Raw genomic sequence first — 57,198 nt, 5'->3', positions numbered from 1 at the left:
TCTACTGAGGACAAACCTGGTGCCCTGATCCAGTTCCTTGTCACACCAGGCATTGCTGCTACATAGACCTTCCACTTCAGTCTCTTTGGGACATCATTTGTCCATTTAAATGGACCCGCACCCCAAATTCTTAATGGCAGTATTAATAATTATCATTGATGAATGAATCACAGATTCATTGATCAACAACTAATAATTATTCAACTCTATCTAATGGTCCTATGACACTTAAAGCGGCTCCAGGCTTGACAAAAAAATGTGTAAAGTGTGATTTTACCCCTGAGCTAATAATTATGCCACTGTATAATTCAGTATATTACTTTTATTCTGGTATTTAATTATAAAATTATTAAATGTAAAAATTTCCTTCCAGTGCTGGCCAAATGTTTTAAACAATTTATGGCAATGTACATCCCCCATGCACAAAATACAGAAATAGTTTGGAAAAATAATGGTGTGTGTGCGACTTACACACAGAACTGTGGTTGGACTGCACTCAGATCCTATGAGTATTCTTAGAGTCCAACTGGAGAATTCCTGCCAACTCCCTGTAAAAAGGATGAATTATTGAACGAAAATCCACAAAACCTTAAAGAGAGATGAGACATTTAAACCCTCAGGGAACTGACGAGTCAAGGCAAGTAGTCTTCACTCATCACTTATTAACACTGCGCAACCATCAAATCTCAAAAAAAAAAAAAGAAAGTGTTGTATTAAAACAAACAAGAGGTTGATACAAGATTTGAATGTAGCCTATGTACAAAATATTTACTTTAGTAGAGCAGAACAATCTCTCTCTCTCTCTCTCTCTCTGTCTCTCTCTCTCTGTCTCTCTCACTCACATCAATCTTTCTCTCTTATCTTTACATACTAATGACAGCAATGTACGTTGGATGTCACAGAATTTGAATTTGGATGTAAAATATCCACATAATCTCCATGCCTCATTAGAATGGGAAACTCTATCAGGCTGGTTATCTAGGCATGCACTGACACATGCCAAGACGGCTCCCATGTTCATTTACTACAGGGTCTCACTGATGACATTTATCTTTCTCTATCCAAATTAGGCCATATTAAAAGTGACATCTTTCAGTGTGTATTTGGGATGAGGACTATCACCATTTTACATTGTTAATCCTTGGACTGACAGTGTGACAACCATAATTTTAACTTTCCTAGTCAAGCCACCTTCTTACTCCACAATCATAACTGCCAATATCAGTCAACAGTTTCATAAATCTAAAATGTCAGTAGCACCAAAAACTCCTTAGCAGAAGGTCATTCTTTCACTTCAGTTAGATTAATATTTCTGTATTAACACAGTGTGAAAGTTGTCTAGTATAGTTGTCCAATACTCAATAAATTGTTCAACAAGTTTCATTTCTGAAAAAAAAAAAAAATCATGAAAATGAATATTTTCCATTAATAATTTATCCCCATGAGTTTAAGTGTTCAGTTACAAGGTTTCCATTAGACATCTTCATGTGCCAAGATGTCCTTGAAGGACCTAAGCAAATCCCATTAAAAGCATCACATACGTGATTCCCAATGAATCAGAGAGCACGAATCTCCAAAACGCGCTGCCGCTCGGTCGGTCATGTCTTTTGAGGACATTTCCAATCTCATTTCACACACACAATATGTGAATATAAAGCAAACGTGTGGGTTTGGGGAGGCCTTGAGCCCAGCCTGAATCTAGTCAGGCGGGCATCGTTTAATCAGAGAGCTGAACATTTCATCGCTCAGTGTTTAAAATCTCTGTGGTTATCAGAATGAAATGGAGGGGCATGATCCAACACTATCGTAGATACAAGACCTACTGAGGCAGGTATAAGCACTGAAGCACTAACAAACCATTTGGCTGTCTTAGTCATGAAGCATCGTTTGCAGAATACACAGTGAAGGAATCAGGGGGCTTGTGTTTTTTCACAACCATATGGTGTATGTTTATTTCTCAGAGTATAGCTGGCATAGAATCAAACTAATTAGTGAGTTTGAAATGAAAATATTTGTCATATAAAATATGTGTTTCTGCAAGCCGTCAGGTAAAATATGCATTTTTCTAGGCTGTCTGGTAAAACAGGCCTGTTTATGAACTTTTTTACACACCCGAGTCTGAGAACACACCGTGTGGACTTTCTCTGATTCTAGAGACTTGCAAAACCCCATCTTAAAACAGCTCATTACAACCAATTACATTTATTTTGACAAACTCATTTAATATATGCCCGTGTTTCAATGACATATTTTACAATTAAAAGTTTCCAAATGTTTCAAACATAGAAATGTCACAAAGTAAAATAATCTCTTTCATATTCCAGGCAGTATAACCGCACAAAGTGTTTCATAAGTGTAGTGAATGGTTACACCTCTGTTTGTGCTATAATAAATGCATTAACAAGTCCATCCATTTCATCCATTTCATTTTCATCACTCATCACATGACTGCTGAAATCAGCCAATCCCCGGAGTCCACGGAATCCCCTTGACCTCTCACAGCACACAGACCCCTTACCATACATTTTGACTGAGAGGCTCTGCATTACTGAAGCACGGCTCAGAAGTTGTACACTCAGAGCTGAGTTGACTCCATGCTCCCCATTCCTGCTGCTGCCTATGTCATGTTGTGTACATCCTAAAGTGTGTGGGTGAAGCAGAATTCTGCGAGCGCCAGAAGACCAAACCACACAGAGTCAGCAAGGGGGTGGGTACATGTCATTGTACGGGGCTTTGGGTAGATTGTGAGTTCCACCACCAGTCTGACAGGCCACATTGAATTGGTTTCCATGACAACTGAATTCTAATGACTGCACCCCTGGCCCTTGCCTTGACGAATGGAGAATGATGCTACTGATGCTGCCTCCAGCTCTGCTGAGTGAGTCTGCGTGCCCCACCCTTCCCCATCGCAACACAGAGAACACAAAGGGAGAACTGCACCGTCCCTTTCATTCACGTTTTAATATACACAGGTGCAGCATCATTTTGAGCAAACAATCTGGTTCGTAAGCTATTATCTTTCTCTTTCCTCTTCACCACCCCATCCCCCATCTCTCCATCCATTCTGCTCTTGCTCTCCCTCTGTGGGCTAACCACGTGACGATGGCCAGCTGTTCATTGGCCGACACCGCAGAGGCATCTGTCCAATCAGAGCCACATGCTCACATAAACATAAGCAAAGCTACATGCTTACAATTCAAAGCTGAGCCTTACATCCAGTGAGGAGCCAAAAGGAGATGCTCCTCATGCTCTCATTCTCTCTCTCTCTCTCTCTCTCTCTCTCTTTCTTTCACTCTCTCTCCGTCTGATGCTCCTCTTCTCTCTGCTCATCTCTTTCCTTTTCTCTACACATGACTGAACTTAGTTGTCTTGTCCTCTAAAAGCGCTTCTCTCGGTCTGGGACCATCTGCTGCTTCCTCTGCTCTCTGGTCGCTGGGGCGATCACCACTTTGTCTGTTTACTGTTGGCTGCTCATCTTCAGCACACATGTGATCAGTGGACTGAAAGAGATGGACATTGCTAAAACGAGAACATGTAAGTACTCTGCCACAAGAATACACGGAGGATCATATCATCCAGAATTACATTAGCGCTGCAGTAATGACTTACGGCCAGTTTTCTCAGTGACTAACTACATACATAAGACACTGCGTTAAATAATGCATAGACTTTAAAGAATACATAATTAATCTTGTTGGTCAAAAGATTCCTTCCATCTGAATATAACAGAAACTCACTGATCTTAATATGGGAATATGTTATGGGCAATTTTGTAACATTCTCATTATTTTAGCCAATATATGCATCACATTGTTTGAAGCTTTTTTTTTCAGCTATAATGCTTTTATAAGCATTTTGTGTATTTTGGTACATTGCAATACCATATACACTCCTCACTGTGTTATTGGTTTAATTGGTTCACTGTTATTGGTCAAAATCAGTTGTATATACTGTAGCTTCTCTATAGGCAATATTATTGATAGGGATTTGTACAAAATAGTCTATCTAATTTTCCCTCAGCTTTGCTCTCATTTTGTGCATTCTCTTTCATAGGTAATACATGTTAAAAATGTACTTGAACTTTTGAGTGCATAAGTGTTCATAAAGCCATTGTGCCCATGATCACAAGCAGACTAAACAGATTTCCATCTAACGCAAGGCCTCGAAATCACTTGAAATATTAGGTCTGAAAACTTTAAAACACATTTCATCTTTCTGATGGATAGTTTGAGAAAACATTTCTCACAAATTTTGTCATACTCGGGGACATCTTTGTAGCCTGAGTTTGACTGTTCACTCAATACAAATAGTGTGTGTATTGAGCCTCATTCTTCATACTGCTTGTCTAGTCTCTGTTTTTCATTTTTTGCCGAGAAAAAAAAAAATCCAGGTACAGGAGCACAGTGTATATGCCTCTCTCGGCCTCCCCTTCTGGCTGGCTGAAGAGAGCTATTTTTAGCGTGCCTTTTGAATATCCTCTTGCTCTGACAAGATTGTCTTTTGTTTTGCCACTGAAGGGGGTAGCTATAATGTTATCCAATCGCAGTTACTTTGCTTAGAATTGTGTCAACCTCTTGTATCTGGGCCCTTGCTTCACGTAGACTGAAGCAACCTTGATGGGAAGAGTCATGTTGTTAAACAACCTCAAATCTATCACTAGTTTTGACTTAATGGTCTGTAAATGCATACAGTATGTCTACATCTGATATACCAAATAGTTGTGTCAAAGGTTTGAAATAACTCATGGATGGATGCATAAAACTCAAATCTGTATTTCTTGCCAGAAGTGTGACCACATAAATAGGTGAGATGTAATTTCCAAAAACAAAAAATCACTCCTAAGCTACGTACTTTATATCTTGGTGATCAGTGTAATGGAAAGTCAGCCATGCATTTAACAAGGCAGAATTAATCCACGTGATAAATCTTTCATACTGCACCCTTGGACCATTAAATTTGTACACTCTCTTCTTTTCTAAGTCATCTTTGTTCACATCTTAGACTGAATGAGGCTGATTTTAGTAGCCCTGGTCAGCAACAATGATGTTTTTTTGTTTTGTTTTTTTTACAAAAGGTAGTTTACTCACTGTGCATCTGTTCTATCCCACGCTTGTGTTTTAACTCACATCTTCAATAGATTTATTATTATTATTATTATTATTATTATTATTATTTGCAGAGCAATCAGACATGGCTTTTCGTGAGACTCCTCTGACATGTCTTGTGGATGAATACAGGGAATAACAATGTCGATTGCTTAAAATAGCTCCACACTCACAGTCAGAGAAGTCCTAGGGGATCCTGTCTAGGATGAGCTGCATGATATTGATTGATTGGCTAGCGCACATTACTCTCAGAATCATTCAACCAGCAGATTCCTTCTCGCAATCCTGTCCCGAAAGAACCGACCGAAAGAACCGCAGACAGAAAGTCATGTTTGCAAAAGCTATGAACTTTCCTCCCAAGTGTATGGAGGAATGATAACAATTATACTGTTAATTCTTGGGTTCATAAAACGAGCTATTAGCACAGCATTAATGGCACAACAGAGACCATGGAATCCAATATTTCTTGATGACACATAGTATTGACCAATATCAGCAACTCATTATGGTGCTCTTTTTTTTTCGTCTACACATCAACACTAATGCTTTGCAGTCAGGTCAATCTGTAAAACAGAAACTTAAATGGAAAAAAAAAAGAATGCTCTATGTATGCTTAGAAAATCAGAGCATTTAACCGCAAATCTCAGAAAGGAAGATAAGGACTGGAGATAGTGAGAAGCAGACAAACGCAGAGATACTTTACAAACCATGAGAAGCTTTGTCTTCTGTGGTGTTTCCCCAGAGAACAGGGCAGCCCATGGAGAAACCTTGATGAATTCAGATGGATGAGGGCTGAAGGGTGAAGCAGCTATGCAGAGACAGACTATGTGGATATCTCTAGCTGGGGTGATGACTGTTCTCATAAAACTAGCCATTAAAAACATCACTTTACATCCCTATGAAAGGGAAGAAATCTGACCAATGGGACTTTTTCATTTGACACATTCACCCCTTCCTTAAAAAAAAAAAAAAAAATCCTTACATGGACCATGTCTCTATTTGATATTTCTGATATTCGCCTTAAAGTCAAGCTCAACAAATATAAAATGTTGTATTGTATTTTGGTTCACTGTCATAACAAAATCTTTGTGAAGATGAGCATATCTCTGAAAGTTCTGAAGTGTGAAAATTAATTTAAAGAGCTAGACCAGAGCGGAAGCAAAAGGGCAACTGTATCTCTCAGTGCATACAAATCTGAGAGCGGGTTCTGCCTGAGTGAATTTAAAATTCCAGGAAACTGAAAAATTAATGATATGCCAGCAGAACATGCATGTTTTCTTAAAGAACTCAGACAGCCACCTGTAAGAAAGGCCTCTCGCAACTCCCTGTTCCTCATAAACACAACGTGATTTTGACTGATGCACTTTGCCTTCTTTCGCGGTAGGATTTGTCGGACAAAATGTGAAACGTCAGCACTCGTATTGCTTTTAACTTAGTGCATATTATGCAAAAGACGCTGTTCCACAACAGTATATCCAATGAACCCAAAATAAGTTTACCCACTGTCCTAAAATAACGGCTGCCTTATGTCATAGGAGAATTCGGTGATCCTTTTTAACTTATTCAAAAGCGTGATGGCGTCTTGTCTCCCTAAGGCTGTCCAATCTCATACTCAGCTCTGATGGAACAGATATGAGTGGACCATTTGAACTGCATTGACTCCAGCGTGTTTTGGAAGTCGTTGCCTGTTACTGTTGGATCTGCAGCCTTAGTCTCTCATGCCAGCCCTGTCACCACGTTTATCCTTGGGCACTGACATGCCATCACAGCAATTTCCAAGATTAGTATGACAGTGGCTTGAATTCAGAGAACCCGCAAATCCCCAGTGCCAGTGAAGGTCTCAAACCAGACCATCCCTTACCCCCTGAGGCTTCCCCTCGAAAGGGGGGCAGTGAACAGGATGCCAAGGGTGTGTATGAGAGATATGAATCATTTCTGTGTATTTCCCCTAACACTGTCATGTTGAACAGCAAATATTAAATGTCTTAACAAACCAAAAAAAAAATGCACTCAGGAATGTATTATATCAACACAGAAAAAAATACTGAGGTACCAGACAAAAATCTATACTTTTACATTCTTTTGGTTCAGTGACACAGTAATAATAATACAATGTATATTTCTGAAAATTCTCAGAGAGAATGTACTGTTAAAATGAGAATAACGTAGAACATTGTTTTTCACCATCAAGAGCTACACTGCATTTTGCAAGACTGGCATGATGTTTTCATAGTATATAATCAAGCTGACTGTGGTTCTATCTCCTCTTTTTAGGTGGTGAAGCTGAAGAGAGGGCAGATAATCCAGTCTGTCACAGTGAGGCCAAACGCAGTGAATAAGGTCAAAGGTCATCTATCCTTAGTGAAGTAAGAGAGGATGAACCAAGAAGACTCTAAATCTCGCCCCATCTTGTAAGTACACTCTGTGCTGGGATTTTCGTGTTGTGTACATTTCTGTGAGTGCATTGGCACTGTTGATGAGTCAGGATATGTATCCTGATCCAGAGGGGCGCTCAAAAAATCCCTTAAGCTCAAATCACAGCCCTATGCAGGTGCCAGTTATGAATAATAGCAGGAAACATGCATTGTGCAGTTGCCGATATACACGCGTGCGTGTGTATATACTTTAGGGAGCTGCGTGAGAAGATCCAACCAGAGGTCATGGAGCTGATAAAACAACAAAGACTAAACCGACTGTGTGAAGGGACATGTTTCAGGAAGATCAGCACTCGGCGGCGTCAGGGTAAGCCTTTGTCAGTGCTCTGTATTCTATATCTCTGACGTGAGTGTCGAAATCTCAGGTTTACATACAGTCAGCAGCTTGTCTGTACAAACTTCCCAAGCCAGACTGCATTATGTGTTGTTTATGAATCAGGAGTTACCTTATTCTTAATACTGGTGCATATGACCACAAATGGTCATTGGTTGCATTTGATCTAAACCAAGCAAACATTTTTCATCAGGGTCAAAATTTAACTGTAAAATCTGCTGATGAAGTATTGTTGACAGAAAAAAAAAACACTTAACCCTTCTTAAAAGTGCACGGTTGGGTTTACAATGCATTAATATATTTGCATTGCCCTGATCTTGATAAATGTAGGCCAGTCCAGGCTTAGGTAGGGAGACCAGTGTATCTCTTAAAGAAATTCTGTATCATTAGGATATTGTATTGGATCAAAAATACAGAGATGACCCCAACCACAGATGGGATGGGTTCTGATGCGGAGGAGTACTTTTTACTTTCTGCTGCTGGGGCAAAGCCGTTCATGAGCTGTTGTCAGGAAATGACATAGTCATAATGGTTATACCCATGGAGATGTCCAAATGAACGCAGCCATGTAAGCAAGAGCAGGTTCATAGCGATGGCTGTGTTCATCTAAAGCATTTCTCAGGTCACAGCTTGCAAAAGAACATATTATTCATTTACGTACTTTGACAACTCAAAAGTGAAAAAGGTGCAATAATCAATATGCGTTTAATGAATCAAAAACACAGCACTAAAGAAGAGGGCTGATATGTAGATTTGGTTAAAAAATTTGTGCTGTTAATTAAATTCAAAAACATATTTTATTGCTCTCCCTTGATGACATATGAATAGATAATACTCAAGATTAAAGAGCCTGAAAGATTATGAATAATTCTTGGTGCCCTGATTCTGACAATGCATTAATGTGCTCTTTCTCTCTGCAGACAAGTTCTGGTATTGTCGTCTGTCACCGAACCACAAACTGCTCCACTATGGAGATATAGAGGAGTTCCCACAAGGACAAATCCCTCATGACTCCCTTCAGGAGAAGTGTATGTCTCTTTAGTAGTAAGCCTACAGTACATTAAGTAGATTAAGCATTATTCCATAATATTATTGGATCAGTTTATCAATCAAAATTCCAACTTGATAGAGAAACAGGTTCTGAATAGACATGCTAAATTATATATTGGCTGTGTAACGTAGAAAATTAGTAGTATCTCACTTTAAGCAGAACATGGTGACTGAATTGTCTTTAAAGTTTTGTTAGAGAACACTATCAGTTGCACATGGAATATAAAATGAATGTTTGAGATGAATGTTTGTTCATGCAAACAGTAATGTGTGTCACTCCTCCTGAATTTTCTTAGTAACTGTAGCAGATATCAAAGCTGTGGTAACAGGGAAAGACTGCCCTCATATGAAGGAGAAAGGAGCACTTAAGCAGAACAAGGTGAAGCACGGCATGACTTCGCAAATTACTGCTTTTTTAGGTTACTGAACCTTCAGGAGAACTTAGGCCATGATTCAAGTGTCTTAAAAAAACCCCAGAACAATCCAGAGACATTCATGAATTACTATGTAACTGACATATAGGTACAAAATCAAAGACAACACTTTTGTCACTCTGTGTACGCATGTACATGGAAGCACACACATACATACATACACACGCAAACACACACACACACACGCACAGGTCAGAGTCAGCCAACATCCCGTGGCTCTCACCTTTGTTAGTTTTTGACAAGGTTACTCAGAAACAAGGGCAATATGTGCCATCCACAACAGAGATGGCATGAGTCACCCAGCACAGCAAACACAGGGCATGAGAACAGGGCATGAGTAGTGCAACAGCAAAACACACATTCAACACTTCAGGAATTAGCTTGATCACATAACTGAACTGTGATGCAATCTGTGCTATACTGGGCTGTGAAATCGGAGGAATAATCACTAAGTAATCCTGAGCACTTTGTTGTTTTTCTTCATTAAATATATAGTACCATTAGGAGAAAGGCTATGGGTAAAAAAAAACTATATACTAATATACTATATACTAACGGTTAAGGAAAATATACAAAAAGCGATGAACTCATGAACCTGTAGAACAGCATCGTCCTAGAATGACCGTTAAAAAAAAAGCTTATAAGTTTGACGAACATATTGTTCGCACTACTCGCGAATGACTTTGGTGAACATTGTGGCAGATATGCCATCTGCTGTGCCCAAACTCCACAAGGGATGTGATAATGAAAACAGTGGGAGAGGACTGGGGTCAGGTACAAAGGCCTGACATGCGTTGGTATTCATTAATGAATGCTCAAATTCGTTCCAGGAAGTTCTCGAGTTGGCCTTCTCTGTCCTGTATGAATCAGATGAATATTTAAACTTCATCGCTCCAGACAAACATGAGGTAAGCATTCCCAATCAATTATTGCACTAATCTTATTATTATGATGCTTGTGTAGCTTTATGTGCTTGTTGTTTATGTTTCACCATTGCTGAGAGCAAATAGTTCACAACTGCATATAGTTCACGACAGTGAGCTTTTTTTCTATTCACAAAGTACTGCATCTGGACGGATGGCCTGAACGCTCTTTTGGGTAAGGAGATGACAAGTGACCTAACGAGGTCAGACCTGGACACTCTAGTTACCATGGAGATGAAACTTCGACTCTTGGACCTTGAAAACATTCAGATTCCCGAAGCACCACCCCCTGTCCCCAAGGAACCAAGTAATTATGACTTTGTTTACGACTACAACCAGCAGCAAACTTGAGACTGTTGTTGTTGTTGTGGTGGGAGTCTCCGTTTTGATTTTCCTGTATGAATCAGTCTTCAAAAAATTGTCAGTTTTTTTCCCCCCAAACTGTCTGTTTGAGAACTCATGAACAGATCTGTACAGCCAAATCTAGAACATACATAGAACTAAATAGACCCTCCACTGCTATCTGAAAATAGTATCACTCCCACAGATCCCTTACCTTTTGTAAACTCATTAACTGAGCAATGTGATGCTTCAATTTCTCAGTTCTTCCAGCTATAAAATTCTGTGATGCATATGGTTTACACAGTACTTGTGGGTCTTGATTTAAACATATAAACGACTTCTACCACTTCTGTACATTTTAAATCTAAACATAAAATTGTGTTTGAAATGGCACTACAATAAATATTATGTACGTTTCATTTCATTAAAACCACTGTTACATTAATAAGACAAGCTGTTTTTCACTGATGAATTCTGCTCTAAAAGAGTTTGTACGAAGTCTTTCCGATGAGACAAGACACCAGAATATATATATATAACTGATATACAATGCATCTAGACCATTAGAAAAGACTGTGTATGCATGTTTAAAACATTATGCTCTGCTGGGAGTGCAGCTACACGGCTGAGTGAAGGTTAGATGAGGAGCTCTGACATGTCCAAGCAGGACATGAGACTCTTTTAGAACATGTCTGATTTTATTTCTCATGATTCATTTCCCTCTTTGTCCTAAATATGTCTCCATGCTTAAATCTGCTCACTCACCGAGCCTGTGGATTACAAAAGCAGCAGCTAAGTGTATCAGCCTGTCCTCACATAGCTAGACACAAGACCACAGTACCAATCCTCTCCAGGTTGACTCCATGTACACTGTAGGTACACACACTATCTATATATTAACACAGGCCTCGGTCTGACTAGGCACCGCCATGCGGGAAGGAGCTAAGGGCTTCCTGTCAGTTGTTAAACTTCGTGTAAACAAAGACGTCAGCTTTGGGAGGACAAATAAGCCATTGTAATTTAGAATCTGTTTGTTATAAAAAGAACGGGTCACCTTAATTCTGAGCTGTGGGAAGACAATTGAGAGATGACATAGCAACACAGTATAAGGTCACATTGTAAATGAGACTTGAGACTCCGAGCAAACTTTGACCTGTGGGCGTCAAATAGTGACATCCCAGGTTTGTATCTCAGGTTTGTCTTTGTTCTTTCGTTTTCTTCTTTCTGCACCTGTTCATTTCCTGTAGTCTGAAAGAAAGACATCTCCATCTAGTGGTCATTTACTAAGTGTTCCCAAAGTGTGACCGAGTCCATGTTTACCTCTTTGGCCTAAAAAAAGAATAACTACCAGTGGTCAAGGTGGTCATCATAGTATTAGCTGTAGTAGTAATACAGCAACTTTTTTATTCTTTTATTCATTCATACTTTCATTCTTTTCAGAAAGAGGTACTAGTCTGGTGAGACTCTAGTGCTGTTCAGTATAATAGTAGTCTTCTGATGATAACCAACAATAATCTGTTTAACAATCTGATGATAACCAGTAATAATCTGTATCACAGTCAGGGGATTAAAACTTAGGGAACCACTCCATAACTCCAGAGGAAGTTTTTCTTTTTTTTTTTTTGCAATGACAGCTGAAAATGGTCTGCATTAAGATAAATTTCCTATAAACTCTGACTATGTTAACAGCTCTAATTATACCACAATTAACACCAGAGTTTTGTCCTTTGTAGGTAGAATATTTTGATTTACAAAATTTGTTTATTATACAGTTGTCTATTTTTTTTAACAGTTCCAGCTCACTGCTTTACGAGGGTCACTGAGAAACGACATTAAGAGGACACGATATGAATATTGCTCAAATATGACATCAGCTCAGATTTGGATCAGTTATGGCTGAGATGAGCTACTTCAGGTCACAGCATAAGGCTTTGTGATAGACACTTCCAATGAGAAGCTTTCCTCCATAGGGAGCTGCCACGGAGGATCCAATGATCACTCTGCCGTCATCAGCATACACCTGGGTTACAGCTGGCTTCTCCGAGTGGATATTTTGAATGCGAATAACCTAATGTGAAATAACATAAAAGGAAATTTTAATGCTGAGTCTTTGATGGATGATGAGTAAATAAGCTAAATACTGAACATTAAGCTCATCTTGTACAGTACAGGTTTCACAACCTGTTCACTTAACAATATAATAAACTGGCAAATGATTACAATATTTTACAGATCAATACCTCAGATCCTGGGGGATCTTTGGGATCACCTGCCATGAACTTGGCCGCATTTGGGTGACAGCCCAGCCACAGGTCCCCTGTTTCATAGTCAACTTCAATGTTGTCACACAGAGATCCCACTCCAACTTCCTGATTTGCAATCATTAACATATATGACATGAACATTCAATATAATGTCTGATTTTCATCAACTCACAAAAAATGAAGACATAGGGATATATGTTCTCTTAACTTACATACGCATTATCTAAATCTGCCCATATTTTGCCTTGGTATTTGGATATTTGAATGTTTCAGACTGAGAAAAATCTTCCATGAGCTCTCTTAACTGGATAAATATAATGTAATAATGACAACACACACTGCAATCAATCAGAGGATTGCCTCTCACTTAGATATGGTGCATTCTCATTAAAATGAACTCACCTTAACATGTGTCAGTGTAGAACTTTCTCCTATCTCCATGACAACAATCTTATGATACAAAATATCAGATACATATATGTGCCTGCAAACAGAGCGACTAATTAACTGCCATTGTATGAACTGCTGAGGAATATACGGCGCACAACGTCGTATTAACGTTGCGGAATATTAAACATTATTAGATGACTTTAACTAATTGATTGACAAATTACTACTCAGCTAATAGGAAATGCTGTAGACCTGAATTCAGTTAGATACTGACCTTTTATCAGGCGAGATGTTGATGCCATTGGCTGAATAGAAGCCTTGAGCCACTACCTTCACTTCCTCTGGGCTGTAGTAAACTACATTACACCAGGGCAGGGTGAGCAGGGTTTCCGCAAGTTTCAGCATATCATTGGAGAAGTAGTGGTCATTTGTGGCGTAGAAACTCTCAGTGCCTACTGCCACTATATCATTTACACTGATAGAGAAGAAAGGAAAAAAAAACATCAACAGGCATTACAGCGTCCTATGGCAGGAAATACTTTGTTTCATGTCAAAATGATGGCATAAGTTAGACATACCTGTGGAGGAGATCATGTTTAATGGTTTTCTTATGAACAATGGCATTTTCCTGCTCATGAAACTTAAAAATCTCGATCTGACTTTTGTATTCGGGATGATTTACAACAAATAAGTAAATGGAGCCATCTGAAACAGAACATCAGACAACAGCTATATTCAGAATTGTCATGATCAACCATACCGTCTTCCTGTTCAACATTAAACAAACTGACATACTGCCAAATACTGTCTGTATAATTTATAAGTCTAATGTGTTTATGATCAACCAGTTGGCTCTGGAATAGCCAGTATTCTCAAAAGACTTTTATTCCAAAGACCTGATAAAGAACATGTGATTATAAATCCTCTAGATTACAAAGAGTTCAACACTATATGGTCCTTAAACCAAAAGTAATCCATACTTAGTATTAGCTCTACAGTTGAAGAATTTCAAGTCTTAGTTCTGCATATTTCATCTGACTTGCAACTTTTGATCTGAGAAACGTCATAGAGCTGCTACAGTATCATTTTGGAGAAATGCACATGCCAAATCATAAGAAAATAATAATACCCTTTTTGTCTGTGTACACGCTGATCCCATGTGGATTGAAAGAAGAACGGTCAAACTCTCCATCAATGCGTAGCTCCACAGGATTCAAACCAGGCTCCAGTAGATCCACAGTATAGATCTTTCCTGGATCATCGGAATAGGATGGCAAACCTGGATACTTCAAGCCCTGTGGTTTATAACAATCACACACAATGATTAAAAAAAAAAAAAGACACTTTGTGACTGAAAGTATTGCGTATAACATTTTGTGCTGCAATAATAGTTTATTACATATTTAAAGCTTGGTAGTTTTTTTAAAAAATTAATGAGCCAAGACACACAACAACATACAGTGCTTAAGAAGGCCAGTCCATCCTTAAGTACAGTGATATCCTCCGCTCCATAGTCTGTCCAAGCAAAAGAATAACTTTCCATGAGACATTCGTGATCATTGCTTAAAAACACACACACACACACACACACACACACACACCACCAGTGCTCAAAGTTCAGAGAGCTATGGTTGATTAAAGAAAACCACAGTGCACGTGATGACTACTGTCAACAACATGTTCACGACTGTCTAGCACAGATAGAGAATGGATAAATACGTACGTTTAGCTCCAAATTCACAGTTCAGTAGTGAACGAACTAGAACCCATGTCTGAAAAGCTGAATCTTGAAGTCACAATCTTTCGTGCTTAGTTCATTTGTTGCGCCATCGTACAGTGCCCATGCAAAGCCATAAAGGAGCAATATTCTGACTTACCTATGCCCTGAAGTGGCCGGCAGTTGGGAAGATCTTTCCGATTAACTTCTCTAGTGGCAAGACTTAAGTGCCTGTGGAAACGGAATTCACTGAAGTATCCCTGTCACTGCCACCGAACCAGATTTAGCACTTGGCACCAAACAACGTAACACATGCAAAGATACGTGCTAACACTGGGACATTGTAGTACAGCCTGTGCAAGAATTTGTGTCGAAAACAATATTGCACAACGTTCAAACATACAGAGAAATAATTGCTTTTCAGTGTGTTCATATCGTCCGTTTTTTCCAACACCGGAAACATAATGTGAAAAACAGCAATGCATTCTACTAGTAAATGCAGGCGATTTAGAGGAGTGCAGTCCAACCAACTCGTAGGTATGCGAGAAGTTGCAAAAACAACCAAACTTACTTTAATTTTACGTATCGCTCTCCAATAAAGACTGCAAGGACAAGAATGAATAGTGATAGGACCAGCAATTTCCCCATGTCAGTAGACACTGGACAAATTGTTACTGAAGTAATGACTAATCTGGAAAGTGACGTTTAAAGATTACGCCCAACGTTAACCCCACTATCAATCTCGTGCAAATGTTACGTTTGCGTGGCCATGGTGTGACTAGTGCGCGCAGAGGGTTGGGTCGTTGTGTTTATCAGCGTAAGGAAAACATAAAAGCTACAGGTTTACCACAGTTTTGGATCAAAATTTTATAAACATACAAAATCATACATATTACAGACAACTTTGGAGTAAAAAAGAATTTCTTGCTAGGACGAGCTGCCTCCCCACCACCATATTCAATACAAATGTCAGGCATACCAATGTACCTTAATAATAAAAGAATATATCTTCAGAAAAGATAACATCTCTCAATTGTCCTTGTCCTATGAACACCAGGGAATGGGCAAAAGTGAGACAGAATACATATTTATCAAAGTGTCATATGAAAAGTTGCCGCCAAAGTAAAGAATATAAATCATAACTTTAATCAGTTTCACTACAGTATAAGAATAAACCATCTATTTAAAGTAAAGAGTAGTTCAATCATGCACACAATGCATAACTTATTTTTGCATTTCAGTTTTGAGACAAGTCTCATAACCAGTGTTAGACTAAGATCAGGATTCAAGGAATCAATTATGGTATCAGTTTTCATTCACACGTTTTGACTGAAACCAGTCGCATTCAGTAAATGATCCCTGTTAAATGTCCAGATGAGTCGATTTCTTTTGTGTTTACTGTTGGGGTTTTTTTCAAGTGTGTTTGGACAGAACCTTGAACAGTATATTGTTAGGCTTTGGTGAAAACAAGTGTTGAAAGATTTTAATTGCAAAGTGCTAAATATTTAATCAGAATAGAGATTATGTGGTGGTTTGAATGATCAGGGCCTCCAAAGCTGAGATGCCTTTAATTGCCAGTGTTCATCAAGGAATGGAAGAACATGATTATCCTCGTCATGTGCTTGTGTTTGGGACAGCATCCTATGGCAGGTCGCAGCAAAGAGCTCTGTGATAATTGGTTCCAATGAGAAGCTTTCCACCAAAGCGAGTTGCCACTGTTGACCCAATGAGCACCTTACCATCATCAGCATACACCTGGGTCACAACTGGCTTGTCAGAGTGGATGTTCTGAATCCGAATAACCTAAATAACAGAAATGTGACAATATTATGCAACAATACTGTTAACATCCACTATATCCGACATTCTAAGTAATCAAACAGTAGCCACAAAGAGTTTCAGTAGACAAATATGCATGAGTTCTACACTTTAACTACAACTGTATTTTGAGGAAGGCATTTGAAAGCAGTGCTGGAGCAGTTTCAAAATCTGTATTGCTTCAAAACGCCTGTAAAAGTTCTCTCCACACACAGAACATGCAGTCAAGAAACCACATATATATATATATAACAGTCCAGAGTTTCAGCAGAATTGCACAGACCTCTGATCCTGCTGGGTCTTCTGGATCATTCACAAATGCTTTCCAGCCATTGGGAAAGCAGCCCAACCATAAGTCACCTGTTTCTGGCTCAACTTCAATGTTATCAGGAAGAGTACCAACCTCCACAACCTGATTGGGGAGAAAAGTGAAAAGCTTACTTATAAACTGCATGTTAAAGAAGACATAACAGAATGAGTTCAATTCCCAGAGAAGAGAGAGAAAAATAAAGAAACTTCACTTTTTGTCTTGGTTTGTTTGATGTCCTTTACAGTATCATATGCAGATCCACCCTTGACAGCATTAAGACATTTTTGGAAAAAAACATTACGTTTTCAATCTAGATAATAATTTCAACTAGATATGTTTAGTTTCTCTTTAATATAAGTTACACGAATGAATAATAATGCTTTAGCGAAGAATAATAATACAAAGACAAGAAGCAGTGGTATCATAAATTAAATATCAAACCTTTAATGGCACCAAGTTATTGTTGCTTTTCCTCTCCAAGACATGAACATTGTGACCAATTATATCTGCCACATATATATGTCTAAAGGAGAAATGGGGACAATGACAGTCACATATTCCTTTTTTTGTAGTACTGGCCTCCTAAATAAGCTTATAAATTGAAAATCATCAACTCAGAAGTCATCAAAATATAAAATAGAACTGGGAACTAACCTTTTGTCAGGTGATATGTTGATGCCATTAGTAAAGTAAAAGCCATCAGCTACTATCTTCACTTCCTTGGGGCTGTAGTACACTACGTTAGACAAGGGTATAGTGAAGAGAACTGCTAAAGTTTTCAAAAATGAGTATGTGAAGTACTGATCATTTGTGGCGTAAAAGCTTTCTGGTCCAACAGCAACAATGTCATTCAAGCTGAAAAACATGAGAATGATTTATATTATGAAAATTCTGAATTATGTTATTTCACACATGCATAGCACCTATAAATTCAAAATGTCCTAAGACACAGGAATGTATCAAAGTAAAGACAATGTGATATTGTTCTGTAAACATGTAAAAACTGATCAAATTGAAGCGAGGCTCTTCTCCAACCGCTCCCAGCTCAAAAGGAGGTTGATTACACACAGCTTCTAATGGCAACTCACTGAATGTAATGAAATCATGACCAAACCAGGCAAACATGTGATTTTACCCTGTTCACATTGTTTTCAACTTTGCAAATGTGTTTTGAGTGCAATCACTCAAAAATGAAATCAGAAGATGTCAAGATCTTAAATATTCAGGTCTAAGTTTATTTACTACTTTTACTTTTATAAGCATACCATGCGCTGGAGCACACAAAATGGATTCAGCATACCTGTGGAGAAGTTCGTGTTTAATGGTTTTCAGGTACACAAGAGCGTCTTCATCCTCCATAAATTTGAAGATCTCCAGCTGGCTTTTGAGGTTGGGATGATTGACGACAAACACATATACAGATCCATCTGTTTGAATAGTGCAAAATGAAGACGTTCTACTTAGAACATGTGTTGGATTATGTCAACAAAAAGGTTTACATTTGGCTACCATGTTGTGACTGGCTGAAAATTACAAGCTATTGCATCAGTGCTACCCACACCTCTTCCTCCTACAGCCCTACAACATATGCTGTCAAATTAATCTGGATAATTACAGGTATGAAATTAAAGACAAAATTTTGGATGGTCATAATCAAGCATAATCTTATACTTGAAATACCTGACTAAAATCTTTACATGAACACACATAAATCATATCAGCCAACTCTGTACCATTCTCATCAGCATATACACTGATGCCATGGGGATTAAAGGAATCAACATCAAAGCCTCTTCCAATTCGGAGTTCCACAGGTTTCAGCCTTGTGTCTTCAGGATCAAGAATGTACATTTTCCCTGGATCTTGGGAAAAGACTGGTACACCTTCAAGTTTTAGACCCTGCAGATTTGAAGGAGTGTGTCAGTGATTTAGTAGGTCTCCACATAAATTCGCAATACACCCCCCCCCCCCCCCCCCCCCCCCACACACACACACACACACACACATATATATATGAAAAACTATAAATTACTGTGAAAAAGTATAAATTACTGTGCTCATGATTGCCCGTCCATCTGGGAGCCTAGTAATGTCCTCTGCTCCATATTCTGTTGACAATCAAAATATAAAAAATCACTGAAAAGCAAAAGATCATACTTTTTATGGAAAGAAAATCTAATCACAGTAAAGTCTTGTCTCTTCATTCCCAACCCAGTGAAAATGCTGTGAAGGTTAAATCATCTCTGAATATGTAAAATGCAAGATTACACAGAATCATGATTCCCTCCCTTGCTCGGCTATACATACCAATTCCCTTGATCAACTGACAGTTGGGAAGATGGTTTAGATTGATTTCTCTGCTGGCAAGAGCTCTCTTCCTGTGTATTGATACAACAAAGAGTTCTATCACGATGATCTAACAGACAGAAACCGTTGACGCGGTTTCCCTCAGATTCAACGTATTATTAAATCTTGTAATGAAGTGGAATCTGTTCTAATGACCATTGGCGAGGCACAAAACTGACGTCTGTGAGCGGAAACTGATATAACATTACACTGCTAATATTAACATGACATAAGGGGGAAATGGCATTGAAAGTTGATTACAGTACAGAATAAAAAAGTTTGAAAGTTAGCATATAAAGCCACTATTTCTGAACTTCACTACAGAGCTACAGTATTGCATGCTTTGTTAATACCATGCAAAGTGGTTATAGGCAGTAGGCAGTTTGTAGGAGGATGAAGGGGGATGCCATCCCCCTTGTTAGCAAAATAACTAAAAGTATCCCACTTAAAATGCATCACCCTTGTTAACCTGCCATGCCCTTTATACACTATACAGTAGTGCCAGTAGTGCCTCCCCCGTTAAAAAATAACAAATCACCTACTGGTTACAGGCAGTCTTGACCTACCTAAAATTGACTGCTCTCTCCCCAACAAATATAGCGACCGCAGCAACAACAACTGTTATGACGAGCACCTTCCCCATCTTTCTCTTGTTCCTCGAAAGAACTGAGCCTGCTCTTTCATATCCTGGTTGGAGAAAAAAAAAGTTGCGTGCGCACTATGGCCGTCGGGCACGACCATAGAAGTGTACACACATAGATAGCGCTCTCAAAGCAGCATTGTATGCAGCATGGAATGAGTCTCCAAAGCTTGCCAGGAGGAAATTTACCGCCTTAAAGTACAGTATTAGTCTGCATTTACTCAGCAAAAGGAGAAAACTGACGTGCTTATGTTGGAGGGGACGGGGGCGGGGGGGAGAACGATTAGGATGCGTTCCTAGATTAATAAACTCTATGGTTTCACGTGTCTTTGGGCTACTACTGGGCACGCCCTACAACTATAGATTAATACACATAGGGCTGGTATTCCTCGTTACACCAACCATGAGATGGCACTTTTTCTATTGTGAAGCACCTTTTACCTATATGTGTAATCAGAATCACATGGATTTAGGTTCGGCTGAAAGCAGGTGAAATGACAAAAGGACAAAAGCTGACGCGGGTGTCATATGAGGACAAGGATAATGCACAGATATATATCCCCCAAAAAAGATATTCTATTTTAAAACCATACAGGGGCATAGTTGTTTGAAGCTCAAGAATATCTCGTCTACTGCTTCAGAACCATGGATGTAAATGAAGCCACACGAGCTTTGCTTCCTGAGCATTAGAGATAACATTTACAGTTCATACCCGTGCTGTGTCTGTTGCATGATATTGTAATATAACTACTGGAGAGTAGAATGGTATGATAGTCCACACCAGGTTTAAACAGATTTTAAAAGCAGTAAGTGTAATCGAATCAGGACAGACTAATAGACAATTACTTTTGTGGACAAAAATATGAGCAAGCTCTCCAGAGGTAAAGCGAATTTTATACGAATTCTAGTGTCTCTACAAGACATCTCAAACGTCTCACTTTTTACCACCAGAGTAAATGGCGTTGTACCCGCATAGAGTTAGGAATGTGGATGTGGGTCTAATGAGGCATCACATTTTCTTAATATATCATTCACAACACAATTGGAACAAGAATTAAATTTTTCATAGACATTTGAGTTATGTTCAATGTCTGACTGAAAGTTTGTAAACCTTTGTGTAACACGGTCCATAATTTGTTACAAGACATATCGAGCTCTAAGCAGTTTTCTTCTTTGTTCATCTCCACCTGTCCAATACTGAGTGAAATAATTTTGTAAAGGTATTGTACAGAATATTTCATAAACAGGTGGTGTTGTGTTTGGCCTCACTCTGCCATTGTCTGCCAAGCTTCTACCCAGATTTACCTGTGAGATCTGTATCACCATATTTAGAAACAAGAACTTGATGAAAATGTCCAAGGATAATTGCACAAACTGCCTTGAAGGACAAATATGTCTAAAATATATTAAAAAGTACTTGTGTTATGTCCTGCATATTTTGTCGATGGTTGCAAGAAAAATTATTACTATTAATTGGATGAAGCCTAACCCTCACATGATTGCTCAATGGTTACAAAAAGTTAAACAGGTTTACTTGATGGAACACTTGACTGCCCGGCTACAACTAAAACTGCCTATTTTTATAAAGAGATGGACATCAGTTATTGACTACCTTAGTTAGGAAATCTGTACTTTATTGTTTTTGATATACAGGTTTTGTAGATATATTTAAAGGTAGATGTGTGTGTCTTCTACCTCTATATGGTGTTATTTCATCCATAAGTGCATGTGTGTCAAGTGAAGCCCAATCTCAAGGTGATTTCGTTGTGTAATGTTAATTGCCTGTTAATGTGTGTTAATGGCAGTAAAGTAAAAAAAAAAAAGGTATATTTAGTGGTTTATATATTTATCTCTAAAAGGGGGCAGTGAACAGGATGCCAAGGGTGTGTGTAAAATCTATATTTTTACAGACTTTTGGTTCGGTGACACGGTAATAATAATACAATGGATATTTCTGAAAATTCTCAGAGAGAATGTACTGTTAAAATGAGAATAATGTAGAACATTGTTTTTCACCATCAAGAGCTACACTGCATTTTGCAAGACTGGCATGATGTTTTCATAGTATATAATCAAGCTGACTGTGGTTCTGTCTCCTCTTTTTAGGTGGTGAAGCTGAAGAGAGGGCAGATAATCCAGTCTGTCACAGTGAGGCCAAACACAGTGAATAAGGTCAAAGGTCATCTGTCCTTAGTGAAGTAAGAGAGGATGAACCAAGAAGACTGTGCTGGGATTTCGTGTTGTGTACATTTCTGTGAGTGCATTGGCACTATTGATGAGTCAAGATATGTATCCTGATCTAGAGGGGCACTCAAAAAATCAAGCTCAAATCACAGCCCTATGTAGGTGCCAGTCGTGAATAATAGCAGGAAACGTGCATTGTGCGATTGTCAATATACACTCATGCGTGTGTATATACTTTAGGGAGCTGCATGGGAAGATCCAGCCAGAGGTCATGAAGCTGATAAAACAACAAAGACTAAACCGACTGTCTGAGGGGACATGTTTCAGGAAGATCAGCACGCGGCGGCGTCAGGGTAAGCCTTTGTCAGTGCTTTGTATTCTATATCTCTGGCAAGAGTTGTCAGTACCTCTGCATGTAGTCAGTGACGCTGTGGCCTCCTGCTGATCATTCTGTGTTTTGTCTTACCATGTGCTTTTGTTTGTTTTTGTTTTCCATGTGCTTCTGACCCCGCTCCTGTTGTGATCTACTTCCTGCCATTGTTTATTTCCCACCTTTTTCTGTGTTTGCTCACCTGTTCCTCATTGTTTTTGTATCACTCAGCCTATTTACACCTTGCTCTGTTAGTCCCAGTTTGTCAGACTGTCCCAGCCTTTTGACTGTGTCCAGTCAGCCTTTTGTCCTGTTTTTGTATTCTGCCTGTTTGAACCTTGCCTGTTTCTGGATTTTGGATTTCTGCCCGCCGTATTAGATTGTTCGCCTGCCTCTGCTCCTGTTTCTCGGTTTGTCCTTTACCTGTTCCTGGACTTTCTCTTTTGGACTGTTATCGAGTCAGTCAACCTTTTGTTTGGATTTTTTCCTTGTTTTGGTTGACAGCGTTCTTGAGCTCTGTTTTTTTTGTTTTGCGTTTTTTCCCTGTAAGACTGGTCATTCTTTTGTGCCACCTGTAAAGTCAATCTCTGCTTCATTAAACTATAGAACTTAATCTGCTTTTGGGTACGAGTATCTATGAAAAGCCTGACGTGAAATCTTAGTTTTACAATGGGTCATTCCATACCAACTCACCTAGGCCCTCTAGTTCATGTCATGGATTTTCTTGAAATAAAAAATCATGTATTTGTGAAGTTTGGCCCATGCTTCTTGGGAAAATATGCGGTAAAAATACCGTAAAAAGGGTGTTTTTCTGCTCCAAAGCTATATTTAGCAAGATTTGTAGCACTCCATTTTCTATGCAGGATCAAATAACTTCTAGATGTGATAAAACTATATGATAACTACACAGACTCAAAATTTGGTTGCAAGGAAGTGAAAACTAGTGGAGATTAGTTTTTGAAAGTTAAAGATTCTTCGTTCGGGTAATGTATTTTTTCAATTTGATTACTGACATTCAGCAACATCTATTTACATGAATACATGTTGCAAATTATCCTGAGGGTTTCTTGGCTGTTCACAAAGATGATGAAATTTAGCTCCGAGGGCCAAACTTCAAACATTCATAACTAAAAAAATATTTGGAGCAGAGCTATAGGATTTTGCAGGGTCCCATGTATTTAATAGAAGTTTTCACATAATTTTTTTCAAGAAAATCCATGATATGAACTGCACAAGCCAGACTGAAGCATTGCTCTGATGCTTAACCCTTCTTAAAAGAACATGGTGCATTAATATATTTGTATTGCCCTGATCTTGATAAATGTAGGCCAGCGCAGGCTTAGGTAGGGAGACCAGAGTATCTCTTAAAGAAATACTGTATCATTTAGATATTGTATTGGATCAAATATACAAACAGAGATGACCCCAACCACAGATGGGATGGGTTCTGATGCGGAGGAGTACTTTTTACTTTCTGCTGCTGGGGCAAAGCCGTTCATGAGCTGTTGTCAGGAAATGACATAGTCATAATGGTTATACCCATGGAGATGTTCCAAATGAACGCAGCCACATAAGCAAGAGCAGGTTCATAATGATGGCTGTGTTCATCTAAAGCATTTCTCAGGTCACAGCTTGCAAAAGAACATATTATTCATTTATGTACTTTATGTACTATGATGACTCAAAAGTGAAAAAGGTGCAATAATCAATATGCATTTAATGAGTGGATTAAGCACTATTCCATAATATTATTTGATCAGTTTAGCAATCAAAATTCCAACTTGACAGAGAAACAGGTTCTGAATAGACATGCTAAATTATGTATTGGTTTTGTAATGTAGAAAATTTATAGTGTCTTACTTTGAGCAGAACATGGTGAATGTCTTTAAAGTTTTGTTAGAGAACACTATCAGTTGCACATGGAATATAAAATGAATGTCTGAGATGAATGTTTGTTTGTGCAAACAGTAATGTGTGTCACTCCTCCTGAATTCTCTTAGTAACTATAGCAGATATCAAAGCTGTGATAACAGGGAAAGACTGCCCTCATATGAAGGAGAAAGGAGCTGTAGTGGCCAAAAATTCACAAACGTAGATGCTGTTTAGTTGTTACGCGCTTTCTTGTGTTGGGCACTGTATTTGGCTGTGAATCATACCTTTGTTCAACGGTGGGAGAGAGGCAAGCAGGCAGGCAAATATGTAGGCAAGCAAGCAGGCAGGTGTGCAGGCAGGCAATACAGTGGTAAAAGCAAAATTGTTTGAAGGTTTGGAAATTCCACAGTAATCAAAAAAGGGCTCTCTGAAGTGTTAGTTACCAAAAGTATAAAGCTTTCTAAATGGAAAATGAGACTAAACTTATAAAAGCGTAGAAGTGCAGAAATGCAGAAGTGTAGAAGCGGTAAAAAACTATTGGTCACCAGCATCTTCCGTTGTCTAAACAATGAGACTCTACCTGGGCACATGGAAGACAACATCTTAACTGATCAGGTAACCTGTGGCAAATGTCAAAATAAAAGTCTCAAGCCAAAGGCCAATGAATCTAAGCAAAGAAAAAATCAGTTCAAAGGGAACCAGTTCAAACTTAAATCTGGCTCCTACAGGGACACTTAAGCAGAACAAGGTGAAGCATAGCATGACTTTGCAAATTACTGCTTATGTAGGTTACTGAACCTTCAGGAGAATTTAGGCCATGATTCAAGTGTCTTAAAAAAAGAACAATCCAAAGACATTCATGAATTACTATGTAACTGAAATAGTAATTCACTAAGTTCATTAAATATATAATATCATTAGGGGAAAGGCTATGGGTAAAAAAACAACTATATACTAATATACAGTATACTAACGGTTAAGGAAAATATACAAACAGCAATGAACTCATGAACCTTTAGAACAGCATCGTCCTAAAATGACCGTTAAAAAAAAAGCTTATAAGTTTGACGAACATATTGTTCGCACTACTCGTGAATGACTTTGGTGAACATTGTGGCAGATATGCCATCTGCTGTGCCCAAACTCCACAAGGGATGTGATAATGAAAACAGTGGGAGAGGACTGGGGTCAGGTACAAAGGCCTGACATGCATTGGTATTCATAAATGAATGCTCAAATTCATTCCAGGAGGTTCTCGAGTTGGCCTCTCTGTCCTGTATGAATCAGATGAATATTTAAACTTCATCGCTCCAGACAAACATGAGGTAAGCATTTCCAATCAATTATTGCACTAATCTTATTATTATGATGCTTGTGTAGCTTTATGTGCTTGTTGTTTATGTTTCACCATTGCTGAGAGCAAATAGTTCACAACTGCATATAGTTCACAACAGTGAGCTTTTTTTCTATTCACAAAGTACTGCATCTGGACGGATGGCCTGAACGCTCTTTTGGGTAAGGAGATGACAAGTGACCTAACGAGGTCAGACCTGGACACTCTAGTTACCATGGAGATGAAACTTCGACTCTTGGACCTTGAAAACATTCAGATTCCCGAAGCACCACCCCCTGTCCCCAAGGAACCAAGTAATTATGACTTTGTTTACGACTACAACCAGCAGCAAACTTGAGACTGTTGTTGTTGTTGTTGTTGAAAGTTTCCCATTACAGTGGTGGGAGTCTCCGTTTTGGTTTTCCTGTTGGAATCAGTCTTCAGAAAATTGTGAGTTTTTTCCCCCAAACTGTCTGTTTGAGAACTGTGACATCATGAACAGATCTGTACAGCCAAATCTAGGACATAAGTAGAATTAAATCGACCCTACACTGCTATCTGAAAATAGTATCACTCCCACAGATCCCTTACCTTTTGTAAAACCATTGATTGGGTCAATAGTAGCGGTCAATAGTGGTTTAAGTTTTTATTTACTTCATGGTTCCTTGGTTTGGGTTCTGTTGGTTTAGCTCTGTTAAGTTCATTCACTTTACCTGCTTTCAGTTAGTTTCCCTCATTTAGCTGTGTATTTATACTCCTTGGTTTTTCCTGTTTCTTTGTCTTGCATTGTTTTGTGTGAAACTCATGTCATGTTAGTTTTCTTTTCCCTATTTCTGAACACCGCGCTCTGTACGTTTTGTTACTCCTTATTATGCCCATTGGAAATAAAGCCACCACTGACCTGCAGTCACTGACATGGGGATCTGTGGGGACCAGGAGAAAAAAAAGCCATCATCGTCGGTTGCCTGGGGTTGTGGGCATTGGAACGCTTAATGGTGTCCACGCAATGCTTTGTAGAATTCTTCTGCTAGCTAGCTTTGAGGAGTTCATTGCCCAGTTTCTCCTCACCTTTGTCCCCTAGTTCATGGTGTTGGGCGAAAGATTAGAGAAACTGAGAGTGCTCTGCCAGCAGGGTGGCTCAGTGGAGGAGCCGTCACCTGGGAGTTGGACAAGCGGTTCAACTCCAGCTTGGGCGGCGTCCTCTGCACACCTAAAACCTGACGACTCCTTGCCTCTGCCATCCATCTCAGTGCTCCAAACCATCACACCCTCCAGTCCTATGGCCCCAGAGCTTGTTCCTGGTCCTGTTGCTGCCTCTGGTCCTCTGAATTCCCAAGAGCCATCTTCTTCCAAAACGAGGTGTGGCTCACGAGGATGTCGGTTCCCTTTGCTGCCTGGTGTCCTGAGTCCGTTCCAGTGCCAGTGCCTGATCTGCCTGATTCCGAATTCGTTCCAGTGCCAGTGCCTGATCCCAAGGCCGCTCCTGTGCCAATGGTGGCTCCCCAATTTGTTCTCCAGCCTGCCCCAGTCCCGGCTGGCCTCCAGCCCACTCCAACCCCTCTTTTGGCTCGTGTCCCCGCTCCAGTCACCGTGGAGGCTCCTCCTTCAGCTCCTGATCCTGTTTCAGTCACCTCGGGGGCCCCTCCTTCGGCTCCTGTCCCCACTCCAGTCGCCTTGGAGGCTCCGCCCTTGGCTCCAGTTGTCTCAGAGCTCCCTTCTTTGGCTCCTGCTCCTGCTTCTGTTGCCTGGGAGGCTTCTCCTTCGGCCCCAGTCCCCATTCCAGTCACTTAGGCGGTCCCTCCCTCAGCTGCTGATCCTGCTCCAGTCACTGGAGGTTCCTCTTTCAGCCCCTCTTCCTGTTCCAGTTGCCTCAAAGGTTCTGCCCTTGGCTCCAGTTGCCTTGGAGGTCCCGCCTTCGGCTCCAGTTCCCGCTTCTGTCACCTTAGATGCCCCTCCTTCGGCTCCTGTCCCCACTCCAGTCGTCATGGAGGCTCCTCCCTCGGCTCCAGTCCCCACTCCAGTCACTTCAGCAGTCCCTCCCTTGGCTCCAGTCGCCTTGGAGGCCTCACCTTCGGCTCCTGCTCCAGTCGCCTCGGAGATCCCTCCTTCGGCTCCTGATCCCACTTCAGTCACCCCTGGGGTCTCTCCTTCGACTCCAGCTCCAGACATATTGGAGGCTCCGCCCACACCTCCTGTAATGGCTCGAGTTGCCTTGGAGGCATCACTCTGTATGACATTCTATTCACCTCCAAAACACTTTTGACATACTCTTCTTTCAGGATAACCCCTACCCCATTTCACCTCCCATGCACACCATGGTAGAACAATTTGAACCCACCTCCAATGCTCCTGACCTTACTCCCCTTCCACCTGGTCTCTTGCACAACCAGTATACCTACCTTCCTTCTCTCCATCATATCAGCCAGCCCTCTCCCTTTGCCACATGTCACACTGCTTATTATCGACCTCCACTGGCTACCCATAGCCACCCGAATCAAATTCAGGTGACTTCTGCGTCCACACCCATCTACCTAAGCTCACTAATACAGGCTTATGCTGCTTCTCGTCTACTGCGTTCTCCAAGGAACATCGTCTGGCATTGCCATCCCTACACACAAGGCAATCTCAGTCCAGACTGTTATCGTTTGTGGTTCCCCGATGGTGGAACAAGCTACTCACTACCATCCAAGCAGGGGCATCCCTCTCTATCTTCAAGAACCTCTTGAAGACCCACCTGTTCCGGGAGCTCCTGCTCTCCTAACAACTAACACCTCCAACCCCCTAACACACCATACTCACACCTAAAGTGCTCTTCTATACCTACTCTTCTCCCTCTATCTTGAGGGAAACTACATATTGCTCGCACTTAGCGCCTACTCTCAGGTCTCTCGCTATCCTGGAGCTTGAATTGTTTCCCACTTCTAAGTTGCTTTGGATAAAAGCGTCAGTCAGATAAATGTAATGTAATGTAATCGTTTGGTGAAATGTTCTCACCAATCCTCTAAATAAAGAATTACAAAAAAAAGAAAAAGTGGGATAGTCAGAGAGATGAAGAAAGTATAGGAGTACAAGGAGATGCAGTGTAAGGCCAAGAGAGAGGTGGCGAAGGCTAAGGAAAAGGTGTATGGCGAGTTGTATGACAGGCTGGACACTAAGGAAAGACAAAAGGACTTGTACCGATTGGCTTTACAGAGGGACCAAGCTGGGAGGGATGTGCAGCAGGTTAGGGTGATGAAGGATAAAAATGGAAACATACTGACAAGCGAGGAGAGTGTGTTGAGAAGATGGAAGGAGTACTTTGAGGGGCTGATGAATGAAGAAAAGGAGAGAGAGATAGAAGGTTCGATGATGTGGGGATAGTGAATCAGGAAGTGCAGTGGATTAGCAAGAGTGAAGTGAGGACAGCTATGAAGAGAATGAAGAATGGAAAGGCACTTGATCCAGATGACATACCTGTGGAGGCATGGAGATGTTAAGGAGAGATGACAGTGGAGTTTTTAGCTAGATTGTTTAACACAATCTTTGAAAGTGAGAGGATGCCTGAGGAGTGGGGATGAAGTGTACTGGTACCGATTTTCAAGAATAATGGTGATGAACAGAGCTCTAGTAACTACAGAGGTATAACGTTTATCAGCCACAGCATGAAATTATGGGAAAGAGTAGTGGAAACTAGGTTAAGAAGAGAGGTGATGATTAGCGAGCAGCAGTATGGTTTCATATCAGGAAAGAGCACTACAAATGCATTGTCTGTATTGCACTGAGTTGTATTGTCTTTGTGGACTTAGAGAAAGCATATGACAGGGTGCCGAGAGAGTGGGTGTGGTATTGTATGAGGAAGTCAGTAGTGGCAGAGAAGTATCTAAGAGTGGTGCAGGATATGTATGAAGGCAGTGTGACAGTGGTGAGGTGTGCAGTAGGAGTGATGGATGGGTTCAAGGTGGGGGTGGGATTACAGCAAGGATCGGCTCTGAGCCCTTTCTTGTTTGCATTGGTGATGGACAGGTTGACAGACAAGATCAGGCAGGAGTCTCCCCGGACTGTGATGTTCGCAGATGACATTGTGATCTGTAGTGAGAGTAGGGAGCAGGTTCAGGAGAGCCTTGAGAGGTGGAGGTAGGCACTGGAGAGAAGAGCAATGAAAGTCAGTAGGAACAAGACGGAATACATGTGCATGAATGAGCGGGACGACAGTGGAATGGTGAGGATGCAAGGAGCAAAGATGGAAAAGGTGGATGAGTTTAAGTACTGTTCAAAGTAATGGGGAGTACGGAGGAGAGGTGAAGAGGAGAGTGCTGGCAGGGTGGAGCAGGTGGAGCGTCTGGAGAAGAGTGGTTGGAGCAGTTGGAGCAGTCAGGAGTGATTTGCGACAGAAGGGTACCAGCAAGAGTGAAAGGGAAGGTTTGCAAGATGGTAGTGAGACCAGCTATGTTGTATGGATTTGGGACAGTGGCACTGATAAAAAAGATAGGAGGCAGAGCTGGAGGCAGCAGAGTTGAAGATGCTAAGATTTGTGTTGGGAGTGACAAGGATGGACAGGATTAGGAATGAGTATATAAGAGGAACAGCTCAGGTTGGACGGTTGGGAAACAAAGCAAGAGAGGCAAGATTGAGTTGGTTTGGACATATACAGAGGAGAGATGCTGGGTATATTGGGAAAAGGATGCTGAAGATATAGTTACCGGGCAAGAGGAAAAGAGGAAGGCCAAAGAGGAGGTTTACGCATGTAGCGAGAGAGGACATGCAAGTTGTTGGCATAACAGAGGAAGATGCAAAGGACAAGAAGACATGGAAAGAGATGGTCCACTGTGGCGACCCCTAATGGGAGTGGCTGAAAGAAGAAGAAGTGGAAGAAGAAGAAGTAGAGGAAGAAGAAGAACAAGAATACAATGCATCCAGACCATTAGAAAAGACTGTGTATGTTGTTAAACTATGTGTAAACGAAGATGTCATGCTTTGGGAGGACAATTAAGCAAATGTAATTTAGAATGTGTTTGTTATAAAAAGAACAGGTCACCTTAATTCTGAGCTGTGGGAAAAAACCAGAGAAATGACATTGCAGCATAGTATAAGGTCACATTATAAATGAAATTTGAGACTCCGAGCAAACTTTGACCTGTGGGTGTCAAATAGCGACATCCCAGGTTTGTATCTCAAGCTTTTCTTGTTCTCTCATTTCCTTAAAATGTTCCTCTCATGCACCTGTTCATTTCCTGTAGTCTGAAAGAAAGACATCTCCATCTGGTGGTCATTTACTAAGTGTTCCCAAAGTATGACCAAGCCCATGTCGACCTCTTTGACCTAAAAAAGCATTACTACCAGTAGTCAAGGTGGTTGTCATAGTAGGAGCTGTAGTAGTAATATGGCAACATTCTTATTCATTCATTCATTCTTTCTTTTCAGAGAAATGTGCTAGTCTGGCGAGACTCTAGTGCTGTTCAGTACACTAGTAGTCTTCTGATGATAACCAATAATAATCTGTATTACAATCTGAGGATAACCAATAATAATCTGTATCACAGTCAATGGATTAAAACTCAGGGAACCACTCCATAACTCCAGAGGAAGTTTTTCTTTTGTTTTTTTTGCAATGACAGCTGAAAATGGTCTGCATTAAGATAAATCTCCTATAAACTCTGACTATGTTAACAGCTCTAATTATACCACAATTAACACCAGAGTTTTGTCCTTTGTAGGTAGAATATTTTGATTTACAAAATTTGTTTATTATACAGTTGTCTATTTGAACTGCTAAACAAGGGTCACTGAGAAACAACATTAAGAGGACATGATATGAATATTGCTCAAATATGACATCAGCTCAGATTTGGATTAGTTATGGCTGAAATGTTCTACTTCTGGTCACAGCATAAGGCTTTGTGATAGACACTTCCAATGAGAAGCTTTCCTCCATAGGGAGCTGCCACGGAGGATCCAATGATCACTCTGCCGTCATCAGCATACACCTGGGTTACAGCTGGCTTCTCCGAGTGGATATTTTGAATGCGAATAACCTAATGTGAAATAACATAAAAGGAGATTTTAATGCTGAGTCTTTGATGGATGATGAGTAAATAAGTTAAATACTGAACATTAAGCTCATCTTGTACAGTACAGGTTTCACAACCTGTTCACTAAACAATATAACAAACAGGCAAATTATTCAAATATTTTACGGATCAATACCTCAGATCCTGGTGGATCTTTAGGATCACTTGCAAATAACTTGGCCCCGTTTGGCTGACAGCCAAGCCACAAATCCCCTGTTTCATAGTCAACTTCAATGTTGTCAGGGAGACATCCCACTCCAACCTCCTGATTTGCAATCATTAACATAAATGTCATGAACATTCAATATAAATTAACGTCTGATTTTCATCAACTCACAAAAAATGAAGAGACAGAGATATATGTTCTCTTAACTTACATATGCATTATCTAAATCTGCCCATATTTTGCCTTGGTATTTGGATATTTGAATGTTTCAGACTGAGAAAAATCTTCCATGAGCTCTCTTAACTGGACAAATATAATGTAATAATGACAACACACACTGCAATCAATCAGAGGATTGCCTCTCACTTAGATATGGTGCATTCTCATTAAAATGAACTCACCTTAACATGTGTCAGTGTAGAACTTTCTCCTATCTCCATGACAACAATCTTATGATTAAAAAAATCAGATACGTATATGTGCCTGCAAACAGAGTGACTAATTAACTGCCATTGTATGAACTGCTGAGGAATATACGGCGCACAACATCGTATTAACGTTGTAGAACATTAAACATTTTTAAATGATTTTAACTAATTGATTGACAAATTACTACTCAGCTAATAGGAAATGCTGTAGACCTGAATTCAGTTAGATACTGACCTTTTATCAGGTGAGATGTTGATGCCATTGGCAAAATGGAAGCCTTTAGCCACTACCTTCACTTCCTCTGGGCTGTAGTGAACTACATTACACCAGGGCAGGGTGAGCAGGAGTTCTGCATGTTTCAGCATATCATTGGAGAAGTAGTGGTCATTTGTGGCGTAGAAACTCTCAGTGCCTACTGCCACTATATCATTTACACTGAGAGAGAAGAAAGGAAAAAAAAACATCAACAGGCATTACAGCGTCCTATGGCAGGAAATACTTTGTTTCATGTCAAAATGATGGCATAAGTTAGACATACCTGTGGAGGAGATCATGTTTAATGGTTTTCTTATGAACGATGGCATTTTCCTGCTCATGAAACTTAAAAATCTCGATCTGACTTTTGTATTCAGGATGATTTACAACAAATAAGTAAATGGAGCCATCTGAAACAGAACATCAGACAACAGCTATAATCAGAATTGCCATGATCAACCATACCGTCTTCCTGTTCAACATTAAACAAACTGACATACTGCCAAATACTGTCTGTATAATTTATAAGTCTAATGTGTTTATGATCAACCAATTGGCTCTAGAATAGCCAGTTTTCTCAAAAAAAATTATATTCCAAAGGCCTGATAAAGAACATGTGATTATAAATCCTCTAGATTACAAAGGGTTCAACACTACATGGTTCTTAAACCAAAAGTAATCCATACTTAGTGTTAGCTCTGAGAAATGTCATAGAGCTGCTACAGCATCATTTTGGAGAAATACACATGCCAAATCATAAGAAAATAATAATACCCTTTTTGTCTGTGTACACGCTGATCCCATGTGGATTGAAAGAAGAACGGTCAAACTCTCCATCAATGCGTAGCTCCACAGGATTCAAATCAGGATCCAGTAGATCCACAGTATAGATCTTTCCTGGATCATCGGAGTAGGAAGGCGCACCTGGATACTTCAAGCCCTGAATTTACAGCAACACAAGAATTAATAATAATGAAAAAAAGACACTGTTTCTGACTGACAGTATTGCATATAACATTTTGTGTGGCAGTTTATTACATATTTAATGCCTGGTAAATTTTTAAAATTAATGAGTCAAAACACACAATAACATACAGTGCTTATGAAGGCCAGTCCATCCTTAAGTATAGTGATATCCTCCGCTCCATAGTCTGTTAAAGCAGAAAAATAACTTTCCATGAGACTTTCATGATCATTGTTAAAAAAAACTATGCTCAAAGTTCAGTGCAAGTAAACAAGTGTCAACATGTTCATGACTGTCATAGATAGAGAACAGATAAATATGTTTAGCTCCAACTTCCCAGTTCAGTAGTGAATGAACTGGAACCGTGTCTGAAAAGCTGAATCTTGAAGTCACAATCTTTCATGCTTACTTCATTTGTTGTACCGTCATACAGTGCACATACAAAGCCATTATGGATCAATATTCTGACTTACCTATGCCCTGAAGTGGGCGGCAGTTGGGTAGATCTTTCCGAGTAAGTTCTCTAGTAGCAAGCATTGAGTGCCTGTGGAAACGGATTAAACTCAAATGTCCCTATCCACCAAACCAGAGGTGTGCTCAAATGAGCAAACACAGACAAACATTTGCGAACATTTTTCATTTGCTTTGAGTTTGCTTTCAGTTCACTGCGGAGTGCGAACATTTCCGAACACACACAAACGGTCTGAGGAATTAGTTCTCGGTGACCAAACATGGACGCTGATGTGTGCCCAGACGGGAGTTCCCCCAGAAAATATACTTAAGTGGTCGATTTTATTTAACCTTCTTACAATAATTCAAGTGGAACTTGTCTAACTGTTAGTTATGTTAACACTTTTTCCGAAAGCCTCTTTTTTTGCATGCTGTCATTATCAATCCTTAGCATTAGTCTAAGCGATTGTATTGCTCTCTGTGGTCGTTAGGCTTGCATACTTGCATACATCACATAAAGCTAAAATGTTGGGTATTTAAATTTTGAAATGATACCTTGGTTGTTATTAGTAGCCTAAAGATCAATGTTGTCAAAGTATGCGTTCAAATTTAAAAGTTAAAAAAAAAAATCCTGTTCGCCCCAGTTTGCTGAATTTGAACGCGTCTCAAATTTAGGCCTAGCTGTCGGCACCAAACACCCTAACCCAGGGGTCACAAACTCCATTGCTGGAGGGCTGGGGTCCTGCTGATCATTGTTTTCACCTCTTAGTTACCTGTTGATTTTCACCTTGAAAACAGGTGTGGACACTCTTCAGCCAATCAGAAATTCTATTTAGTTGGTCTACAAGGAAAACAGCAGGACCCCGGCCCTCCAGAACCGGAGTTTGAGACCCCTGCCCTAACCCTTGCTGCAAGATATATCTTTTCAGCATCGTTATCGCGATCTGCACATGCGCAATAGTCACATCGCAGGACGTGCGATGTAAGACACATTAAATCAAACACTTTTTTGTTGCTTGATACAAAAGGGAAACTCGCACGATTCTCATTTTCCATGGCTAATCTACAAGATACGTCTGTCTGATAGGCTATATCATAATACTCCGATTTAAGGGTTCTTGGATACACGGTCTGTTGCTATGAGTGACATTCAGGCTCTTTACGCACAGCGAACCACCAATCACAATCATTCTTGATCAGTTTATCAAACAACCAAAGCAAGCCCCGCCCCCAGTCGTTGACCACAACCTGAAAATGAGCGGGTAACAGGAGAAAAAACACCGAAAAGGAAGATTCGGTTGCAAAAAGAAAAGCAAAGACAATTGCATGTATTTATTTCGGCTACAGAGAGGATGATGTTAACTAAATACAGTCACTTTGCTGACAGTGCCTTGCAATTGTTGTCACAACACGAGGCAACAGGACTCATTTGTTTGATCATTTAAATCGGCACCACAAAGCTCTGCATGACGAGTGCAAAGCCAGATCCGAATGCAATCCAAAGCAAAAAACTATTTCGGATGCCTTTGCCAGTGTTACACCATATGAGAAAGGTTCCAGACGACAGACAGAAATCACCGAAATTTTCACTTCGCGAAAGACATGATGCCAACAAACGCAGTTACCAAAGAGGGTTTTAAACACATGATCCGACAGCCAAGTGTTATATGAATACAATGGTGTCATGGTGAGTCAGCCAGTGTATTAAACTACCAAATTTCCCCCTCCAAAATCACTTCAGAATAGTCACAGCGCTCGCCTGCTTTTGTGTTTGGTGCGAAACATAGCATGAAAGTTCAAGAAAGGATAGTTCGCATTCAAAAAGTTCTAAGAGTAAAAAGTCATTTTTCAGCTTTTTATTATTTTTTATTATTATTTTTACTTTCTATGCAGATGCACTCCCCTACAAAATCACCCCAATCATTCTAGAATGACTAATTCTTTGCAAGAGGTATTCAAGTCATCTGGTGAAAATCCATGTGGTTTTTTTTCATACCGCATATCGCAGAAAAAACATTGCAGTGTAAGTTTTTCAAATATCGTGCGGCCCACTACACTACATTCCACGACTAATATTAACATGACATAAGGAGGAAATGGCATTAAAAGTTGATTACAGTACAGAACAAAAAAGTTTGAAAGCTTGCATATAAAGCCACTATTTCTTAACTACAGCGGCTTGCTTGCTTTGTTAATACCATGCAAAGTGGTTATAGGCAGTCTCAACCTACCTAAAATTGATTGCTCTTTCCCCAACAAATATAGCGATCGCAGCAACAATAATTGTTATAAGCGCCTTGCCCATCTTTCACTTGTTCGTGGAGAGAACCGAGCCTGCTCTTTCATATCCTGGTTGGAAAAAGAAAAATGTGAGCGCGCGCATTACTCGTTATACCAACCATGAAGTGGCACTTTTATAGTGTAAAGCACCTTTCACCCATATGTGTGATCAGAGTAACATGGATTTAGGTTCGGCTGAAAGCAGGTCAAATGACAAAAGTACGTAAGGTGACGCGGGTGTTACATAAGGACCAGAGGCGACTGCTTTAAGACTACACGAGAAGCCGAGCTTCCTCTAAAACGTCACGAAAGTTCGTCAATTAAATATGTAATATTGTATTTACATTACTTAACTCTCATTACAAATCAATATTTTGGGCTAGTGCTCAACTTCACGGCTAGGTTCAGCATTAATTTCTCGCAGGTCGTCATAAGCTAAAGTGATTTTTTTCTCATAGATATTCTTGGAAGCACGACCCATTTAAACCCATTGACGCTGTGCGTCTCTGGGGTTCAATGGCACTTCAGAATACGCTTTGTTTTCAGTGCAACAAAGCTAGACATTTATTGGACAATATGCTTTTAAAACATCATTTCCGGACGCACGGCTTCCGTGGGAGTCGATGGGACTGCGTGACAGCGATTTTTCCATTGACAAAATATTCTGCACGTTTATTGGACAGCAAGCTTGATTTTGTGCCTGCTGTAAATGATGATTGGAGAAACTCTTTTAAACGTCATGGCAAAGAACATGCCTGACAGCGTTTTAAAATTTTACACCGGCATCGGCGGAATTCAAGCTCGATCGTGTTGGCAGGCGAGGTCGTGAGACATAAGCTTCTGCTCATTTTCTCTGTTATTTGCTATACCGCTTCTGTTTGTATATACTGTTGATAAAATTGTAAATATAGAGTTCTTGAGTTTGTCACTCGCTATCATTTCACTTTGGTAAAGGTTGATTTAAGCTAGATCATAGAGGATCTAGCCAGCTAGCTAGTTATCAAGTGCCAAACTGTAGATGTTGCTAATGTTGTCGACCTGATTTTGGCGAAGTTCTTTGATAGTCTTTCCTACGAAGAGACTCAGAATTAGACGGCAGGGCAGATCAACGCCCAACGTTACTTTAGTTCAAAAATCAGGGAGCAAAGACCGATCATTTCACCTCTCCTGGTATGACAAAGTGAACTGGCAGACTGGAAGTGCTTTGACTCAGAAATTGTACTGTGGGCCATTCAGAGGAAACTAGTCAAGTCTCCGGAAAAGAATCTGACAGGAATGACAGGGTAATAGACTATTTCCTAGAAAAAAAGAGGAGGGCAGAATCCGCATTTAAATAACAACAAATGTAATAATTGACTAATTTTATGACGAAGGCCTAAACTGTGCCTCCCCTATTTCAAAGACCATCAGCCGCCACTGATGAGGACAAGGATAACGCACAGATATATCCTAGATGTATCCCAAAAAAGAAGGGTCTTTGATTTTAAAACCATACAGGGATATTGTTGCTTCAAGCTCGAGAAAATCTTGTCGATTGCTTCAGAAGCACCAGTAGTTTCTGAGTATGGCTTCATTGTAAATTAAGCCACACCAGCTCTGCGTCCTGAGCGTTAGAAGTGACATTTACAGTTCATAACCATACTGTGTCTTTTGCATGATATTGTAACACCGGAGAGTACAGTGGTATTGTTAAAGGGAATTGCGCTGCAGCACCCATAAGCACTGATATATTTGTCCTGAAAAACAGGGAAGAAAGATCAGACAGGGAGAGGTAGTTTAGTTCGCTGAATTCTCCTCAGTTATGTTTATTCACCTATCATTCTCCATGTACTGTTTGCATTGACCTTTTTTTAAAAAAGTTTATTAATACTATTACTCCATATTTATTGTCTCTGTAGACATATTTTCATGTTCATAAAACATGCACAAAATAAAATGTTAAACCTAAAACAAACACATCTTGTCTCTGTGTCATATTCTCTGTATTTGTCTATTCAAATAAGTCCTAACTCCTAAACACAGTTTCAAACACCATTCAAAAACATTGTATATTAAACATGATTAATAATTCATGGAGCCAACCAATATGTAAACTGGACCAAAATAGTGGAGACCTGAGGCCCAAAATAACATTTCACAATTACGATGAGCACGTAGGCCTACGCTAACAGAGGAAACCAGTGTTTAGCGCCACTTTCATTACTCTCAGTGAGCAGCACTTTTGTGAAAACGAGACTCTTTCACCACTCCTTCTCTTATACGTGAACTAAAATTCACTGTCAGTAATAACTACCAGAATATAGCAATTACACATTACTAAGGCTGGACCCGAATATTCAACTTTTCGGACATTCATTCATTGGGTAGGTATTCGGTTTTTAACGCCTCAGTGTTTGTTGTTACGCCATTATCAAGTTGTCCCACCAACTAGCCTATTTGTTCGGCCAGGTCGCATCCAAAATCGCCGCTCCATGTAGGGTTTGAACCACCGTTGCAGTTGTTTTCCGTCTCTTAAGCACAGCAAATATAAAGCTCGTCTTCTGCGTTGGAGCAGTGCATTTGCATTGTACAGTATAATGATCTGTAACTGAAGATGGATTAGCATATTTGATAGAATTAGCAGCATTGACTTCACATGTGACTGCATGTTTTGGTGGCCTGGAGCACAAACTTTCACCAGTGTCATGGCAACCATATGCCTGGCCACTTCACAACTCGAACCTGGCGTTTTCAAATTTTAAAATTTATGTAGGGTAACCTACAGTCTCACACTGTCGAAAACTTCCAAATGAATTATTTTGATTTAAAATCAGATCACATATAAGGAAGCAGAGACGGTATTTGGAAAAAAAGGAAAAAAAAAGCCGTATCTTCCACAACTCTGGACCCAGTACAAGCACCTGTCACTCAAAGGAAATATTCTTCGCCCATAACCAACGAGCCAGCAGACTTCACAGACAAAGAAACTTGTCCCACATCCTAATTATTAGTTTCTCAGCACAAGTTTCAGTCATGGACCGAAAGACTTGCATGGACTTTCTATTGATAATTTCTGTGTTGTGCGTAGAGAAAAACTAAACCACACACATGCAACATCCATTTCATGCAAATGTGACTGAAGCTGAAGTGGACAAACTACCTCTACTGTGCCAGTTGTGAATGGTAGTGACAATAAATGGGTGAAACCCAAAGGAACTACATCTTCTTCTTTGTATGTCTCTGATCAAACTCCCTGAATTGGGCCAGCTGCCCTACTGGCTTGCAACTTAATGGGTGATGGCTACCTAAGCCAACCATTTTTACATGGTCCTTCAAGTCGGATCTACAGAGCTTAACACAGGTGGGAAGATGTCTGAACAAGACCAAGAACAGCCGGTTGTATGTGTCAGGAGGCAGTCAACCCTACCTGCACGATTAGAGGACAATGATCTAACAGGCTTCTAACAGGCTTCAAACCAGCTCAAGAAATGTCATTCCCTGTGTCACTTGACATTCACACTCATCACTCACTGGCTGGAGATGAGGAAAAGGATTCTGAGGCATCCTTTAGTAGTAGAACCAGCCTCTACTACTAATGAGCCCAAGCAGCTCCAGCCCAGTGGTCTGGACAACTCAATATGAGTGGGCTGCTAAAGCTGTTGAAAATAAGGAGCTTCGCAAATTGCATGACAGCTTGCTGGAAATGCTTCAGTACACCAGATTGGACAATAAAGATCTTAAGCAGCAGCACAGACAGTATACTCAGGAGATCATGCAGTTCAAGCTCACAATGCAGTGGTTGGAAAGTCAGCTAGAGCAACAAAGATCTGTCCCACGCTCTCCTACACCAATGCTGTCACCACAGCCACGAGCCAAACAGAGACCGGCACAAGCTCTGGCAGCCAGCCACACCCCAACAGCCGAACTCTTGCCCAGTGGTGTGACTAGGCCTATTCCTGCACCAAGGAATAAGCCAAGGTCAGAGCAACAACAAAGGCAGATCACTCTGACACATGACTTCACCTCAGAGGTGGAAGAGCAGCTCCAAGAAATGGCTCTTCACCCACTTCCTCACGACCACAGATCTCCTGTTCACCCCGCCAGGGTGTAAGGCAAAGGGAGGGGGTGACCAAACAGAATGCAGGACAAAGTATGTAGCCAGATGTCATACACCCCTCCAGAGGCAGAGTTTGCGAGCCACCCCGAAGAGCACCATCAGAGGGAAAGGCCTCCCCACCGCAACGTCACACAGTATCACCGCTACCCCCCTGAGGAGCAGATCAGAGTGGTCGTACTGGGTCAGGAACACACATACAGAGGGCTTTCCCCAACCATACCTGTCTTCATGTACCCTAACCCCAGACAGTTCTCCTGTCTGAAAATTGCTCTGCATAACTTCTTACCTGCTGACGCCACTGAGAGGTTTAAATTCCAAATCCTCATGGACCATGGACTTGGGGAGAGAAGGACAAATAGAACTGCAGTGCAGTTCCAATATGGCAAGGCTGCTTGGGAATCTCCCACATGACCTCAGAGCAAGCTTCTGGAGATTTACACACCCCCAGAGAGTGTCTATTCCAACACTCAGTGATCTCTCTGAATGGTTGGAGTACGAAGTCCAAGTTCAGCAGTCCACGCCGAGAGCTGGGCAGGGAACCAGCCAAGAATGGGGCGACACTTGAACGGGCCAATGAGATCGAGTCACCCTACAAGTCTGCTGCTATTCACCTTAATACTGAGAAGGGTCCATCAGTGTCTCCATCAGCCACCTTCACAGCCAAGGCACCAGCTAAGGCATACTGCCCCTACTGTGACCATGACAAGCATTCCCTAAACAACTGCACCAATTTCAAGCAACTTACCAGTCAGCAAAAGCAGGCATGGATAATGTATAGGAACAGACGCTGGCACTGTGGTAGAAGCCATCAAGCATTAGAATGTAACCTGAGAATGCGCTGTAAGACGTGTACTGGCTGACAATTGATGGTCCTCCACAAGACAAGAGAGAAAAGCAAGGGCATGTCAGAGAAGCCCACTTAAAGCTGCAACTCGTGCTTTCTCAACACAGCCAGCAAGGTACTGCTCATTAATAAGTCAGCTAGAAACACGAAAGTCCTACTGAAGGTCAGCAGAGTCATCCTAAGAAGCAGAGATTGATACCTGGCTGGTTATGCTATCTTGGATGATGAAAAACTGGGACTGGGAGGACAGACCAAAGATTTGCCTCTCCGCACTGTACGACAGGAGTTACAGGCCCTTCCTGGGGCACCTTTATCCTTCACTATATCACGCGCTCCATAACCCCACAAATCCTACCAAATCAGTAGGACCTTTACGGCCAAGCAACTCAGACTCGCTGAGCACGCTCACCCAGTCAAAGCCCTGCAGAAGTGCTACAGGCACCTAAAAGGCCTCCCTCTGCAACCTATTATGTCTGTTCACTCTGTTCTCCTCATTGGATCAGACAATCCACACCTCATAACACCAGTAGAAGCAGTCAGACTCGGACCTTCCACCTGACCTGTACAGGCAAGTTGAACGGCTATGGCAGTTAGATGTTCTGGCATGACAAAGCAAGAAAGCATGTTTGAGGTCCCGCCAAGATCATGAGGCAATAGAGTCGCTGGAGTCAAGGACAGTGAGAATGAATGTACAGGGTGTACAACACTATGCAACCCCCCCCTTCTCCAAGTGCGTAACATCACTTAATGTACCGAAAGAAGCCGTGCTACCACTCTTATGGGGTACTGAACGGACGCTGGCCAAGAACCCGGAGCAAGCCAAGGTATACACTGCTGAGGTCCAGAGACTAGAGGAAGCAGGTTATATTGTCAAACTGGCACCAGGCAGTGAAATCTCCACCACTAGCAGCTGGTACATACCAGACCATCTCACCTAGCATAACAGAAAATACCATGTGGTCCTCAACTTCAACTTCGTTCGAGTACCAAGGACCAACACTGGGACCCCCACTGCTCTCCATGCTACTCAGATTTAGGGAACATTCCATCACAGTTACTAGTGACACACACGGTATGTTCCACCAGATTTGTATGTCTCTGCTTGGCAACAGCAGAAAAGGAGGAAAAGGATGATGCTTTATTATTGTATTTCACTGTGAAAATTTTCTTTACCAACTGTCGTTGTGATGAAATAAACATTACGATTGTGAGTTGTGGACGGATTTCTTATGGTTTGCTCTAACATCGAATCTGTCATATAATAGGCTACTACACTAATGCGGCTAAACAAATGAATGTTGTTAAAATTAGATGCAAGCAAATATGACGTTTCACTTTTTGGTCAGTTAGGCTTACTAATGATGACCAGGTGAAAAACAGCCGCTATATCTAAACAGTAAGAGCCCCCCCCACAAGTACTTGAGTACTCGAGTTTTTCAGGCAACGATCACTCGAGTTGTAAAATCATGCACTCGTGCAACCCCTACTACCCGCATAGAGTTAGAGAATGTGGGTCTAATGAGGCATCACACTTTCTTAATATGTGAGTCACAACACAGTTGGAACAAGAATTTAAATTTTCATAGTTTGAGTTATGTTCAATATCTGACTGAAAGGCCAGACAAATGGCATGTAAGTTTGTAAACCTTTGTGTAACACAGTCCATAATTTGTTACAAGACATATCGAGCTCTAAGCAGTTTTCTTCTTTGTTCATCTCCACCTGTCCAATACTGAGTGAAATAATTTTGTGAAAGTATTCTACAGAATATTTCACAAGCAGGTGGTGTTATGTTTGAGCTCACTCTGCCATTGTCTGCCAAGCTTCTACCCAGATTTACCTGTGAGATCTGTATCACCAATTTAGCAACAAGAACTTGATGAAAATGTCCAAGGACAATTGCACAAACTGCCTTGAAGGACAAATATGTCTCAAATATATTAAAAGTACTTTTAGTGGTTTATATATTTATGCCTTTGACGCTGTTGACTTAATGTCCAACTTACATTTCAAGCAATATAAAATGTAGCTGACCTAGTGCTAAAAAAATCCATGAATGTTACTAATAGGTTAATCAATTCTCTTTCAGAATAATTTACTATGTATGGATCAGCTAATAAATGAGTTCTTCCACTCTGGAAATGACAGACTACTCTTTGCATCCATCTTTAAATGCAGATAAACATACTATGGCAAATAAAAATCTTTCGCTCTTTTTGTTTAGACTGACCTTGGACAGTATGCTCCATATTTTTCTACATTTTACACTACTATGTGCGGTCCAATACAGCAGTAGGTGCCCCCTGTTGTTGCTGGTTGTCGAAAGTGACGTATCGCTACCATGCACTTCCGGTTTTAGGATGCTGAATTGATGAGGATGGTGCGAGTGAGGCAGTGCTTTGTATGCAATTGATTTTCTCTATTTTGTTTTAAAACTACGCAGTTTTTTCTCCTCGTAACATACGTTACGTTTTAGCATCGAAGGATCAAGATAGAGACAGAAGCAAACGGTACAGTAAACGATAGCCTGCTTATGTCAGAAAATATCCTTTGTGCATCTCTTTGTTCTGCAATTTTAAGTTAATATATGTGAATTCAGTATTTATGGTAAAGTAATATAGTTGCAAACTATTACTTCACCTCAAGAAAATGTTATTATACCTCAATATCTCGAAAAAGCTATCTATGCAGAGCCCTTTCCTCGTTTATTACAGCGCTATTCGCTCTACAGAATATACCCATTCTCCGTAATTATGAATAATATACCTACACAGAAAATAATGACTGGCAAAAACAAGCGAATAACTCTGAATGTCCTGAGGGTTTATGCTGCTGCCACATCAACATGTTGTTAATTGCATGATCACCCTATTATCGTTGATAACCGTAGAGATTTCAGTATTTCTCGTTTGCTTGTTTCTGAACGTTGTTGCCTAATTTTATTGAATAATAAAATAAAGTTTCCTTTTTTTCAACTTTTTTGTCTTTTTCTCTTTCCTTTTTTTGTCAGTATATGCACGATTATTTCTATATGATATGCTTATTTTTTATTCCCCTATTTGTTTAAATATATTTTAAACATCTCTCAACATTTTTTTTGGCATTATGTTCTCATTTCCCCATTAAGGAATCATTGTACATCTTTTGCATTCTTCCAAGTCTATCCAAAAAGTCCAGAAGATAAGATGAATGAATGTAGATATAAAAATAATAAATGTGTGTAATTTTTAAACCGCCTAAAAAAGAAAAACAGTCAAATGAAATGTTATTTTCCTCATAACATTGTTTTGACCCTGTCTCATTGCATGGCCTGAGTCTGAATTTTCCTGTCTCTGTCATGTGGTCCTTGAAATATATCTAGATTTGTTATGCTAAGTAGGTGAAGATGTCTGACAAAACTGACCTGAAAGCGGAGCTTGAGCGTAAAAAACAGCGTCTTGCTCAGATCCGAGAGGAAAAGAAAAGAAAAGAGGAAGAGAGAAAAAAGAAAGAGGTAAACCATGCAAGTGAACATTTTTGTTAGTCTATAGCACAGCTTGAAGCATATGTGTATGTTTGTATCAACAGCAGTTCATAAACCGTTTCTCTCTTACAGTTTACATCACTGTCTCTCTTTTGCATTTGATATTTGGGTTGAGCGCAGGCAGAGATTCAGCAGAAGACAGAGAATGTGTCAGAGGACTCAGACTTGGATAGAAAACGAAGAGAAACAGAAGCTCTCCTACAGAGCATTGGGATCTCTCCTGAACCCCCATTAGGTATACAAGTTTCATAAGCACTCCTCTCTTCCTGTGCTTGATTAGTTGTTTCAGTGCACCTCCAACATTTTAGCACCCTGTCAGAAGAAAATCAAGCTTCTGACTGAACTGCTTTTCATCCCTCATTCTTCATGAAGAAATGAAAAGTTCATCAGCTCTTCACAAGAGCATCTTTAAAATCTTTGTAGATTTTCCGTCAGAATATCCATTAGCCAGATTTATTCAGTCAGAAGATCATATTTAAGTTGCAACTTGACAATAAGAATACACTTTTCTCTAACAGTGCCAGCGTGAACATCTGCTCCATGTCTCAAGTACTTGTGCAGATGGGGTCCATGGTTAATTTATGTACTGCAATTCCATAAGAACCTAATCAGGATATTTCTTTTTAGTGCTGTTTATCTTTAGTCAATACACATTGTGATCAACTACACTGAGATCAATGTTTGTCGGTGCTCTGTATACTTGCATGCTTTTTCTTGCTGTGGCTAAATCAGAATGGCTTTTATATTCATCCATAGAAAGGTCTTTTATTTTGTCCATTACTTATTTGATATGTGGCTGGAATCTATCGTGTATATTGTCACCAATGTAACTGTCAGGATGTAAAGTGCCAAATGCTAATTGTTCTGTATTTGAGATAGTAGATGTTGTTTTTACATTGCAAAAAAGCACCTGCTAGAGCACTGTACAACTCAAAAAAGTTAAGATTACTCAAAACATTTGGGGCAACTGACTGTCTTAAAAACTTAAGAAACAAAACTCAAAATTTTCAGTGAAATGTAGCTTTGCAGACACAATTGTTCATTGAAATCTTTGAGCTTAGTTTCTTTTTTAGGCAGTCAGTTATCCCAAATGTTTAGTTTATTAATGTTAATGTTTGGTTTAGACTATATATACAATATGTGCCTGTGCCAGGTTTAAGTTAAAATTGTGTGTTGTTTTCAAGATTCCCATTATGCAGAACATGAAAACCTTATACATCCATTTTAAATATTTTTCCAATCAAGTATTTGAAAGTGTATTTATTAAATAAATCAGTGCAAAAAAAAAAACAAAAACCAAACAAATTGAAATTCGCTTGACAAATTTCTCCTGTTTTTCCCTTTGAATTTTCTCTTTTCTCTTTGCTTTGACCATTTCAATCCATCCTGTTGATTTGGAACCCCCTTTTTTGGTTTGGCTGTGTCTGCCACTGCTGGCCACCAGTGCAGCCGCTACAGCTTTTAACATGGGATACCTGTTATTTTCATTATTTAGTCCCAACCCCTATGTCTCCCTCTTCGCAATCAGTGAGCACACCCAGTGAGACCGGTAGCCAGGAATCAGTTGACGGAGGCACGTTAGGAAGGTATGGGTATGACCACCAGCATAAATTCATTTGATCATTACTATATTCTTTATAACCGTAATAAGCTATGATATTGAGAAAATGTTCAGAGATTGACAGTGCCCATATATTGCAGACCATTCTTTTGTATCATTTGTTATGTAAGAGAAAGAGGCTGCTGAATGTAATTGATTTAACTTATCTTTTAGTTTTGATCTTTTTCAATAGATCTCCTATGTATGTATAATATAGAAGCATGCAGTTGTGATGGCACTGAAGTACATCCAGTGATTTACGATTTATATGTAAATTCTTGGCTTGTGGAATGCCCTTCTGGTGTAAGTTTGATGTTTTCCCTTTTTTTTTTACATCTCTGTGTGGGGACATCAGATATAGGTAAGGATGAGCTGACATGATTTGTCTGATTTGTGTATTTGTCAGTTCGTGGAGTACAGTGACAAATAGCTCATTAGAGGCACTGAGTTTTCCCATGTTTAATATGTGAGATGATGTAATATCACAAAATCCTATGAGATCATGCGTGAAACAGGGCTAAAAGGGATATTGCTATGATTAGTCATGCGTGCTATGCTCTCTCCTCCATGTGTGCCCCCTCCTGCCGGCCTGCACAGAACCCTGCAATGGGACACTGAGCCTTCAGCTCTCCAGCTGATAGCTGACTCAGAGCTTGGGTGAGAATGCTCGCTTTTCTCTTAAATTTTTTTTATTTGTCTTTTTAGACATGAAAAAATACTCTCATCTGTTCTGCAATATTCTATTTCTTCTCTTAGTCGCAGGATGCATAGATTAGGGGCATCACCAATTGTTCAAATTGACTTCTTGCCCAAAGAGCTGGTGACATATTCTAAAGAAACGCAGACTCCAGTTGCAGCCAATCAATCTGAAGGTAAAGCAGGTGCAAGGGCAATTATAAATGCTCTAACTATAATTCTCCAAAATAGAGTATTGCAATGATAATTCCACAATGTCATGAAAATGTCCATATATAATACAACTGAATAAAATGGCTGCCCTTCTTACAGAGGATGAGGAAGAAGATGAAGTCTCTGTAGTCAAACCTGAGCCTCAAACAGATCAACAAGAGAATGAGCATTCTCAGGAGAACAAAGAAGGTAGGTAGTCATATGTAGAGATATATATAAATATAATGTATAAATATAAGTCAAATTCTTAACAGCTGTGTGTGTCTGTGTCTGTGTCTGTGTCTGTGTCTGTGTGTCTGTCTGTGTGTCTGTGTGTCTAAGTTCACCCAAGGGAACTCACAGAGGAGGAGAAGAAGCAAATTCTACACTCTGAAGACTTCCTTGTTTTTTTTGACCGAACTGTGCGTGTGGTGGAGCGTGCATTGGCTGAGGACTCTGACATTTTCTTTGACTACAGTGGACGTGACATGGAGGAGAGAGAGGGGTCAGAACCTGCCCTCTGTTTAGATTAAAGACTTATTATGAAAACGGGTAGTATTACACTTGCATTCAAATGAATAGTTTCAGTTAGCTCTGTCAATTTTTTTATTCAAGTTTTCTTATGTTAATTTAACATTAAATGGGTGCATTTCGCTTTGTAGCTCAATTTGTCCTCCATTAACTTTATTAATTCTTGTTTAATAAAACATAATTTTATTGATTTTATATGATTCCATCATTTCAGGGACATGCAGGCTGGTTCCAATTTATCCTTCAGTCGATGTTTCTATGATGAACACTGGTCCAAACATCGTGTTATCACGTGTCTTGACTGGTCCCCTCAGGTACATCCCATTTTCACTGTTTATTGTATTCTTCAACTTCCTGTTTGGATATGTCACATTTTTGAGTTTGTGGAGTTCTAGAATGTTCTTCTATCCTTTTACCTTTCCTCAGTACTCTGAATTGCTAGTGTCATCCTACAACGCTAATGAGGATGCACCGCATGAACCAGATGGGGTCGTTCTGGTGTGGAACATGAAATTTAAAAAGTCCACTCCAGAGTACATATTCCACTGTCAGGTGAGAATTTTTCAAAATGTCCCGACACGCTTTGTTAAACAGCAGAACATCTTACAGTAGTGTACATGGGGTTGCTGCAAATATATAAAATACTATTGGCTGGGACAGTCTATTTCTTAGTGATTTTTTTTTTTTTTTTTTTGTCCCATGTCAGCCATAGATGAATTTGTGGTGATATCTCTCTTCCACAGTCCTCAGTGATGTCGGTGGGTTTTGCTCAGTTCCATCCCAATCTGGTGGTGGGGGGCACATACTCTGGGCAGATAGTGTTGTGGGATAACCGCAGTCACAGAAGGACTCCTGTGCAGAGAACACCTCTGTCTGCAGCCGCACACACTGTAAGCGAGTGGAGGATGCTCGTGCATACCTATTTGTGTTGTGTCTGTGTGTGTGTGTGTCTGTGTGTTAACATGTGTTAAGACATCAGGTACATGTCTGAGAACCTAAAAAGTAAAGTATACCAGACATTGTATATATTTGGTTGCAGCTGCAATTTGTAATTTGTGTTGTGTCTGTGTGTGTGTGTGTGTCTGTGTGTTAACATCTGTTAAGACATCAGGTACATGTCTGAGAACCTTAAAAGTAAAGTATACCAGACATTGTATATATTTGGTTTCAGCTGCAATTTGTAATTTGTGTTGTGTCTGTGTGTGTGTGTATGTGTGTGTGTCTGTGTGTTAACATGTGTTAAGACATCTGGTACATGTCTGAGACCCTAAAAAGTAAAGTATACCAGACATTGTATATATTTGGTTGCAGCTGTAATTTGTGTGTGTATGTGTTGGGTGATTAATTGAATATGCTGCATTTCAAAGTCAAAATCTTTCCTGCAGCACCCCGTTTACTGCGTGAATGTGGTGGGGACACAAAATGCCAACAACCTGATTACAGTGTCCACAGATGGCAAGATGTGTTCCTGGAACCTGGACATGCTCTCACAGCCACAGGTGACAAAAATCCTGGAAATGATGGATGACTTTAATGCCATTAGTCAGTGAATATAACTGTATACTGATATATTCTCTGTCAAGAATCAAATGTCAAACTCATACAAATTCTTTGTCTGTTTTTGTGTCAGGTTTTTTTTTTTGTGATCAAGTGCACGAAAATGGTTTGGACCGTACCAAAGTGCGCTTACTATTGATTGATTTCGTGATTTACCGATTCCATCTGTGTTTACAAACAGGAGAGTATGGAACTGGTTTACAATAAGTCTAAACCTGTAGCAGTGACTTGCATGGCCTTCCCTGCGGGGGATGTCAATAACTATGTGGTTGGCAGTGAGGAGGGGACTGTGTACACAGCATCCCGCCATGGCAGGTCAGAGACATGAGACATTTGATCCAAATGTCTGTTTTGCATTCAGGAGTCATACAGCTCTTCAAAGTTGAAGTTAACATAACTTTGACCTTGAAAGATATAAAGCCCTGTATAATTGCTTCAGAGAGAATTCAGATCTGAACTCTTTTATAAATGCAGATGTGTTAACAAGCACATGGAAACTTTTTGAACAACTCTATTTTTTTTCCAGTTAGTCTGAACATATTACTCTAGCGTTGTAATCAGGAGTCTTTCTCTCTGTTTTCTATTCTTCTCTGTCCTCTGCAGTAAGGCTGGTATCTGTGAGATGTTTGAGGGACACCAGGGGCCTGTGACAGGAATCAGCTGTCATAATGCTGTGGGCCCGATGGACTTCTCCCATCTCTTCACCACATCCTCATTTGACTGGACAGTCAAACTGTGGACAACCAAAGTGAGACCAGCATCTCACACTGTGTGGTACATTTGGGTTGTTTAGAAATGAGGTAGTAGGAGATAATAAAGTATTTAATAAATCAATTAATTCACTTAACCAATAAGGCTTCCTGAAGACATACCCAATAATGACTAGCAACTTGGTTATTATAAATATATAAATAATTAATATATCATTTCTCAGTTGAGTCGTTCATAATTATTACTCAGTTAGAAAATTTACCTGCTAGGTGGACTCAAAATGTAGATGGTGAAGAAAAACACTGAAACCCCTGAGAGATTTAAAATAGTTAATACAATATGAAAAAGAAGAGACAGGGTAACTGCTCAAGGCAGCTGCTCACAGTCAGAGGTTTAAGTACATTACAGTTAAAACACATGATTCAGTAAAACAACTGAACAAATAAATGTAGTCATTGTCTGTCAATTATCCTGTCAAATGATAAGTCAGTACATGTAGATTTACAGACTCTAAACATTAGCCTGCAGGGTCCATGTATTCATTATATGTTTTGCATACACCAATGACACCAGAGGATACAGAGAGAGAGAGAGAGAGAGAGAGAGGGGAGCTGAATGTGATGTGATTATGTGTGCCAGATGTACCTAAACTGAACATGACCTGTCTGTATGAGATCAGGATATAAGACATGGGCACAAGGCCAAGCTAGGGATAAAATATGTGTAACATACAGATTACGGTATATTCTAACATTGGAAACACTCCCGTCTAATCTTCATTTCATAACATTGCAGATGAATTGAGGTCACTCAAGTTGCTGTATGTAAAATGAATCGATCAAACTTAATGAAAAGCTAGACAGAGTAGCTATTATGAATGAAAATGTTTTACCAGCTGGCGTCCCATATCACACACTAATTATAATAACTTGATTTTTTTTTTTAACGCAGATTCGTAACTGGTTTTTCTCATGGTTATACACAAACCATGTCCTTGTCTTTTCTCTTTCATTCAGCATAATAAGCCATTGTACTCCTTTGAGGATAATGCAGACTATGTTTATGATGTCATGTGGTCTCCGGTGCATCCGGCTCTATTTGCCACGGTGGACGGGATGGGCCGTTTGGACCTCTGGAATTTAAACAGTGACACAGAGGTCTGTTGGTGTTAAGACATCTTTTTTGGTGGCTAACTATGATATTTGTGTTCAGCGTGCCCTCCGTTTCAGTCAGAAACTGCGTTTAGGTATCACTTTTTATTTGTAGAAGACAAAATTAACCGTCCATTTTATTAGTTTCTCCGATAGATTTAAATGCAATTCAAGTTCCAAACCTTTGTCCAAGGTGCCCACTGCGAGTGTGACAGTGGAGGGCTCGTGCGCCCTGAACCGCGTGCGATGGGCATCGGGTGGCAAAGAAGTGGCAGTGGGAGACTCAGAAGGTCGGATCTGGATCTATGACGTAGGAGAGGTAACAGTGAATACAGTGGTAATACAATAATCTGTTCATTAGTGAAAAGTTTCTGAATGACTGAATCAGGATAGCGAGATGAATGAGCAAACGGATATTTGTACAAATAGGTAGAATCACAGACAAATGTTGCGGCCACTTGATCTCTGGTTTCATCTAGTAGAACTCGCTAGAGTGTTTGTACAGCACTGACAGATATTTTGATCACTCTGAAAGATAGTGTGGGTTAAACGTGGCTTTGTGCACTAGTAACAGGGAAAGATAGTGTGGGTTTAACGTGGCTTTGTGCACTAGTAACAGGGAAAGATAGTATGGGTTTAACGTGGCTTTGTGCACTAGTATCAGGGAAAGATAGTGTGGGTTTAACGTGGCTTTGTGCACTAGTAACAGGGAAAGATAGTATGGGTCTAAATGTGGCTTTGTATACAAGTAGCAGCCTTAAAGTAAATTTTACATTTTTTAAAAATTAGTTCAATTTGATCCTACCTCTGGCTTAGAAGAGTCAATTGCTTTATCTGTATTTTGGCTTATATTCACAGCAGCTGGCAGTGCCCCATGCCGAAGACTGGACCAAATTTGCCCGTACCCTTGTAGAAATCCGTGCCAACCAGGGAGACAGAGAGGCGGAGGGTTCTCTGGAGCTAGCTGCCTAAGAGCTTTGCTTACACACACACTCACACACACACACACACACACACACACCACACACACACACACATCTCACACATGTATCCAAACACTTACAGATATGATAAGAATTGTTAAGGTGTAAATAAACTGTATTGCACATCCAAGCATTACTGTTATCACACCTCATTTTACAGCTGTGCCATCAGTCTGTTTATATCCTCAGAGCCAAGTTATGATAAGTTATTTTTCTTGCAGCGATGTGAAATTTAAGGAAAAACATTATGAAAAATCCATAATTAGTAGGCACTACTAATTTATCAAAGGCTTCTAATGTTCATGATAGAGCAAGCCATACTTACTGCTACCTTTTCATGGCTAACAAATTGTGTGCAAATGTTTGTGTTTGTTCTCAGATGTGAAAGCTCTGATTCAAACTTTGTGTGCAAGCTGTTGCTAATTCAGCTATACTTGTGTAAAGCTAAATATACAGTATAACCCTGGTTATAGACTTAATCAAATTTAATCTTAGGTACAGCTCAAACAACAGAGAATTAGTGAGCTACGGCTATGTTTATTTTTATGGTAGCATTTGTTATATCTTGTTTCTTGAAATAAATTTTATGTTACGAGAGTAAACTTTGGTATTAGTTAAATAAATTTGCTTTGCATTTACTTAGTTGCAATAAAAGTGAACGTACACATGACTCATTTGGGACTCATTTATTCTCACATGTTCAACTTACATGAGACTTATTATAGTTGAAACTGAAATGCATTCAAATTATAGAAATTGTCTGTGCTCAAGATCCGTTCAATTTAAAAATAAAGATTTAAAAATGTTAAAGTGTTAATTAAATTTGGATGGAGCAGAAAGGTTTAAGTATCAATAAAATAAAATCTACTGAAACTGGGTGCTGTTTGAGTGGGTATCAAAAGGCTATCCCGAATCCACTGAAGTTGACCCTATATTCATAATATTTGCATTTGCAGCTGTCACTGGATAGACTTTAGCTAACCTTGTCCTCTTCAGCCATCTGAAGTTATATAATAACAGTTTCAGTACTTACACTTAACAGTTTTACATAGTCACTGACTTTAGACCTAGCATTTTAATGCCAAAGCTAATAATAAGGATAAAATGAGAAGAGGACAATTCTCATTTTTCCCATGTGGATCTTAGTGTTAAAGTTTGTAGCATATACAACAGACCGTTCATTAGTCATTGTGAGAAGAGAGATGGACTGTCTGGTAGGATCATACGCTGATTTCATACATAATATAACAGGTTTACAGTTTTTAATTACTATTTAATTACTTTAATAATTATCATATTCTCAAAACACCTGTTATGTTCCTTGAAGTTTGAAATGGATCCATTTATGGTCCCTGTTCTTCTGTACATGGTTCTCTAGGATAACCCAGCTGAGAGAATAATCATTTTTTAAACTATTCAGAGAAAAAGTTCTTCTAGTACCCGACAGTGCTAATACTCTCAGTGCTTTTTTTTGGATGAAAGGTAAGATCTTCAAACTCTACCACTTTTCAAAATTTGGTTCATTAACTCAAAAATAAAGAGAGAAAAGGACCTCTGCAGACACCTCGTCCTCAGCAGTGAACATAATATAATGGGTTATTCAAGCCACTGACTGGAAGAGACTGGGAAAACAAAATAAGAGAACAAGAAAGAGCATCAGCCCAAGAGACAGAAGGTATATATTCAATTAGATAGATAGATAGATAGATAGATAGATAGATAGATAGATAGACAGATAGATAGATAGATAGATAGATAGATAGATAGATAGATAGATAGATAGATAGATAGATAGATAGATAGATAGATAGATAGAAACTACATAAACTGCTCAGATGCACCGCGCTTTTCAGCTTCAGCTTCGTCAGGACGGGAGAGGGGGACAGGCAGTTGGAGGAAACCGTGATGTAAACAAAAAAGCTCCTACATGCAGTTTTGCAGCTTTAATATGTTTAATTGTTATTGGCTTTTTTCTTAATTATCTTCGGAAATAATAAACGAAAAACAGAATATAGCCCATGTAACGCAGTTGTTTTCGGGCCACTATTTTGTTTAAAATAAAAAAATAGTTACACTGAAATCATCTTTGATGCTGAATTTAGCATGCATTAAAGATGTCAGCCAGGAGACAAAGTAAAAGGGCAACGACGTAATATCCAGTCAATCAGATTGACCTGGTGGGATCGTATGCCTATTAACCGTGGTCTTCATAGACGTAAACGAGTGCACGTAGAAGGCGGGATTCTGTTACCATGACAATTACGTCAATATTAGTGTCGGGTAACTAAAGGTCAAACTAAAGACAAGCTAGAGACGGAAGGAAACGCACAGAATGGCGGAGGTAGTAGATATTTGGCAGTAAAAACTAGAGGAAATCACAGTAATAAATTATACTTTAACCGTGTTATCACATGCCCTGAAGTGGTTTGACTGAATTGAATGGGATCAACCAATGCAACGAGGTACTGACGGTGAAAAGGACACAGACTATGATAGTTTGTCCGAATTGGATGAGAGCTGAAGAACGTAGCTACCGTTAGCTAGCTGTAACGTTAGTACATTGTTATAGCGAACTAGCCGGAGGACTTGGACTTACAAGTGTGTGTTATCATGAAGCTATCTAATAAGTAAAGTATAAAATCTGAGCTATTCTCGATGGAAGTAAAATAGCATATTTTTTTGCTCTACAGACTGTTTGTACGGTCGCATTAATGGCTTGCTGGCTTGCTTCCTCTTCAGACAACTTATTGTAGCTAGCAACATATGCTTGCTCAGTGCATAGACAAGTTTGTCGGATATTTTTCTATTGCACATTTTATGTTACATTAATCAAAATAATTCACATATAGCTATTCCGGCACATCATTCATTAGAAATTCTTTCGTGTGTGATTTTGACACATGTTAACGTTACCTTACTACTGAGTTTTAGAGGCTTCAAAGCCTAACCTGAATCCAACTGACAGTTTTGTATTTGACTCTTTGAAACGTACTCGCAAAACAAACTGTTTCGGAATATTAGGCAATAAATGTATTTGCAAGTTGAGTCAGACAGTGTCTGTTATAGGAAAAAAAACTTAAGACTTTCGTGATGAAATAAGGTTTGGTCAAGTAAAATGGACAACTTAGGCTGCATCTGTTCGCTTTTTGATACCGCTCTGAAAGAGAGGGACCTTTAACTTTTAACATTCCGCTTTTTAGATTTCCATAGTGGTGACGTGCCTACGAACTGTAGAGGGCAGCCGATCCTCTGTTTTAGATACTCCAGTAATAAGCGTAACAATATTTATACATTTAGATTTCATTTAGAATTGATGTTTAGCACTGAAATGGAATATCCATCCCGACGCTCCTTACTACGTGGAAGAAGTGGTTGTCTGTTGCTGTAAACATCCCCGACTGGAAGCTGTGCAGGAACAACTAAGCTTTCAGTAGGATGTTTGCTGCCACGGACCTCTCCTGTCTCATTGAAAAAAGGATGACTTTTACCAGCTCCCAGCTTAACTAACTAACATCCTGAACACCACTTAGCCCTTGTGAATATCTCTGTGCATCATCTGTGGTAACTCTCTATTTACTTTATAGGCTCAGTCATTACAGGTTGAATGTTGAATGTGGTTATATTCTAATGTGCTCACTTTCATTGGCTTAGAGGAGTCTGGTGATATTCCAAGTGTAGTCATTGTAAACATCCTACACTCAGCTATAGTCGCAATTTAAGGCTGGGGGGAGGGTGTTTGCTTTGACTGGTTGGAGAACCACAATTCTTAGATTCACTTCAGAAACAATAAAAATATGTGTATATTAAGCAGGCTTTCACCTTTAAAAGGTTTACATGTTCCTGTATCTTCCAGAATAATCAAATTCACGTGTCTCTTTATAACTCCATGAGAAAGAGTTGGATTGTATGTTCTTTTTTTAAAATATGACATGTGTCTTAATACAGCATCTAATAAAGAGTCCAGAATGATATCGTCTGCCTTTATTTTTCTCCATTTACTCTAATTTAAACACAGTCTTACTTTTACTGGGAGTGTCAGATTCATAAGGACGATAGACCTCAAGAGCTCATGCATAAATTGCAGAAGTGCTTTGTGGTAATTTACCCTTAAGAGACGCTTAGTGCCAGTGATGGCGAGCGCTATGAAATTCTGAGTGTTGTGTGCGTTAATCGCGTTAAAGTTCTCTGAGGTGACGGTTTATGCACTCATCCAAACCGCAAGGGGCGCACTTCTGAACCGAGTATTTGGTTTATATTTCTAACAGTACTCAGAAGGAGACTCCATCCGCCATATATGATTTCGCAGATTCGACAGAAACCCCTGTTAAAATAATTTAAATATAATAAAGGTTTTTCGAATAATAAACAAAAACTTGGATCATTCATTCAACGCCCCTGAATCACTGAATTATTTGATGATAATGGACCCCTCAAATGCAGGTAGGCCGCACGAATTTCGTGTATTTACAGCGCTGCAAAGAAACAGCTAGTTCAGATGATTTGATGAGGAATGAAACATGTTAGGTAAAACTAGTTGTTAGCCACCTACCTGTACTTAGAAGGCAAATTTTGAGTTTTGTATGTTTGTCTTAGGTGACATAAAGCAAGTTTTATAGTTTAAACATATCAGCCATGTTTACAGCCATTTGCATCCAGTTGTTGTCTAGTTTAGCTGTGTATCGTCAGTGAAATCATTTTTAACGTGCACTTCGGATACTTGTCTCGAAACTGGTCTTGAGTTTCCAAGTGTTTGTAACTGTTGGTACTCTAATAGCGTTGTCATATAGTTCGGAAAGTGCCAAATATGACATATAGTCGTCTTAGTCAACCCCTTAAGATCTTCTTTATCTCACCAT

At 39.8% G+C, this 57,198-nt stretch overlaps 5 protein-coding genes and 1 pseudogene across 8 annotated transcripts; 3 read left to right on the top strand and 3 right to left on the bottom strand.

The window, feature by feature from the left end:
- The first annotated feature begins 7,466 nt into the window (after nt 1–7,466).
- On the top strand, nt 7,467–10,632 carry LOC115819669 (engulfment and cell motility protein 1). The gene is made up of 6 exons (XM_030783171.1): nt 7,467–7,516; nt 7,735–7,847; nt 8,795–8,902; nt 9,221–9,303; nt 10,189–10,266; nt 10,420–10,632. Exons 1-6 carry the CDS (start codon nt 7,482–7,484, stop codon nt 10,630–10,632), a joined length of 630 nt encoding a protein of 209 aa, XP_030639031.1. The 5' UTR covers nt 7,467–7,481.
- A 1,345-nt stretch (nt 10,633–11,977) lies between these two features.
- LOC115819043 (serum paraoxonase/arylesterase 2) lies at nt 11,978–15,703 on the bottom strand. Its single transcript, XM_030782582.1, has 9 exons — nt 15,566–15,703; nt 15,155–15,225; nt 14,737–14,792; nt 14,407–14,572; nt 13,856–13,982; nt 13,552–13,752; nt 13,290–13,371; nt 12,864–12,992; nt 11,978–12,691 (listed from the first exon to the last, which is right to left on the bottom strand). The coding sequence occupies exons 1-9, from the start codon at nt 15,640–15,642 to the stop codon at nt 12,530–12,532; spliced, it is 1,071 nt and encodes a 356-aa protein (XP_030638442.1). The 5' UTR covers nt 15,643–15,703; the 3' UTR covers nt 11,978–12,529.
- A 315-nt stretch (nt 15,704–16,018) lies between these two features.
- Nucleotides 16,019–20,129, bottom strand: LOC115819045 (serum paraoxonase/arylesterase 2). The gene is made up of 9 exons (XM_030782583.1): nt 20,035–20,129; nt 19,430–19,500; nt 19,175–19,230; nt 18,856–19,021; nt 18,423–18,549; nt 17,777–17,977; nt 17,564–17,645; nt 17,096–17,224; nt 16,019–16,797 (listed from the first exon to the last, which is right to left on the bottom strand). The coding sequence occupies exons 1-9, from the start codon at nt 20,109–20,111 to the stop codon at nt 16,636–16,638; spliced, it is 1,071 nt and encodes a 356-aa protein (XP_030638443.1). The 5' UTR covers nt 20,112–20,129; the 3' UTR covers nt 16,019–16,635.
- A 5,066-nt stretch (nt 20,130–25,195) lies between these two features.
- LOC115819668 (engulfment and cell motility protein 1-like) lies at nt 25,196–26,225 on the top strand (annotated as a pseudogene).
- A 5,218-nt stretch (nt 26,226–31,443) lies between these two features.
- LOC115819046 (serum paraoxonase/arylesterase 2) lies at nt 31,444–36,602 on the bottom strand. Its single transcript, XM_030782584.1, has 9 exons — nt 36,410–36,602; nt 34,202–34,272; nt 33,860–33,915; nt 33,539–33,704; nt 33,048–33,174; nt 32,744–32,944; nt 32,482–32,563; nt 32,051–32,179; nt 31,444–31,878 (listed from the first exon to the last, which is right to left on the bottom strand). The coding sequence occupies exons 1-9, from the start codon at nt 36,481–36,483 to the stop codon at nt 31,717–31,719; spliced, it is 1,068 nt and encodes a 355-aa protein (XP_030638444.1). The 5' UTR covers nt 36,484–36,602; the 3' UTR covers nt 31,444–31,716.
- Nucleotides 36,603–44,783: 8,181 nt separating this feature from the next.
- dync1i1b (dynein cytoplasmic 1 intermediate chain 1b) lies at nt 44,784–52,331 on the top strand. Of its 4 annotated transcripts, none has more exons than XM_030781435.1 (16): nt 44,784–44,891; nt 45,042–45,156; nt 46,417–46,507; nt 47,119–47,178; nt 47,278–47,393; nt 47,530–47,619; nt 47,752–47,914; nt 48,155–48,254; nt 48,367–48,492; nt 48,684–48,830; nt 49,326–49,439; nt 49,679–49,812; nt 50,101–50,245; nt 51,225–51,365; nt 51,553–51,678; nt 52,221–52,331. In XM_030781435.1, exons 1-16 carry the CDS (start codon nt 44,784–44,786, stop codon nt 52,329–52,331), a joined length of 1,887 nt encoding a protein of 628 aa, XP_030637295.1. The 4 variants fall into 4 exon arrangements, with proteins under 4 accessions (XP_030637295.1, XP_030637294.1, XP_030637298.1 ...); XM_030781434.1 differs by having other exon boundaries at nt 46,366–46,507; XM_030781438.1 differs by lacking the exon at nt 47,119–47,178.
- The last annotated feature ends 4,867 nt before the right edge of the window (nt 52,332–57,198 follow it).

This window comes from Chanos chanos, chromosome 8 (assembly GCF_902362185.1).
Source record: "Chanos chanos chromosome 8, fChaCha1.1, whole genome shotgun sequence".
Classification (NCBI taxonomy): domain Eukaryota; kingdom Metazoa; phylum Chordata; class Actinopteri; order Gonorynchiformes; family Chanidae; genus Chanos; species Chanos chanos.
This window is presented reverse-complemented; position numbering and strand designations above follow the sequence as displayed.

Bases quoted from the DNA above. Each gene is read 5' to 3' on its own strand.
- LOC115819669 (XM_030783171.1), top strand. From the start codon at position 7,482: ATGAACCAAGAAGACTCTAAATCTCGCCCCATCTT. The intron at 8,903-9,220 runs GTATGTCTCTTT...GAATTTTCTTAG, and splicing joins TGACTCCCTTCAGGAGAAGT to TAACTGTAGCAGATATCAAA. The intron at 9,304-10,188 runs GTGAAGCACGGC...AATTCGTTCCAG, and splicing joins GAGCACTTAAGCAGAACAAG to GAAGTTCTCGAGTTGGCCTT.
- dync1i1b (XM_030781434.1), top strand. From the start codon at position 44,784: ATGTCTGACAAAACTGACCTGAAAGCGGAGCTTGAGCGTAAAAAACAG. The intron at 47,179-47,277 runs GTGAGAATGCTC...TTCTTCTCTTAG, and splicing joins ATAGCTGACTCAGAGCTTGG to TCGCAGGATGCATAGATTAG. The intron at 47,915-48,154 runs GTCAGAACCTGC...CCATCATTTCAG, and splicing joins GACATGGAGGAGAGAGAGGG to GGACATGCAGGCTGGTTCCA.
- LOC115819045 (XM_030782583.1), bottom strand. From the start codon at position 20,111: ATGGGGAAGGTGCTCGTCATAACAGTTGTTGTTGCTGCGGTCGCTATA. The intron at 19,022-19,174 runs GTAATTTATACT...TCAAATCTGCAG, and splicing joins GACGGGCAATCATGAGCACA to GGTCTAAAACTTGAAGGTGT. The intron at 16,798-17,095 runs GTCTGTGCAATT...TCTGTTATTTAG, and splicing joins AAGACCCAGCAGGATCAGAG to GTTATTCGGATTCAGAACAT.
- LOC115819043 (XM_030782582.1), bottom strand. From the start codon at position 15,642: ATGGGGAAATTGCTGGTCCTATCACTATTCATTCTTGTCCTTGCAGTC. The intron at 14,573-14,736 runs GTATGTTGTTGT...TATAAACCACAG, and splicing joins GACTGGCCTTCTTAAGCACT to GGCTTGAAGTATCCAGGTTT. The intron at 13,372-13,551 runs GTCAGTATCTAA...CTCTGTTTGCAG, and splicing joins AACATCTCGCCTGATAAAAG to GCACATATATGTATCTGATA.
- LOC115819046 (XM_030782584.1), bottom strand. From the start codon at position 36,483: ATGGGCAAGGCGCTTATAACAATTATTGTTGCTGCGATCGCTATATTT. The intron at 32,945-33,047 runs GTATGTCTAACT...CTTCTCTCTCAG, and splicing joins AAACATGATCTCCTCCACAG to TGTAAATGATATAGTGGCAG. The intron at 31,879-32,050 runs GTATTGATCCGT...ATTTCACATTAG, and splicing joins AAGATCCACCAGGATCTGAG to GTTATTCGCATTCAAAATAT.